Source organism: Tauraco erythrolophus, chromosome 9 (assembly GCF_009769465.1).
Source record: "Tauraco erythrolophus isolate bTauEry1 chromosome 9, bTauEry1.pri, whole genome shotgun sequence".
NCBI lineage: Eukaryota > Metazoa > Chordata > Aves > Musophagiformes > Musophagidae > Tauraco > Tauraco erythrolophus.
The window spans coordinates 4,633,031-4,705,119 of record NC_141473.1 but is presented as its reverse complement, the minus strand read 5'-3'; the positions used below and the strand labels follow the sequence as shown (position 1 = coordinate 4,705,119).

General features: G+C 40.9%; 1 protein-coding gene across 1 annotated transcript; it reads right to left on the bottom strand.

The window, feature by feature from the left end:
• Positions 1 to 30,455: 30,455 nt before the first annotated feature.
• On the bottom strand, positions 30,456 to 60,260 carry CHST15 (carbohydrate sulfotransferase 15). Its single transcript, XM_009983755.2, has 8 exons — positions 60,208 to 60,260; positions 50,088 to 51,166; positions 49,009 to 49,348; positions 45,030 to 45,176; positions 39,540 to 39,696; positions 35,316 to 35,472; positions 32,138 to 32,285; positions 30,456 to 31,045 (listed from the first exon to the last, which is right to left on the bottom strand). The coding sequence occupies exons 2-8, from the start codon at positions 50,628 to 50,630 to the stop codon at positions 30,855 to 30,857; spliced, it is 1,683 nt and encodes a 560-aa protein (XP_009982057.1). The 5' UTR covers positions 50,631 to 51,166; positions 60,208 to 60,260; the 3' UTR covers positions 30,456 to 30,854.
• Between the last annotated feature and the right edge of the window lie 11,829 nt (positions 60,261 to 72,089).

Below are 72,089 nucleotides of genomic sequence, written 5' to 3'. Positions count from 1 at the left end.
GTATTGTGTAGTAGATCAAAATGGATAACCACAAAAATCTATCCCAAATTTACAGCTTCTCATTCCTCTATGAAAAATGTCATGCACTGAGGATGAGGGGTTAACATGATTCTCATTTTTAGGTTTTATGTGTTGATATTCTAGAAATGTGTTTTGATGGAAATGTCCACAGAATTTTCAGATTCGGTTGGGTTTTAGTTACACAAGTTCACCAGTCCAATACATTTACAAAGTATTTGGAAATATCATCTGCAGTTTGCATTTAAGATTTGGAGAGAAATCCAGGTAAAGCAGTTGAAATCAGCTTAGGATTCTTGGTCATTGGAAAATGATACTTTTTTCCTATAGGGTCAGGAAGTGGACACTATAGATTTGTAATTTAGTAACAACAAAGTTACGTAGTCATGCATCCTTTGTCACTGAGGCCACTTCATAGACGCAGGATCTTGGAAGATTAAGGGCAGAAATGAGCAGATGTGCATGTAGATGCAGAAAGTTTATATTCTTGTGTTGGCTGAGTTCATCATGATCTCAACCAAATGACTGGCATCGATATGGCTTCTATAGTATTAGGCACATTTCATCTTCTCTCAGCAGGGCAAGCATTAAGCAAGTGCTCTGATACATGTTCCATCCAAAAAAAAAAAATGGTCCTACTTATTGGGAGACTTCACATCACTTCTAGATCAAAGCTTGTTATTAATGTTTGATGCTAATGACATGCCAAGAAGTTTCTTACAATAAAGTAAATAGCATGTATTTGGTGCCTAATCCTTTTGTATGAATCAGGATAATTTTTTCTCAGTTCTGAATTTTTTACTGATATTTATTGTGGAAGACATTGCCGTTTCTCTCTGTACTGTGTGGAAATTGTGATTAATCCCTGCTTAATCTGAGTCTGCCAATTGGAGGTTACCTTAGCTCTGCTTCATGTGTAAATTTACTGAAATGACCCAATCATGAATACAACCTACATGTGGAGCATCTTCATAGGACATAGGGAACATTTGAATGCAATCTGAATACAGGCAGCTCTCTGAAACTCATAAATAAACACCATATGTCAAACCTTTTCACATGCCCTTGCGTAAATTGTTGGTTTTTTGCGCCGTGTAACCAGATGTTGTTATATAAAATATCCCCCATGCTGAGAGCTGTTACTAGAGCCTGCAAAGAGCACATGCCATTAGTGAAAGAAACTGTTCTTGCCTTTTTTTCCTTCGATGTACACCAGTTTATAACTTTTTATCTCTTATTCAGAATCAAATCAGTCTTGATTTACATGCTCCTGAAGGAAGAAGCAGGCTATATTTATGCAGTTCCCAGTGCCAGCATTTCCATTAGCCTTGGAGACCACTCATTCTCCTCTTCCTTCGAGGTAACGTCGCCATTTAGCTCCCAGCCACGGGTTGAGGGTCATGCAGAGACCTGTTCACTTTCAAGAGCAGGAGAACGACTGTCCTCCCCTCCCAGGCTCCCCTGCCCAGGCAGTGGGGTGCAAATGCACGTCTCCAAAAAGGAACAAGTTGGGACGCAAGCTTTGCCTTTATTGCTGATTCTTTCAAGATATATTCTTGGACTCATTTCCTCTGCTTTCACATGAAGAAGTAACAGCAGGAAAACTGAAAATTTTCGATTCTGGGATATTTCACTGCATACGACCTGACACCACACTTTGCACCTTCCCAATTTATTCAGAGCTGCTGAACCAGTTGAAAGCTGAAGATCTATTCTGGTCTTCAACCTTCCCAGGACAAAGGGGCAGCTTTAAGGTTTGGAACTGGAGACTTTGCGATTGACTTGAAAGATTATTTTTCCCATTCTGTTTCTGAGAGAATTCTTCATAAACAATAAAAGACTGGAGGGAAAAAAAAAGGGGGCATTTGTGAATATTTCTCTCTCAAAACAACTGAGAGCACTCCAATGGCAGCAACCTTGCCGAGTTAACTGCTCCTTTTGGAAGCACGCATTTTTTCGCACACAAAGGGATCTGAGGCAGGACTTGCACGTATCATCTGCTCCACATTATTAATTTTGCAGAGCTTGTGCCCCGCAGAAAATGAACTTGCAGATTAAAGGAAAAGACAGAGGGGAGCTCACTGACTTTGGTGAGTGCTCAGAGTCCTGAGAAACCACCAAAGGAGCCATTGTCCCTCCGAGAGCAAAAGGCAGATCAAGCCACGTTTCTGAGCCCTTGTGACAAAGGAAAGGCTTTCTTCAAATACTGAATACGGTATCTCACAACAATCTTCTGCTTTGATCTGATCAGCTGCCTTTATCAGTGCTCCCTGCGAAACCTTTGTGCTGCCGTTGGCATATGGAGATGTTTTAAGCGATTAGAAGAAAGCGAGACAAGAGCTGTTCTGCTGCTTTATTTCGGAGTTCCTGGCAAAGGCCCTTGCCATACAGTGTAACAGACCACCAGCTGCTAGGAAATTCAATCAGAATACAGCGTTATAGTGAAAAATTAGCCTCCTAAGGAGTGAGTTCGGTTCTCCTCGACTGAAAAACGTGTTAAGAATATCTCTGAGCATATGGCTCCCCTATGATCCCCATTTAAAAACAATCTGAACTGATTGATGAGGGAAATTAAAGGGTACATCTAAGCATTTCCTACAGCTGTTGAAACAGAAAATTATTTATTTAATTTTCCCATATAGGAATATAGGATTCCAATTTCTATAAGGCTCCCTGCTATACCAACATGTTTTTCACCATGATCAGCAATATGGGCATCAGGTCTGGGTGTTGCTTAGCCCACAAATGCTGTTTTTAACCACCTACTGGCTTTGCTCATGTCTGTCTCCATCAGACAGCAGAGTCTGTCTCTGGAAACAAAATCATAATGTGTTTCAAATTAGCAATGTGTTACTATTTTTATTATTACTATAGATATCTCTAAGCCTGTAACAAGAATTTCTGGTGGCAGGTTTGGATGTAGAAGTGGATCAAATCAAAGTCGCTGGTTGAATAAGGGGAAGTGCTTATCTTTTTGGATTTGGACAAGTTTGATGCATTATACTAGGGAATCCTCACACCCAATTTTTGCTACTGGTGTCTCCATATTTATGCAGATACCTGGGACTGGGTGATTCCCAGAGACTTCCACCCCACAGAGTCTGCAGGGGCCAAGATGTGCTGGCTCCAGAGCCACTACAGATAACCATCACTGCAACAGAGCTGGCAAAAGCCTTGTAATGTGCTATGGAAAGTTCTTACAGCAAAGGGGACAATGGGCAGAGAAAGAAATAATCTTTTAGATCACCTCTGCATGAATTTTCAGAGACCATCTGTAGGCATTTGTATCTCTTAGTGCCTTGCCTCATCATGTTCTCATCAGAACAGGAGAAAATAGGAGACGTGCAGAGGTAGAGACTCTGGCTCTGTGTCAGTTTATTTACAGGATGATGAAATAACTTTGCATGGAGTTATAATTAAGGTAGATGTTTTTGTTCAGCTCTAGATACTAGGATCAAAATTAAGTCTTTAAATAATGATGATAAAGTGTCCAAAGTGGTTTCTTGTTTTTTTTTTTTCCTTGAGGCTGAATATTTAAGAAAATAACAAAGGACTTCTTGCAAAACCATCTGGTAATATGATATCTATATAAAAATATTTTACTAAAAGCTCAAGGACAAGCTATTCGTTTATTTGTGACCTGTGATTTAAATGGAATTGTGTAATACATTCCCTTTGGTCTGAGATTCATCCAAGAAGAAAAGGCATCACATGAGGCAATGTCTAAGGATCTGCCATGTCTGGAAGGTGAGATAGTTTCCATTGCTGAGCTGTGCTCAATTTCAGTATTTAGGTATGCAATCTGCTTGGGCTGGAGATACAGTCCTGCCTGTCTATGATCATCATTAGTGCAACAATGATGCAAGAACTTCTGTATCTGAAGCTCCCATTAACGCCAAAGATTTGAATTGTCCTTTTGTGGCCTTTTCTTATTTATGAGTCAGTACTGAGTGGGTACTTGCTTCTCTGATAATGAACTGTAACATTTATCCGTCTTTATAAATATGGGGAAGTCCAAGTCAGCCTTTCAGGAAAATTTGCTGAACTGCTCCAGAATCAAAGAATGCAGCTACTTCGTGTTTCTGATGGTGGCTCTTTGCCTTTTACACATGACCACTTACGGTGTTTTAATCAGAAACAAAGCTACTGACAGGGCGATAAAACAGAAAACCCATAATAACCTATTGTTCAGCAGTAGCCATAACAGTATCTGTTACACCTTTTAATGAGCTAAACAGCCATAACTCAGTGAACCTCAGACCACGTGGCTGAGGTAGCTGGATATTATCGAACGTGAGATGTCAGAGGAGAAAGATGAAACAGGAGGATTGTAACAGTCACTGGGGAAACCTGTAAGCTCTTAAACCAGGATCTGCAAAAGTAGCTTGATGTCCTAATTTTAATGGGAATTAGGAGTAAGCTGTTCCATAGCAAAATGTAAGTTCTACAAAGAAAAGGAAAAGAAGCAGAACTTTTTGGAAGTAATACATAATTCAAAGCCTAGAAGAGATGCCTTGTAACGAGAAACTTCGTGTTCTGCTTAACAAAGTGAAGACAGAGAGTCTCTTGTTTGCATTGAAAACATCTTTGCAAGTTACAGAGATAATCACGTTATCTCTAATCTATTCAACATTTAGAAAGGGAATAAGTGATCTTACTGGTCTCTTTAGCTGGCAAGCCTATGAAAGGATACACAAAGCTTTTTTCCTGAGTCTGGTGACTATTAACAACTGTGAGAAATGCACAGCTACATATAAAATCTCCACAGAAGGGAGGTAGCACAAGCATCTCATAACACTTCCACTAATGTCTTTCATCTTCTTCCTTTTTTATTGCTATCCAAACTGCAATTTCTTCATTCAATGCTTCTTTTCTATGCATCTCATCATCTTTACCTTTCCCACCTATGTTTCTCTGTCCGAAAGGGACCAGAAGGGAACGCTTCTTAAAAGACAGACACTTTGTACTTACTACTGCACAGAGTTGTTGTATTTTCCTGTTGTCCATAAGGAGCAAAGACCTTTATTATGAAGTTGCTAAGCAACACGTTTAACTTTTTATGCCATGTTTTTAATTTCAATTTGTCTGCTCCTCTAAACCTCCCCTAGATTGCTGTGAAGAATTTTATGGGGGTTTTGATTTGTATTAACTACAGATGGATTTGCAACAAGAAAATATGCCTTTAAAAAGATTCCAAACTCTTTTTTTTTTCCCTAATTGTAAGCAATGGAAATAAATACTTATTAAATTATTAAAATAATATAGAAAAACATAGAAAAGTCATTGGCCCTTCTACTCAAAATGTTCTGTTTTTCCAAAAGCTTTCATTTATATTAAATCACCAGATGTTGAATGTAAGTGTAGATCCAAACCATGAGTTTTGTCCTATGTTTTCTGCCACATGTTGCCTCTGATCTATGTAGAGACGGTTGAAATTTTTTCTCATACATAAAAAAGGTACAAGCCCTCAAAACAGAACTTAAGTGCAAATTTTTCTCATAAAGCAGCAATGGATTTTCACTCAGACCAGAAGAAAAATTTTAGTCAATGCTTTCTGAGTTGTAGAAAGGTTGAGAAATTTTTAATCTACAAAGTTTCAGGTAGAACTTTGTGATGATATTGTGGCAATGTAAATACAGGTAAAGTTATTACAAACAAAACTTCACCTTTTGAGGTGTCACTAAAAGCATAGAGTAAGGGACTCTTCGTTTAGTTATGTACCACCTCAGCATCATCCATCACATTTTTCTTCGTTACCGTATTACTTTTCACTATTTCCTTCCCCACCTTGCTAGATGGCAAGTGACTCTTGCACAACAAATCACTGTGACTTTAAGTTTCCCCATAAATTTTTTTTAATTTCTTTAAATTCTAGAAATAGCTAGTTTCCTGTAGTTTGGGGTAGATGCCTCTAGATATTGAGGCACGTCAATGGCAGATGTACAACAGTCGTTATACTCTAGATTTGGGCTCCTTCAGGCAATTTTCCCTGTAGATGCCAGGGCTCTCACTATGGCCAGACTGGATATTTTTCTCCAGGAAGACTCCATTAGGAACTGAATTTTTTTTTAATTATTACCTCTTTTTACAGATCTCCAGTTTTATAACATGACTAATTCAATCTCACTTAAATGTAACAGTAATCTCATTCTAAAAGCCAAAAAGATTCTGTTCCTGAAAACTGTCTTACGGTTTTAAAGGACTATATAATTTTTAGCAAGGCTGTGCCATTAATAATTTATTTCTACAGTTTCTCTCTTTTCTCTCAGATCATGTTCATTGTCTTCTGTACTTGTATCATTCATTTGTCTCTTTCCCTTTGAGTTATCTGGGTGAAGAGGAAAACTTGTGAGGCTATTATTAAACTCCACCTACAGTTGTCTATCCTGGATAAGCTCAGCTGTCAAGGTAACCTTTCTAAATTTTGACCAATGTGAATTATATAAAGAACAGAGTTTAAGATACTTTTGTAGATTTTAAGATACATATAATGCTTCTGATGTTTAAAAAGTATCCTAACAATATATACAGTTATTAAAAATGCAAATCAAAGAGAGACAAAAATGGTCAGATTAATCTTTGAGAACCCAACTTCAGTATTTTACCATGGATAAACCCGTACGTCATCCAATGGAAAGAAAAAAGACACATTTAGAAAGTTGAAGAGTTTGGGGAATGCAGTAGCTGAAGATCTCAAAAAGTAAAAAGAAAGGTTATAATTTTTAAAGAAAATCTAAAATCTCTCTCTTAACCTTGAAAAAGTGCATGAAAGATGTACAAGCTTCAACCAACATTCAAGTTGAGAATTTCTTCTTAAAAAATGCAAAACATTCATTTTAAAATAGAAGTAAGTAGTCTGGGACACTCAATGAATAGTAAAATATTACAAGGTTTTTTTTTGCAAGGTGAAGGTTCTGCCTTAGTTTAATTTCCTGTCACACTGACCTGTGAGACAGTTTACATGCAGCTAAAGTAAATGGTGTGAGTCTGCTGAAGAGGATGGTGTGAAACAGTCCATGACGGACAATTACAGAAGAACGTGTCCTCAGAGACAGTTCCCTGCCACAGTTGGCCAATCCACAGGAAAAAGGGGACATGTACAGTAAATCTTTGATCCTCACTAGGCATTCTCATAAGCTGTCTGTTTTTCGAGAATGCAAGGAAAGAGATAGGACGCTCTTCAGCCCTCATTAATGAGCAAGAAGCTCATCCAGGTGCCACCAAGACTCAACTATCTTCTCTCCTTCCAGATGCAAAACTGAAATGTTGCCCAGACTCCAGCTGTCACCCCAGCTACCCCAGTACCACAGGTAGTCTCAAAGCAAAGCTCCCGGGCCAGAGTTGCTCCTTCAAGGCTGAGGGGTGCTCTTTCTCAGTCATTTGGATGGAAGGCTTTGGGTTTTCCCCTTGTACAGCGTGGGAACAGCTTCACATGTGCAATTTTGCACATACGCCTCTCTGCTCGGCCCTGGGAAGCAAGCTAAATATTGTTTTCAGCCAGTCGTCTGCCTTAAATAAACCCTCTGCTGCTTCTGAAATACGCTCATAAATTTAAATCAATACTGAGCCTGGAGTCTCCGCTCCTTGATAAGAGCACATTTTTCTTGTTGTGAGCATATTGTTGAGACTCTAGAGCCTGAATCCCTGTCTGCCGGCCAACATCTGGGGTATCATTTTTTAAGGCAAACATCCCAGATTGTTATAAACTACGCTAATCTCCCTTGTTGAAATTTACATTTCTAAACCAAAGAGGGATCATGATGCATTTGTCCTGTCACATTCTATGGCATTTAACCAGGAGGTTAATTCATTGATTGACTTACCGCCTCTCTTCAGCCTGCCTTGCTACCAATCTTCCATACAAATGGGGTTAAAGGAATATAATTTAGATTTACCAGCATAAACAAAGCGTACAGCCACCCTGCTAGGATGTAAAGCCTAGAGAATTCAGGGGATAAGAAGAAAATAACATAACTGAAGAAGCAATAAAATTAACGGCAAAATCCACGTGTTGAAAATGGTGAAAATTAGAAGGAAGAAATTGAGGAAAGGAACGTTTCTGCTTTCAGCAGCAGCCTTAGGCACAGAGGCAGAGGGGATGGAGAAGAGGGCAATGTCCCTCCCACCTTGTAATCTGTGTTCATGAGCCGCCCTGGATGCAGATCATAGGCTTCCCCTTCTTGCGGTGTCTGAAACGGGTGCCCAAGGGATAGGGCTGGTGGTTTCCCTGTTTCCCTAGAAGTCCATGGTGGTTTGAAGACCCCCAAAGACCACTACCATGAGCCCCAAGGTGACTGTCACTGCTGAGCTGTGTCATGGCAGCTGCACTGCCATGGCTGTAACGGGCAGAAATCTGGTCCAGTTGACTTAAAGCACCCAAAATACACAAACTAAATGAAAGAAAGAAATTAAATCATCTGATTGCTTTGAACGCCTTCCAGTAAAAGCCCCCAGCTGAGAGGGCTTGCTTCCTGGGGGGAAAAAAAAAAAAAGTAAAAAATAGAAAAGCTGGGTTTGTTTCTTGCTCAGTTTCTCTGCCCACCTTTCATCCTGCACCACAGCAGAGCAATCCCACCCCTGCAGACTCCGGGGGAGCCGTGAAAAGCCAGCACCTCTCCACATCAATCCCTCAGTGCTGCTGTTACAGCTTCAATTCGATTCCTACCCTGCAGGTAGATCCTGTCAGTCTGTCTATCAGCCCAGCCACATGGGAATAACTTCGGATTATTAAAAGTATCATGAGCTCACCAGCTTGGAGACCCAGCAGGCTCCAGGGACTCTCTAGCATCAGCCAGCGCGAAAGAAAACAGCAGCTTTTGACAAAGAGGCACAGGTTTTGCAATGTGAAGGAAATATTCCTTTACACCCATCGCCAACCTGTGCTGCTGTGGTTGTCGCTATCGGCCAGCCGTGCCATGCCATTCCTGGCTGGACCTCGTCTCTCCCATGCCATGGGACCGGGGCGCTGAACCAAGACCTGCCGATTTCACCGCCTGCACTGAAAGCGATTCTCAGACTTGCAAAGTGTTCTCTTTTGACCCTTGAGGTGTAACAAAGCCTCAGGGGTAAAGCCAAGCAGGTTGTCCCACCGCTTGTCCAACCACAAGAGCTCTGTGGAGATCATAGAATCATAGAATCATAGAATGGTTAGGGCTGGAAGGGACCTTCAAAGGTCATCTAGTCCAACCCCCCTGCAAGGAACAGGGATATCTCCAACTAGATCAGGTTGCTCAGGGCCTTGTCCAACCTGGCCTTGAACGTCTCCAGGGATGGAGCATCCACCACCTCTCTGGGCAACCTGTTCCAGTGTTCTACCACTCTCATGGTAAAAAATTTTTTCCTAATATCCAACCTGAACCTACCTCCCTCTATTTTAAAACCATTACCCCTTGTCCTATCATAACTGGCCCTCCTGAACAGCCTCTCCCCATCTTTCCTGTAGGCCCCCTTGAGGTACTGGAAGACCGCTATAAGGTCACCCCGGAGCCTCCTCTTCTCCAGACTGAACAGCCCCAACTCTTTCAGCCTGTCCTCATAGGAAAGGTGCTCCAGCCCTCTTATCATCTTCGTGGCCCTCCTCTGGACCCTCTCCAACTGGTCCATGTCCTTCTTATGTTGGGGACTCCAGAACTGGACGCAACAGTGGAGGAATGGCTAGATGGCAACAGTGGAGGAAGAGGCCATGAGTGCTGACTTCATTGGTGTTGACTGGTGTTTTGACATGGTTTGGGAGAAAGACTGTGATCTAGCCTCCATCTCAATTAATGAATAAGGGTCAGGCAAAGTGTTTTTCCTCCTCTGCCTCCATCTTCCTCTATCTGCCATTCTCTGGTTAAAATATTTTAACTATGGAAGTCAGGAGAACTTTCCAATGGGTAAATAAAGGTAAACTGAGTAAATCTCAGGTTCAGAAACAAAAGAAGAAATGAGTAGGTAAGGAGCTGCCTTTTCGCAGAGTGCTGTGTTTGAACAGCAACCTCCTGCTTCCTCTGGCAATGAGAATCATCTTCTCAGTACATGGTGGCAAAGACGGCTTTTGAAAAGCCTTAGTGAGATACTGACTTCCATCTACAATCTGCAAAGCATTCAGTCTTTTTTGCAAAAATAAGCAATGAGTGTACTTGGAATACAAAGTGATGAAAGCAAATCCTTGCCAACACAGATATTTTTGCCAGGTGAGAAGGTGAGAAAACTTCTCTAACTTCAGTGTTTTCAGTCTGATCATTGTTCTTTAGCCTGGGTGACGTGTCGTCTTAATCGTGTTTCTTTTCAGAAACTTCAAAATAATGTTCTTTTTACCTGTCTGTACCTTATATTACAATAAAAATACATTATTGGCACGATAAACTGGCAAAACTCTGTCTCAGGCCATAACCCATGCAGCCCTCAAGCACACAGTTGCCTTCACAGGCATTGAGCCAATCTTAAAAAAAGAGAGAAAACTGAAAATATTTTAATGGAAACATTGGTTTTAAATAAAAATCACATCTTAATTGAAAAAAAAAAATTATTCAAGGGATTCTATTTTCGGCTAATCTGACAATATCTAAGACGTCTTTAAAAATTACAGAATTTTGATAGAATTGTAAAAGCCTGATGTTCACTGGCTTTGAAAATTACTTTTAAAAAAATCTGTAGAAAATGATTAAGTAATGAAAGATTTTCCCCTTAGTTTAAAAAAAGAGTAAGCCAGGGAGTTATCATGGATTGACTGTCACAGCCACCTTCCCTGAGAAATGTTTATTCAGTATTCGGCTGCTTTTCATTTTTTGTCTGACTTCAGTCTCTCAGAAGCAAAACAGAGTTGAGGGACATTATTTGGGACTTGGACAAGAAAAATAAATGCGAGAGTGTTTTCTGATCAGCTCCAATTAGAAATGAAATGGATAGTTCTCTATTTTTTATTAGTATGTCTGGACAATTTTGATTTTTTTGGAAAGTACCAAGCCAGAAATATTCAAAATGTTCCCAACACACAACAGGGTAATTGAAGTTGAGTTGTCCTATTTACTGTTCTCCTGGAGGAGCTGGACTTTTCTGGTTTATTTGTCTTTTCTTCTTTACCATCACCACTAATAGGGAAAGGATGCATCTGAAATGTGTATAGCAGATCCCAAAGAGCCTGAGAATTTAAATATTGGGAGAAGGGAGAGTTTTAAGGCAAAAATATCCCGTGTCCCAGGGAAAACATCTCCAGTACATTTGTGACAGATTATCTAGAGCTCTCAGAAAAGGTACATAGAGTTTGTGTGCAAATATCACGAAATTCAAACGCTGTTGGTGTGGATGCGGCATCACAGTGAATAAATAACACTCCCAGGACAGACTCGAGAGAAGGAATATTAGTGGAAGCCTTTCTTGTTTTTCTTCAAAAACTCTTTTCATACTTTAGAAGGCAAAACCATAGTGACTTCGACACACAATATGTCCAAGGAAGGCAGAGATTTTTTAGGTTAGAAAGTGTATTTTGTTCACCCTTGTATTCTCAGGGTAAGGATTACCCTAGATCTCAGTGTATTGCACTTTCTGCTATACAGGCTGGTCTCTTGTGACTTACTGGGGAATATGTTTTCTGAAATAAAAAGCTTTTTCCTTAAGCAAACTGTGACATGACTTTCATCCAGCTGACAAAACAAAACAGTGAACGTTTTCAGTAGTACGTAGGAGTGGGTTTGGGGGCTTCTGTTTACATGCAAGAATTACTTGAGGCAATGAATCAAATTGCTGGCATCTAGTTTTGTCAGGACCCTACAATCATTTTTACTTTGTGTAATAATATTTACTTTTAAAGCACTCTCAACTACAGCCTCAAAATGTCAGTGCAATAGATAAATTTCCCGTACAAGTTACAACAGATAACTTTTTTTTTCCCATACCACGAGGCTGTGGTTTCTGCTTCAGATTCCTCGTGCAACTTCCATAAAGTTATTCTTCATATCTATCAGCATGAACAAATGCTCACTCAGAGACAGAAATATTATTAAGCAGTTTTTGTAAATCTCAAACCCAGCTTGTTTATTATACTTAAATAAGAACAGATTTTTCCAAATTTGCAACCATGTCTTGGTAATAACCCACGGTACATTAATAAAATATGTTTTGTTGCTTGCAGTCACCATATGCTTTCCAGAGATTGTTCCAGTAACAAAAGAACATTCAGATATATTCTTTAAGTGAAGAAAAACAAGATTAGCCCAGCAAAGAGATTTCAGTAGCAATCCTCAATCTGCAGGGCTTTGAATCCTGATTGTTGTCGATTCTTCTAGTCCAGCTGAGGAAATGCACTCTGGGCCTTTGTGAAGGTTTCTTGAGAAGAAGTCGATGCAGTACCCACAGAGCTCAAGTTTTGTGAAGCCAAGGTGATGACCTAGCCCAAAGCCTTCCTCTGCTTGACCCCTGCACTCATTGCCCTGAGGTCCCCAGCAGAAGATGCTGCTGTCTGTGGAGGAACAAGTCCATGATGTTACTCCGCACCTTTCTCTCCTTCTCCTGGGGACAACGACATGGGTCACCAAGGACATGGCACCTGGGACAGTTTGGTGGCACATCTCTCAAGTTACCAGGCCCTAGTGACATAATTGTGCTCTGTGGTACATGATGGTACAGGAATTTGGTGCTGTTAGTACTGCAGTCAGTGAAACCTGTCCCATTAACTTCATTTGGATCAAGCATTCATTTGAAAAGAAGAAAATAAAATATTCTGATTACTGCAAACAAAAAGATTATTAACTTAAAATGCCAATAAAATTTACATATACAAATGACATGTTGAGTCCAAGCAAACTAAGCAAAGTCATTGTGTTGCAACCAAGAAAACATATTCAATTTTATAGATAGTAGAGCCTCTGTTGTTATTATGATTATTGGTATCACTGAAGGAAAAAGGGAACAAAATGAAAAAAAGATCCTATTGTATTTCTTAATGTTCTAATGAGTCCTGAGTCACAGGGTTTTTTATTCTCAGGTTAAAGTATTAATAAGAGGGTATTTTTCTAGCTGGCTGTGTCTCAAGAATATAATCTTTATCCTACTTTTTAGAATAATTAACACTTGTAAGACTGTGATTATGTTACGTGCTAATCCACAGTAACTATTGCAGGAATTCCCAGGGACAATATCCTCAAAACTCCACTGTTCTATTTAACTAACTCAGAATGATAAAGCCAAGAAATCACATATTCAAAATTCAGCTGTTGCAGATACAGTCCTTGTCCTGAACAGCAGAAAACCTCAAGTACTCTGTTGGTAGACATTTGTGGTTTTGTAGTGATTTAAATTAACAATTTTCAGTCTATAGCACTGTCAGGCATTAGGCAGAATGAGATCAGACATTGAAAGTATTTTTCATAGGAAAAGAGATCCCAATTCAGATTTTAGATCTGAATTTTCTTTTTTATAGAAATGTTTTCTATCAGACTGTTGCTGATCGCTAAGTAATACCAGTGAAATCAGGGGAATTGGTCCTATATTCAACAGGAACACAAACTCTTGTGTCTGTGGTTGTTTTCAGATGTAAAATGCCAACTCTGCAAAGACAGTAGATCCTCAGAAGACCATCTTGAAGAGGGTCTTGACAAACCGTTCAACCATGAATCAGGGCAAAGAGACAGGAGATTTCTGAATTATGTGTTGAATCGACATTTCTTCTAGCTTTCTTTAAATATTTGTACTCTTTGTCTCTTCCTTTAATTTTTACACAGAACTTTGACATTTTTAACCAAACATCTGATTTCATTCCTTTTATTCTTGATGTAAGTCAAGGTTTAAAAATGTATATGTTACGTTATATAGAAACACGTATGGAAATGTATATGGTGAGTCTATATGTACCAGTACAAAACCAAGAGAACATAATAGATCATGGAGAATGGTGTCAAAAGGGGAGAGAAAGCTGCAACAAAATATTGGGATAAACAAAGAGTGGGAGGAGAAAAGAAGAGAAAAGCAAGAGCACAATGAGCTGTATTATTTTCTTAAGACATGGGAACATCTCCAAACCTTGATCTCTGGACAACATAAATCTGTGGATGTACATTGATATCAGCTCAGCAATGTCAACATAAATAACTAAGACTCTCAGCAAGTCCCTCACCAGCTCTGCCATCCTTCAGGAAATTGCCTTAAGGGATTGGGAATGAGCCTGTGACAGCAGCAAGGGGTGATAAAAGTTAGAATTTGAGGTTTAATGGATTTAAGCTCCCTGACCAGTGCTGAAAAAGCACTTTGCAGGCCTTCATTTTGATAATCTGGGGCACTGGTTATTTTAAGAATCTGAGGAAAATCTAGCCCATCATTTCAGGATGACATGCTACAGTCATCTTTGCAGCCTGGAGAAAATTACCTCGTCGAGAGCCTCAACCACAACACAGGGAGTTGTTTTTAGTGATATCAGCTGGTGTTGGCAAATATCCTGATCATGCTGAGAGAAAAGAAGAGCTTGCATAATTTGGAGTGAGACAAACTACAAAGAAGAGACCAGCTGCAGGCTCTGGACCTGTCCTGGGCTGTGTGGCAGACCCTGCACAGCAGTAAAGTTGTTTGATTTGTGTATTTGTTCCACTTTCTCTATCAACAGTGTCCAACGCAACATGATGGCAACTGGAATTGTGACAGTGTCTTCCCACACATTTCACTTCACCTCTACAACTAGTACTCAACTGCTATTTTCCAAAATTTCTACCTATTTCCTTCTAAACCATCAGGATCAGCCTCATTCTGGTTCCTTATACTTTGTAGAAGCAAAGCAAAAAAGTTCTTGGAATAATGAGCCAAAATAATATAATATTTTATAAAGACAGTTTCGGTTCTGCCATCCACAAAATGATAGCATTATGTAACTGGGCAAGTGCTCACTTTTTAATAGAAACTGTAATAAATATGTTAAATGAAAACATCTGGTGCTAATTGGTTCAAGTTCTGCTCTATTTTCTTATGTTGGCAGTTCCTCCTCCTTTAGCTCAGCATAGATTTGGTATTTCCTAAGAGTCTCAGGTGTTAGAACAAAAAATGCGTTTTTATTTATATAGTGTTTGTCATGGTAAAAGCATAGAAAAGCATTGTTTTAAGGTCAAAAGCATAAGCAGAATCTCTTGAGAAAATAGATGAAGGCAAATACTGGACTTTTGGGGAACACTACCTGTAGAGTAACCAACTCACCTGCAGCAATAATGAGGCAAATCCATGGACTTGTGTTTACCATGTAGGCTTCCACATCTGCCTTGACCTCGAGGAGGTCTGGAGGTCAGCCAGCCACCTGAGAGCAACACACATCAAACACTAGAAGAAGCCAGCCCCCAGAAGAACAACACTGCACACACCATGCCACCGATGAAAGATTTCATTCCAAATCACCTGGTAATGAGTATTTTCTTTAGAGGTCCATCAGCTAGACTTATTTAACGTGTAAGAGTCTCAACTTTCTTTTAAAAAGAAATTACTTTCTAGACCTCATGGTTGCAAAGGCAAACATAAAAGTGAAATAAGAAACCTGTGGTTAACGGGGAAACATAAGCTTCAGAAAAAGCCCAAAAGTTTTACTTCAATTAAATCTCACACTTCGTGTGATTAGACTCATATTTTTCAATACATGGGGTTAGCAACAGTGCACATGCAATATAGAATATTTTTTTTCCTTTTAATCAGACCTGAATTAACTGAAAATATAGGATTTCTTTTGTGATGGAATGTTTTTTAGAGTTTTTCCGATTTTGTGCAGCTACACTGTGGTCCAAGAGTGGAGATCTCCAACCTTATCCAGGAGCGCTCAGTAAAACGAACATCTCTCAGAGGTCTGAAGCAGTAGCCTTGGCGAATGAGATGTCCTACTGATGCTTTGGCTGAAACACATCTTTTATAAAAGTTAAGATACTTTCCTGGATTTTCACACACAAACCCAGAGGTATTGTATGACACTAAAGACTGCTAGGAGCTGAGGATTAATAAGAAACATTAGCCTTGTACTTGATAATGTTAATAAAATTCAGTATTTTGGATGGATAAATAGAATCAGTCTAGTATTAGCAGTCCCAAGTCAACTTTCAAAGACATTTTTTGATTTGGTCCTGGTTGCAGTCCACTTAGAAGCAGCAAAATAATTCACATTTGTTTGATGTTAATTCTACTTGGATTTTCTTCCACAAGCAATGAACTAAACTGGATTCCTTATCAATCACTTAGCATGGAGAGATAGTATGATAAATTGCCCTTAAAAATAAAAGTGCAAGTCTCTTATTAATGGTAATACTACCCCAAAAAAGAACAGATGCAGAACTTGCCTCATTCTCAGCTGAAAAGACACAGCATTCAGTGGATTAAAATCATGATTATTAAAGGACAAAGTTGAATCGATAAATATCAAGATGCAGAACGTGCACAGTTGTGATGGAAGTTCTCCTCTTTCCCTCTCAGAAGACCCAGAAGCTGTCACAGTGCTTTCAGCAACGTCACACACAGAGGTGATTTGTCGACCTATTGCCGTTGCAGTTTGACATTCGAAAAATACTTGTTTGGCATAATAATTGTGCATAACTCCTCCCACTGATGACTAGTACATTGAGGATGAGAGGCATAATTACAATGATGAGAACGATGTTTGGAAATGGTACCAAACAAAGCTCAATCAAAATCAAGCTGAAAATATGGTGGGTCTCAAATAACCTGAGGAGGATTCAGAGTTGAATAGAAACAAGATCAAATCTAAATGAGGCAACATTGACCTGGAAAAAGATGCTTCCTTATAAATGGAAAATTAAAAGCTGCCTATAATGCTTATAAAGACAAAAACAATGTCAAATTTCTCCAAATGATGAGATTTCAATAGGAAATTATCCCTTGGTTTGAAAGATTCTCCCATTCTAAAGACGGTTCCATAAACATATGGTCCATTTTCAGTTTTAGTACAATGTTTTGCGTAGCAGTTAGTTATAGTAGTTAGTTAGTCTAAGAGTTTGAAGCCAAAAAAAGAACTCCTTACAAACAGATTGAGAAATGTAGTTTAAATTTGGTAGACAAAATGCCAGAAATAAGCAGAGAGGAACTGATGGAAAACAAACTTCCAGTGTGACTGAAACAAATATTGGCTTCAAACACTTTTAACCAGCAAGTTGACAAATTCAGCGAAACGGTTGGAAAATATTTGGATCCTCATTCTCTCAAACAGACGTTTTTGATACTTTAAGAAAGGAGGGGAGGGGAATTTAGTGGCTGAAAATATAACTCAGTTTTTAGGGCTGCCGTATGAGGTTTAGTAGAGAAGAGGAACCATTATAACGAGCTTGTCGTTAAAACGATACTGTTCATATTACCATTAAACGGAGGAGCTACTAGACATGTTGATGTACCATGTTCTATTTTCCAGAAGTTTACAATGGGAATTGCTTTTATAACAGAAGAGCTCCCACAGAAAAATAATTCAATTCAATAATTTTTAATCTACCATTTAAAAAGCTTTACTTAGCCTCATCTTTCAGCCCTGAGTGCTGAAACCTTCAGCTGTGGTATATCCATGTCAGCTGAGCTCTACTGCAGGATCAGAAAATGGGAGGGTGGAGGCCTTGTTTGCCATGTCTATATGCACCACCGGAATGACCAAAGTGCCAAGATCAGGTTGGCATGGGCATGCTGCTGAGGTAGAGAAGCTCCAGTAAGGAATTTATTAAAATTATCCACTAACACCAGGCCAGAGAAATGGACAGATATTGTTTGTTCCCTCGTCTATAGTGGCTAACTCAGAATACTTTGGATCTTAAAAAAAAACCTTTGGTCACATATACTCATGATTGATAGTTTTCTCTCCTAAGACAATTTATATTTCAGTGATGGCATTGCCATAAAACACTTCCTGACTACTGGAAGTGCTCTGATCTCCATGCTGGCTGTATAGTCTGTCCCACACACCAGGATGAGGTATGGATAGACTACGGGAAGGAGAAGGAGGCCATGGGGTATCTGACTCTCCCCAAGGCATCACTCGTGCTCTGGCTGCAGGAGCAGCCACCAGCCCTGCAGAGGGAAAGACCCAGGAAAAGGGATAATACATCTGTCCAGTTACTGCCTGTTTCTGTCTCCTTATCCTGCAGCCAATGTTCGACCAGGCAGAGCTGCCTGCTGCAGGCCATGTTCAGGAGAAAGGTTGAAGTGCTCCACACTTCCCATCAGAAAGCTCTTTTTACAATCTGTCAGATCTGTTTGCAGCTTAGGTCTACTCCATCCACGGGAAACACTGTTTTATATCCTGCTTGGGACATCTTGGAAGTCCTCCTCAGCACCTACATGTCTTAATCAAAGACTCAGAGTAAAAAAATATTTTTTAAACAATGGGCTTTGGGCTTCTCAGTCACAAGTACCAGAGGCTTCCTCCTGAGGATCCAACCTGGGCTAGTGGTTTCTTAATCTCTGCTCACTCCATACAACATCCGTACAAATCTGAAAGGCTTAGACTGCCAAAGGATACAGACCATTGCTGGCACTGAACAGTCCCAACCTACACACAAGGTAACGGGTGTCCAATGCACACAAATGTCATGCTCATAAAGATTCTATTCCTGTTGACTTGAATGATGCTGGGTTAACTCCTGTCAAGGTACCGAGGCGTAAAACAACACTCCATCCACTCGCACTATGTAAAAGTCTTTTGCAAAGAAACCAGAGACTGGGGCTGGCCACCAGGCATCTTCAGGGGAAAGCTGACACGTCTGGCTTTCTACTGCAGTGGGTATGGCGCACAGCCTGCTGGCAGCCAAGGCATCCCACTGCCTGGCTTTGACTTCCAGTCTCCTAACAGAGATGACCCAGAAGAGTGCCACAACTCCGGTTCAAGCGCTGAACCGAAAAGTATTCACTGGCAGAGCATGCAGTTGGCATGCAGTTGGCAGCCACCCTCCGTTTTAGGGAGGGCTTTTCTGAGGAAGGTGAGGTCAATTTTTAGCAAATGGTTTTATTTATTGACATGTCAGTAGCCCTTTCGTGGCTTTATTTGTATTTTTGGCGGGGGTTCTGTTTGTGATTCAGGGACTGCAGCAGAGATGCAGAGGTACCTTATGATCAGTGCTGACCGTTCTGCGTGTTGAACAATTGACAACTGGCAGCATCTGCAGAGTTTCCATTTCATAAGTGCTTACTGCTGCATCCTCCGTGATGAAACACATGTCAGCTCCCAGTGGCATAGGACCACCTGGAGCACATTAGCATCAGAGTGATTTAACAACCTGGTTGGGACTTTTTCAAATGACAAGCGGTGTTTGGATGAAGCAGGACATGGAAACCTCACCCAGCCTTTCCAAGCAAGCACACTTCCAAACATTTTGCTGATTTTCAGGGAAAATTTTCCTTCCTGGTTCACTAAGCAGCTGTGTGGGGTACAGTGTATCAGAGGCCCCGAGAATAGCCAGGAACTGCAATATTGCTACCAGGAGATCAGTTGCACCTGTTAAATAGTTGGAGGGCTGAGCCAAAGAGAGGAGCAGCCTCTTACTGGTAGGTGCTAGAATCAGGTTATCAAAAGGAGTCAAGGATCTTGTTCTTCTAAAAAGAAGGCATTATCTTCCAGAACTTGCAATGATCTTTTGACCAGAATCTTTATACAACTGCCTGCCAAGGATAGTATAGCTACGTGGTACCCAAACCACTGTTTGCTGAAACAGCACTGTGATTAAAATCTCAGCAGTCACAAAACACCAGCATCATCCCGTGTGTGTGTGTCTGTGTGTACAGATGTGTCTGTGTGTGTTTGTGGGTGTAGAGATTGTGGGACAGGGGCTGCCTGTACCACTCCTTGTTAGCACAACAAGGACTGCGGGGCCTCACTCCTCCCCTGGCATCCCTGGCACTGAACAATGACAATACACAACAGAGAAAGCAATCCCAATGAGTACAAGGATATTCAGAAAGGGTGGAAAAGATTGCATAGGAATTAATGCAGTGTTTTAAAGACCCTAGAGTGCTTTAGCAATACCAGCCCAAACATTTCTTATTTTTTCCTTAAAGGCTTGAAATAAATTTTGTAGTTTTGGAAAATGACTTTTTGTAGAGCTGGACTGGAAAACAAACAAGGGAAATAGTAATTTTTGCTTCCTTTTATTTTTCACGTAAAGAAAAAGTATTTCATTTTTCACTAGCGCAGATGATACATACGATGAAGTTGAACCTTCTTTTAGCATTACAGTGTTGTGACTGATAATAATCTTTTCTTTCCTATATGACAGCTTCCTCATGGCAATTAGAAAGAGGCCTAGAACAATGAACTTTTTTTTCACCAGTTTTCTTTCATGAGGAACTGGGAGGGACCACTTGGGTTATCAAGTCCCATCCCATTCAGTGCAAGGTAGCCATATAAATGGATGTTTAGTTCAGAAGGGTCCCAAAAACCTCATACGAGGTGACTTACACCCCACATCAGCAACACATTCAGGACCTCAACTTAAAAGTATCCCTGGAAGAGAGAAGGAACCATGTGGAAAATTTCCAGTTGCTCTAGTTCCCTGCAAGACCAACAATATTGCTGTTGGATAAAACTCCCCAAAGTGTCCATAAATTTCCATATATTTCAAGTAAGTTCCTGTGCTTTTCTTTCTTCATTTATTTTTGCCCCTGGTTGAGCAATCTGTGATATTCCAGCCTTTTCTCATTTATGCATCTGGAAATGGCTTGTTTATAAAACACTGACATCCCAAGGCCATATAAAATTTTGATGAGACATGTTGTCTCGGGGCTGAGAAGATTCAATGTTTCACCTGAAGGTGCTTCTTCTATTCAAACTAGGCCACTTCAGCCCATCAACTCACACGGTCGAGACAGCAACCCACGCTTTCTGTTTGGATTTGCTGGCTGGTAAGAACAAGTTTCTGGCTGTGAGAAGTGCCCCTCCAGCAGCAGCCAAGCTCCTTCCCACTCACCAGACAACTCCTAGTACATGTGTTGGATGTACATCTGTTTGCTCAGGACCTGCTGAGCTGTGACCTTCCCTCGGCACGTGGTGGGACCACCACTGGGAAACACCTCCCACAGCTGCTCCTGCAAAGCGCCAAGTCCCTGCAGACCGCGGGAGAGGGCTTTGTGCCGTCCCACCCTCACATATTGGTAGAAAAGAAAGAAAGTCTCTTTTCACCAAAATAAATACCCGGAGGAGGCCCAGGTCAGAGCTTTGGAGAGCTTCCCAGGAGCTTCTGTTGTTCTCTCCACGGATGACTTTGGCATTGCCCCACTCCTGCCGTCCCTGTGCAGCCCCCCCACATATCCCATGGTGCACATCTGGGGTTTATCTCCAGGAGGGATGTGCATGCTGATGGGAAGCAATGCACTGGCACCATCTCTTACCCAACAGGGACTTGTGCACGCGTGACACCTGGGCATGAATGTATCAGAGGGCAGAAACAGACTCTGTGCATCCCGGCACTTCACTACTGCTGTGTCTGTGGGGGTGGCATATAGAGGAATCTTCTTTTTTCTCGTTTTTCTGTGCCTGTATTTCATCTTTTCATTTTTCATTGCGAGCTCTGCAATGTCATTTTGTGTAGCCTTTATTTTCAGAGTGGAACTTCAAGCGGTTGCAGTTGAAATACCGTCTTGTGGTTCTGATTGCATTTTTGTTTAATCCTTAGCCAGTAAGAAATCCTTTGAAGTAGCAGAACTGTGCTTCTCTGCAGGTTGATCTGGACACACAATAATGAGAGACAGAGAGCAGACAAATGTAGCAGTGCAGAAATCACAGATTTGCTCCTAGGTCCCTGACAGCTCCAGATAGATACTCCGCTCAGGTTTTGGCTTTAGTTTTGCTTGCTTCACCCTTGCTCCAGAGAGAGGAGTAACAGTTTGAGGATCTCGCTCCATTAAGTCCCCACTAATACCAGCCTCAGACCAAGCAATAAAATCCTTACTGCAGGGGCTGCCAACCAGCCAGATTGGTGTTTTGTCTGCACAGAGCCCTGCTCCAAAGCATTTCCACAGCTCACCGCTGCAGGAAACCTTCCTGCTACTCTCTCGCTCCCCAGCAGAGCTCCAGGCTGGGACCACCAAAGCAAGAACCAGCTCGTGTTTAGACTAGGGAGGTGATGGTTGGTGTGGAGCCCCTCAGCTCCACTCAGCCCTCAGGAGTTCAGTGGAATCTCAACTCAATGTCCTCAGGTCCCACTTCTCTCCCTGCTGGTAGGGGTGGTGGGTGGCAAGAGGAAACGACACTGGCCAAATGGAATCTCCCTTTGCTGAGAAAAAAAAACCACACCACAATGTGCAGAAAAGGGACTGTTTGGATTAGAGGAGCAGCCTGAAAGTAACAGCTCTCCTCTCGTTTCCATCCCTCGCCGAGCAGCGCGGTGCCCGTCGCCTGGGAGGATGCAAAGTGGTTTTTGTGCTTCCCTTGGGCTGCCTCGCACACTTCCGCAGGGGGAAAATTCCCCCCCCCACACCAGATGGCTGCAATGCAGAGGGGAGCGCAGGGCTCCAGCTGATTTTTATGCTGGAACAACCTGAAAAAATTCTTTTCCCAAATATATTCAATAAATTATAAAAAGAAGATAGTAGCTGCTGGAAATCAGTGTTGGTGCCCCTTACAGTCCTATTCAGACTGGCTTTAAGCCTGTGAAATTATTTTTAAACTGCAATGAATGTAACTACATGTACATTTTAGGCATCTAAGCTTCCTATTGTGACTCACTCAGAGATGCTTTTCTTGGGCAATATTCTCCGGGCTTTCATCTCAATGCATACCTTTTCCATATCCCAAACATGGAATAACTTTGAAAGAGTGTAATTCAGGGGAAAAATATTTACGCTTTAATATTCTTCCTGAGGTGTTACAGCGTGCAGGAAAAGACTTCGGCATCAAAACGTGCTGTGAGGCATCAAACCTGCTTTGGCTCTCTTGCAGCTGTGCTGGCACTGGAGGAGTGTTCACATCCAGCTTTGGGCTCAATAATCTTGGGTCTGTGTTTAAAGATAATTTACACTTGTTTTAGGGGATATTCATTATACTGAAGATTTCTTCGAGCAGCATCTTGAAGAAAAGCACAGTGCAAGTGTTTGCCCCAGCCCAATCTGCAAACCTGAGCCAATGTTACTCGTGTCACATCTGCTCGTTACAACTGGGCTAGTGTGAAAATGCTTTGAGGATAACCAGGAACCAGCTCAGCTCATTCTCAGGACTTGTGTGAGCTGCAGAGCAGAAAATCTGCAGCATGTGTCTAGAAATCATTCGCTCTGGGGAAAAGTAGGACAAACATATCAGGAAAACCAGGCCTGAATGGAGCTAAATACGAATGTGGTATTTCTTCATGGTAAAACTGACAATATGTTACAAAATCCTCTAGTAAATTAAGAGTTTTTTCTTTGTAAGCACAGAGTAGATATTGTAATAACATGTCAATTAGAAGGCTTCTTGAAAGACTGCATAATGTAACGCTGAAAGCTCCCGTATTGTTCAAGCTACTTATTCTAATCGGTTACATTCCTTATATTCCCCTTTTCCATTTAAAGCAACCAGTCTGGCAAACACCAGGCTGGTTCCTTGCAGCAGAGGAATTTCTCCACATGCCTGTACTCAAGCCCTGTCCTTCGCTCTTCCCACCTGGAGCTACGTGTGGTCTTCTGCCCATCCACAGGCTGGGTTTCCTAAGTAGCCTTCTGTTATTCTTCCAGTACCAGGTTACCTCATAAAACAAGGAACTTCTGGTGATCTTTTCCTCTCAGGAGGAATATTAGTTTAGGTGTAAAGCCAAGGTAATGTGGCTGGTTTCCTCCTGATGTTTGCCAACCTCCAGGGCAGGCAAGGTGAGCCCAGGTCTGTCCTGTTAGAGGCTTCCTCGAGGTCCGATGGGGGTCTGGAGAAGACACGGACATTAAAATCTTCTGAGCCCCAAGGAAGGGCATTAGCTGTAGGATCATCTTCCTTTCCTTGAGGTTTGATGACTACAACCATGATCTGGGTATTTTATTGCCTGGGGCAAATCTTTCATGCAGTATTCTTGAAAGTAAAAAAAAATGTGAACAATGAAGAATATGTAACTCTTCAAAAAAGTGGTCCTAAGAGGAACAACAGGTTTTTAAACACCCGCAGTTGAGGGTGTTTCAAATTTTAAAGATTTATCGTCTAAAATTGCTTATATATCTGTCAAGATAAGAGGCAACACTTCCTGCTGGTTGGTTCCCTTTACAGTTGGAGAACCGAATCACTCTGGTACAAGCCACAGTTTCTCTAAATTAAATCAACTTACCCCCACCCCTGCTAGGGCTGCGCTTGGAGCCTTTCGTGTGTCTCTTTCCAGACTTCTCCAGTTCTCCATCACTTCAGTTCCTGAACTTCAGTGTTAAAATTCCCAATTTCCTGGCTCTGGCAGCGGTTAACTTCAGCAAATTCCACCTCCTGCAGTGCTGGACACCTACGGCTTCTGCCTCCTGAGGTTTTATCATACTTGTGCTAGTACACTTATGCTAGTCCAAGTGCTTTGAACCTTCTGGCTTCAGAAGCTCAGGATTTTGATTACTTGCCGAATTGTTCTGTTTCAAATACCTGCCTTAGCTCATGCTGCTTCAGCCCCCCAGCCTGTAATTACACAGCAACACATACCTACCAGGGTGTTCATTAAGTAATACACACTTTTGCAGCACACATAGAAGAAAGGAAAACTACTGAAAATCAGCTTAATGTAGGTGTAAAAATTCAGTACTTCCCAAATACAGTATTACAAAAGCTCAGCCTCAGTTAAGACAGGACTGCTCTGCAGCACCATCTGCTGAAAAGAAATATGCTTTGTCATCCAGTTTCAGAAGAGCACATATTAACAATGGAATTGGACTACACATCATGCACATTTAGCTTTGAGTTGGGAAAAAAAATGTTCCAGGATTCACCCTGGGCCATATGACACAGCACCGTCAAGGACTGACTCATACATGCCTGCTTAGAAGGTGTGATTTAAATACAAGAGGTTTTTTTTTCAGTCTAAGAAACTTTTTTTTCCCCATGTTTTGATAGTATGTGTTTGCATTATATCACATGAAAACTGCTTTCCCTCCACCATTCAGTGCAGTTCCAGAGAAATCCGTGATAAAACCTTTTTGTGAGCAGACCTCTCGCAGATCACGAGCCAGGGCAGCAGGTTTTGCCCCCCTGGCTGCAGTCACCATCAGACACATCCCTCCTTTTCCTCTGGGTTTCTTCTCTCACCTCCCGGGTGTCCTTCGCTGTGGCTGTGTTGCAGAACAGCAGAGCTGAGTCTGGCCATGGCACATCGCCCCTTTTCCAGCTGCAGCTCAATTTCCAGATGCGCCCTGCCCTCTCGTGGTATCCTGCTGGCCTAACCACTCCTCGATTCTTGCTGGTCTTACACCACTGGAAAAAAATAAATGCCTGGTGACCTCTCAAAGCTGCAGCTGGAGGGGATGGGGTGGCAATCTGCAAGGACGCTGCCAGCAGCTGGCTTTCGGCAAGCGCCGCGCTGCACCCCACCTCTCCGCTCCTGCCCCGCACGGCCTCCGTCAGCAGCATCACACCCCACCACTAAAATCACCAACATGGTTTTCCACAAGCAGAGCCTAAAATAAAAGACATATTATAGTTTTGCCATCTGCTACACATCTGGCCCAGAGTCCTGTCCTTGGATGGGTCCTCCTGTCCAGAGCTTGTGGGCAGGGATAGGGGATGCCCAAGGAATCTCCTAATGCCAATCCTTTTCTCTTCTTAGCTATAAATGCAGCATTTAGCTTCTCTTTCAGAGTCTTAATCCAGCCAAGTAGCTCCTGTTCTTATTTTAGCCCTTCCACCTTAATAATTGTTCTATTCCCTTTATTATAGTTTACTCCTTCCCAAGCCTAAATGAAGTGTTGGACTCTGTTGCATGATCCTGGCAGAAGAAGGTGAGGAATCCACATTTCTAAGGATCCTGTCCCCATCTCTCCTGACTCTGAGGTTAAACCTCCCAGTGCAACACGCAACAAAGCCAAGTCTGCAATGGGCTCAGCTGGTACCTTTCCAGTCAAGCCAACACAGTTTCTCCAAGTTATACCATTATTAAGAAAAAGCCTCAAGTTGTGCCAGGGTGGGTTTAGACTGGATATTTGGAAAAAATTCTTCACCAAAAAAGTTGTCAGACATTGGAATAGGCTGCTCAGGGAACTGGTGGAGTCACCACCCCTAGAGGAATTTAAAAGACACGTAGATGTGGTGCTTGGGGACATGGACTTGGCAGTGTTAGGTTAACAGTTGGACTCAATGATCTTAATGGTCCTTTGCAACCTAAAAGATTCTATAACTCTAAAAAAATCAATTTTTTCTTTTCACCTGACAGCTCCACATCTGTTTCTGCTTATTTCTCTCTGATTCCTTCTATTTTTTGGCTACTTTTCTTGATTTTTACTTTCTCCAGTGCAATTTTGCCCAATCAATTTGTCTCACCGCTCCAGGAATTCATTTTACTCAACTGCAGGGTTTCTTTCTTATTCCTCCATCCCTCCTGTAGCTGTTGTATTGCAGCCTTTGCCTCCTAGCCCTCTTGTAGGGTCACATTGTCCTGAGTCCCCCACTTTTATCAAAGGACAGCAGTTTTCATCATTTTTTATCTCTGATTTCAGCATACTAGAGGAGGAGTTACCATGTGTAGATCTAATTCACCACTTTTGTAACTGGTGGGAACAGAGGGCAACCCTTGTCTTCTTCCAGCTTGGGATAACTTGCCTGGAGATATCAGAGTGTGTTTCTGCTTTAATGCTTATTTAATGGGTTTGGCAGCTGCTCTGAGCTGACTATGTATTAATAACTAGAAGTACTACAAACAAAAGGATGAGAGGAAATGGCCTCCAGTTGCACCAGGGGAGGTTTTTTTTTTCGGATATTAGGAAAAATTTCTTTACCCAAAGGGTTGTCAAGCATTGGAATAGGCTGCCCAAGGAAGTGGTGGAGTCACCATCCCTGGAGGTATTTAAAAGATGTGTAGATGTGGTGCTCAGGGACATGGTTCAGTGGTGGACTTGGCAGTGTTAGGTTTACGGTTGGAGTTGATGTAAAGGTCCTTTCCAACCTAAATGATTCTATGATTTTTTGATGCTGGGGCTACACGTAGTCATTGCTTCTACATAGGGTCCCCAACTCCTGGAAGGATACACTGGAAATATTATTCCTGTAGGCATCTGAAAAGAATTTTTTTTTTTTTTAACCTGCCTTTTATTTTTTCACTGTAGGGAAAAAACCAAACAAACAAACAAAAAAAACGTGTGCACGGCACAAAGTATTGCCCGCCTTGACCACGAGATGGTAGTGCAACACCAGCATTTCTGGGAGAAACCGCTCATGAAACGCAGCTTTCAACGTGGCTGTGTTAGGGGCATCTAGCAGGAGCAACGTCTAGTGACACGGTTGGGCCTTGTCTTTAAATACAAGAGTGTTTGGCTTCGTTGGAAGATGGATTTATGTCTCGGCAAAAAGATATATTCAGAATCTGTGGCAACTTCTTCAGTTTCTTAAGCTGAAGCATACAAGCCCCTGCACTGGACTCAACACATACCAGCAGATCATTTTCCATGTAAACCACTGCTTGTTTTTCCTAGCAGAAGATCTTTTGTTTTCACTGGCTTCTTCCAGCCAGCCAAGATGCTTGGCCCAAACACTCAAGGTCTTACAGAAAACACATTTCACATTCTTCTGCAGTAGCAGCGAGAACATTTGGAAATGACCCTTTCCTCAGTGCCTTGGCGCTCCGGAAAGCTGCGTCTTTGCCTGATGACTTTTGTTCAGCTGAGATAAGAGGAAACACGGTGTGAGACACACATTTTCTGAGCTCTTTGTGAGAAGCCACTGCTACACTTTGCTAAACGTGAAAATAAATTGTCTCGATGGTAAGTCCAATTTCTTAGCAAATTGCTGTTCTGGGGATGTAGGTCAGCTCGGTGCTACAGTGAACAATAACAAGAATATTGAATTCTTTCACAGCTAGAATTGTCGACAGAAAGGTAAAGAGAACTGGAAGAAGTTGGGATGAGCCTTATGCTATGCAGAGATTTGCTGTGAGGCTGGAGTGAAGCCACTGAATGGCAGCAGTACGCTGCTCTGGGGCTGAAGAAGCGGGGTCTGACACCCAGTACTGTCAAAACACTCAAGAAAATCAAATGTTATTTTATTTGAGTCACCAGATCAATATTATTTTTACAGTCTGGACTAGAGAGCAACATCCTTACCTCCAAGATGCCTTCTTGACAATTGATTTGCTACTTTTTGATATTTAGTCATGCCACAACCCAACAGTATAAGGTTGCAATGCGTTAAGTCAAGAGATTGTATTTTGGAGCTCGTGAAAGAGATGAAGACATAAAAGCAGCCTCATTGGAGACTTCACTTTCAGAAAGACCACAGGCTTCTAACAGATCATCTATATATAGGCCCTACATGTAGGCTACAGGTCTCTCCCCATGTGCTATTGTGCTATACTTGTGATGGCACTCAGTGCACCACTTCCTCTCTGTTAATCTTATCCACACTTGGTTGGGCACATGCGGTCACCACTGTCCACCTTCATACAGGGAACCTTCAACCCTTCTCCTTTCTGTGAGTCAGAACTAGACAAGACCTCAATCTCGCAGGGTGCTGGGGCTGATTCAAGCTAAAGTAGAAATTTTGACCACAAAGCATGTTGTGATTTAGATTACACACATAGGCAAAGGGCAGAGAGAATCTCCCTGACCACTGGTGGACTGCATGGGTCTGCTGGCAGAAACTAGAGTTCAGCACCATACATCACTGTGACACAAACCAGTGTGTGTTATTTGTTCACAGAATTAACGCTCACACTAAAAGATAATGACAGATACATTCATTAGCTTTTGGGCTGGTAAGATAAATCCATTAGCTCATGAGTTGTAGCTGACAACTAAATGGAAATATTTGACCATGGCAGATCAGGTTAGCAAACATTCTGTGTAAAGTTACCCTGACCACATAGTGTTGACACTATGGCAGAAACCTTTAGTGTAAATGAACTGGTGATTGAAAATTTTACATTTGTAAACAGTGGTGAATTCATTCTGATTTTCTGATACATGCTGCCATGATACTTTTTTGTACGGATAAAATAGTCCATGCCCAGTTCTCTAACCATTTTTGGTCAGTAAGCATAAGCATTTCTGAACTAGAACTAATCTGTTCTGGTTGTCTAGAACTGGAAAGCCTAAAATAAGTAATTTAGGGAAGCAAACACCAGACTAAATCCTTTTTAAACAGTGCATTAGCAGTTGGCAAAGGACCTAGAAACGGACTTGTGTTACAAAAATCTCACATCATCAATCATATTCATGTGTGAAATGTTCAGGATTCATAAAGTTTTCAGCATTCGTTCTCAATTTAGAAACACAGGGCATGAATAAAATGTCCCCATGGAGATGGATTTGTAAATGCATTTGTGAATCCATCAGCCAGCTGTATTGTGGGGTCCAACACAAAAGCCAAAAGGGCACGTGAAGCCAATTAGTGATGATTCTTTGGGCTTTTGATACCTGCTAGCTGCATACTAGCTTAACTTGACCCACTCAACATGCACTCGGGGAACAATCAATCAGTTTAGCTCTTGAAAGGAAATTATCAACAAGAAGCATTTCCATTTTTGTCTTAAAAATGCCCCCAGCTTAGGTAAACTATACTGGCCAGTTCCATCTGCACAAAGACTGCAGACTGTAGCTGACAGTGACCATAACCAGGTGTGTTTGAAATCAAATATTGAATTACTGCACATTTATATAGAAATCTGGCCATTTTAGTCAAATAATAAACCTTCAGATAGTCCAAAGTTTATCTGTAACTTTCAAAATGTTTTTTTCTCAAGTCTGTGTATCTCAATCTTTTTAACTAGATGTAGACACTTTTCCTGAAGAGACAAACAATAACGTGAAACTAATTCATTAGGTAACACATCCTTTCTATAAGGATGCAAGCTACTGAGCATCCTATCCATTTATGCATTTAATAACAAGATTTCATATTGATTTTAAAATGCATTTTCATTTGCAATGGAGAAGAGCAACTGTGTAGAACCTAACAGAAAACTCCACAAAAGCTCTCCATGGCCAGCAATGGAGTTTACATCAAGCCCCTTAGTGGTTTCCTGGGAAAACGTGTGAGTGATATGAATAAAAGACACCTATTCATATTTACCTGAACAAAATACGGACAACAAAGGATTTGTTAAACACTAAACGTGGCCTGTTGTTTAGATTTCAGTCATCCATTCTTACCCGGAATACAAAATTTTTCTTTTACAAGAACTGTGGCTAGGAAAGTCCGTTTATCTTGAAGATATAAATTAGACTTGGAAATTTATGTAAATGCAATTATCCTTTACCTTTGTTTCAGAATTAAGGGAACATAAAAACCTTAGTGTGAATGAAGACCATTTGTGAATACGCTGACAAGAAGAAACGGAATTTTTGGTTGAATTCAATTAAAAATTTTAATGACTAAATGACACTGATAGTTTGAAAAAATGAATGAATAACATATATTGAAAACGAGATTATGAGTGTTATTGTAGGAAACTGATGCTAATTCTGTGTTGCAGCATCTTAGAGAAGATTAAACTTCAACATCCCCGTGGAGAGTGTGAGACATCATCTTTGTACTAACGCTTTTCCACTCTACTCTTTTGCCGGGGTAAAAGAAGTTGCAATAAACTGATAAGCAAGATGCTTTACATTCTCACAAGAAAATGTGGTATAACTGTCGTGAAGCATGCTGACTGAAGGTGAGAGTCTCAGCTCATCAATCGGCTTCTCTTTGGAATGGGAAAAATGTAAATATCCACGCACAAAAATAGAATTTAAAAAAATAAAAACTTTAAGCACTGTATTTGTGGCACTAAATTTACATATTATGTCCTCTTCCATAAAAAAGCATCATCAAAAAGAACTTGTGCCAGTTTTGTATTAAAAGGCCTATAGAAATCCCTTAAAATTGCCTTCGTTGTTGGTAGCATAGGTCCCAGACTTCTGTCTTCAGGCCGTCTAGTGTTTGATGCAGGACTTTTTGTAATCAGAGCTTCTTGTTTCTCACTTAGAGGTCCTGTGGAAAAACAGAATGTTATCTTACAATATGTCACCAAAACTGCCCATGCTAAAGAAGACAAATGACTAAATCAGAAGGTTTGCCAAGGGAAGACCAATGGAATTCGTGTCAGCAGAGATGATGTTTCAGAATATTGAATACAGGGTTAGATTAGTAAAATAAATCACTGTGAGTAAATATGGAAATAATATGTTTTCCTTTCACATTAATTAATCATCTCTACAACAAGCAGCATAAATCATTTCTGGAGGAAAAGATTGTTTTCAGAAAACATTGACATTGAATACAGCTTCCTGTCCATTTTGGAGCTGCAATTATTTTATGCTGTTATTTCATTTTATGATGTCAGTTGTCTAATATCTGGTAGAAACTCCACTAGCCTCACTCATGTAAGCCTTTTTTTTGTTTATTTTTGAGGTTGTCAGTGGGCTCAAAGTGCTACACAGGTATAGTGATGCCTCTATTCCAGGAATAAATCTTAGCCCTTGACAGTATACTTCAGCAAGACAAAAATCCACACTTTTCCAGCGTAAACCATATTCAGGAAGAAGATGCCAAGCTCTTCGTCTGTTCAATCTGCTACATTCAAACTTTCTTATCATCTAGACCAGTGTCTGGACCAGCCAGACTATTTTGCAGCCATATTTTCATCCTCTTGCTACTGTCAAATCAACATTGGACATTTTGTCTGCCAGCGTTTCTCCAAGGATTAGCAACAGATGTCTCAATCAACACAGCAAAAACACAATTTCCCCCTTTTCCTCGTCTAGAAACGCAACCTTTCACCATGCTCAGATTTAGATTCTGGATTGGTGCATGCTGGCAACAGCGTGCACACCATGGCAGCACTTCAAGTCATTTAAATTGCATGGGATAGCTCTTGCACCTATGTAAGCCCATGACAAACAAGCCTTGAGTGCCTTCAGAAGCAGCACTGGCTTCCATATGGCAGGATATATCCCTACGTTCTGAATGATTTTGATTTTTTTTTTCTGGATACAGTCTTATTAAGATCTTCTAACACCAACCTTTCTATGGGAATTCAGGAATTTTAATTCTGATTGACTCCAGGCAAGAAGATCCACCTACCCAGATCCAGAAACTGGAACACCATGTGCATGGTGTATTTCACATTTGATGCATGATCCTCCAAGCGAAGAACGAGTATCTGATCTTTGTCAAAAACTGTCAGCCAGTCCAAAAGATACACAACATAGAGCCCAACCTGTAACCTTACCTGTAAGCACAAAAAAAACCCCGAACAAATAAAAATTAATTCATCTTGCAACAGTTCTAGCAGTAAGAAACCAACACTCACCTCTGTCTTTGGGGTAAAAATCCCTAATAAGTGCTTTTGAGGAACCACAAAAAGACAGTATCTGAACATTTTTAAATCTTGGTCTTGTTTTCAGTGCAGCTTAAGGAAATCTTTGCAAATGGCCTTTCTACTGGTTAGAGATGTCATTTTACTAAGGGCTTGGCTGTGCATCAGCCACAGCCCTGTGTGAAAGCACTGCGCAGAGACAACCATATGCAGAAGGATGCTCGGCCACCTCACCTCCATACTCCTCCGTGCTTGGGATAACCCAGCCTTCACAGAGACACTGAGGGCTTTCAGCCCATGGATGAAAAGCCATGGAAGAGAAGATGTTTAGTCCTGCTACCTCCTCCAAGCCCTAAGGTCTTATTTCCCCTTGATTATCACCTGCACCAGATACGTTGCCACAAGTAATACAAATATTCTGCTTCGGTATCAGAAATTCGATTTGGGTGTATTTTTTTTGTATTCTCTGATTGCAATAATTAGATTTAGATCTAAGCTGCAGCAGTGGTGGTTGCTTGACAGTGTTAATGGTGCATTGTCTGAGTTGGCAATGAGAGTGCCAGACTATGTTAGACCAGAGATGTGAAAAGGCAATTTTTCAGCCTGTCCTGGCCTAATCTTTATTTTTCTTCCCTCCTCAATTTTACGTAATAGGTTGAAACATAAAAAGAGCAGTCTGGTGTTCTTCAAAGTCCAAACTCTAACTGTGCTTACAAATATTTTGCTAAATCCCTTCAGGCTCAGAAGAGAGAACCATGAATCCCAAGTCATAAGCGCCTTTCATAAAAGAGACTTAAAATCTTCAAGTCGTATTACCACAGACCCAATGAAGCCAGATAACAACAGCCTCTTTTGCTTCTTACACTGACTCATGTGACCTACACTGATACCTAAATTCCAGTAAAACAAGCCATATTTCACATTGTTGCTAAGTTATTATTAGCAGCATGTACGATTCTGATGAGCGTCTTTGGCAGCTTATAGCAATAAGCCCCTGTATTTATCAGACTTCTTTAGATGTGTGCTTTGAAACATCTTATTTGATGAAATCATCAGCCCAACATGCAATAATACTGGCAGGGCAGCACTCCAGCACTCAGTTATTTCACTGAACCCTGGGATCAACGTGTGTCCAGTGATGGGTTTTGATTTTCTTTCTCCTGGGAGATGGAGGTGAGTGAAAGGCAAGCATCGGCTGCGTGGTGTAGTTTGGGATTGCAGTGCTTTGCTATCTGGGCTTAGAATCTTTTTAAAGCTTTTCACCAGAAAGAGGAATTTAATTAATTAACTAATACATCTCCGTAATTTTCAGTTCTCCTAGGATCACAAAGAACCTTGATTTTCTGCCCTATGCATTGTGTTGTACTGACTTCTTTTTCATCGCTGTTCTTCTGAACCAGATTGCCTCGTTCCATAAAGCTCCTGTGCTTCCCTCTATACCTCAAAGGCAGCAGTAGGGTTTCCTGAGCCATTCTCCCCTCCATAATATCCATGTTCTGCACTTGCAGTTTGATCACCATGGCTCAGCATGCCTTTCTCCAGGTAATATACTTTTCACCGACTCTAAGTGAGGGTAAGCTGATGAACACCCCTTTCTTTATGGGTTAGTATCTACCAGCAGGGACAATGTCTCTGACACCTCTCTTGTTTCAGGAAGACATTAACAAATAACAAAACAAAATTCTTCTGTTGTAGTCACACAGTTAGCAACCTAATGAGCTCAGCAGGGAAAATAATCCCTACTTTTTCCATATGTAGCAAACCACGCACATAAACAAACTTCAGCAACTTCGCTGGAGAAGTTGTTAAAAAAGCCCATTGAGGAGCACAGTGAGCATTTGTGGTTTATTACAAACACCTGCTTGTGGCTCTTTGGAAAGAGGCATCCTCTGTTCATTTTCCAAGGTATCTTCTTCAGGGGGCTGCCTAAGACAACAAATGAAGATTGGTTCTGCACCCTGAGGATGAAGATAAGAGGAAAAAAAAAACTTCCCTTCTGGTTCTCTCTCTGCCTTTCTCTCCCCACACTAGAAAAAATGCATTTGTGCAAGCAGTTGGTTGGAAAATACTGTAATACTGCCCGGCAGCAACTCGTGTCTGTGGAGGTCCTGGAGGCTATCATCAAAAGACGAGTAGCTCCAGTCTACCTGACAAGGGAAGAGGAATGTCCTGTTTGCCCTACTGCTGCGGGGCTCAAGCCTGTGCAATACACTCTTTTATGGTTATTTTATTGAGTGGAGGAGGCAATAACTTCACCCTGGAGACAAAGGAGGGAAGTATTCCCTCCGAGTCCTTTACAGCCTGAGCAAATAAAAGAGGATTGAATGGCAAACTGGCCAGATGTGATACTTCAAGTCAATCTCTTCCATGTTATTCTACAAAGGCTTTTTTTCTCCCCCTTCAAGCAAAACTTGAAGTCAGTTCTGCAATAAAAATGTGAATTTTGGAATACTAAGCCTGTAATACTTACCCATACCCCTGCCAGCACTTTCTGTATTTCCTTTTATCATTTTCTGATGTGCGCAATTTTTTTTAAAAAAAAAGAAAAGAAAGGTTTTATCTAGCTATTGGTAGGCTTTTCTTGAGAAAGAATATATAATTTATTCTGATTTTGAAGCAATCTCATGCCACAAAGATCCTTGCTAGAGCTCGTTTTTTTGAGAGATCTGCAAAAAGCTTACACGTTAAACTGTAATCTTCACTAAATGTGCTCTCCATACAATAGAAAGACTGTATTATTACTGTTGGCATTCATCAGGGAACAGACTGAGGAGACAGCTGAGCCACTACATCAGCTTTTACATGCTTACATATATATTTATGTCATCTGCTTTACAAATGGAAAGGCAGAAAGTTTTATTTCTTGATGCTTATTTGCACAGTATTTCAACAACCTTGACACAACGTACCATTAAATAATCAAATGTTCTTGGAAATACGTACGGGCATGGCATTGTTCAGGGTGTTGTTGTAGACGCAGGCTCTCAGGGAGTAATCCAGCATGCAATTTTCAAACAGCTGCAGCGATTCTGCCACTTTTTCGTGAAAATCTTCCGCAGATTTATTAGCGCTTGCAAAGTACAGATAATCGGAGTACAATCTGCCAACGAGATACGTGTAAGTAAACGACAGAGGAAATGAAAGAAGAATTATTTACATGACAATGGCAATCAGTTACAGGAATCGAGGGAAAGGGTACATGTGTGTAACGTTGCCCCACCAACCGCCTGTTCAGCCAGTGACATGTTTTCTATTCATCTTGACAGGTTTTGGCTCAGAGTAACATCCACTCCAGGGTGCTGCTAAACATCATCCCCACTTTCAGGGTCAGCATCCCTTGAGAACCTGACCCTAGTAATTGCACGAGCCAATATTTTCTCTTGAAGGCAAATTTTTCATGTGTCTATACCTTATATTTGTGTTATCTATGAACAGTAGAACTGGTCTCAGCTGACATTGGTACCCCTCTCTATCTGGTGCTCCACATTGCCATAGACAGAAACAGTCCTCATCACAAAAGCTTAAAGCTGATTTCAAACCCAACAAAGGAATGGGATGGGTTAGAAATTACCAAGCTGGCTACTACCAAGAGTAGGAAAGAGTCCAGATTTTGTTTTTTTTTTGTTTGCAGAAAGCTCTATCTCTAATCCTATATTGATTTTCCATCAAAAACTTCCAATTTACAGCATTCCACCTCTTTTTTTTTTTTTTTTTAAGCTGAAATACTACAGCTAATGGTTCCCATTTGTGCTACAGTCTGTAGTGCTGCATTCCTCAAGCAGTCCCACCTCTATTTTGAGGACAGCGGGACGTGGCCCCATGCATGTTGGCAGCTTGCAGGCAAGCAGAGCCCCTGCATCTGCTGCTGCTGTGAGCAAGAGCCACCAGCAACAGGAATTTCTCTGAATTACAGCAGAGGAGTATCCCTTCACTGCACGTTTTTAGCACAAGTTTTACAATTGCTTAATATCACTCAAAAAAGATTGTCTTAATTCAAGTCTCTTTGGGTGGTGGTGGTGGGGAAACAAGACAAAGCTTACAGGCAATAAAATATCTAGTTGAGCATTAGCTCCTGAAACTTTGATTAAACTTGTCCAAGATAAATTTGTTTCAAAGATACAAAGGAAATGCTCTGACATAGCATAAATATTAGACTGTGAATCATCCACTGGACATGATATTTTAATTTTCTTTCATATTTAAGCTTACAAACTATGACCAGAACCACAGTATTTTGGATACGGTTTCATTACACATGAGAAGTCACTTCCCCGAGTGTTTGCAGCACAAATATTATGCCTCCATAGCACCCACCTCTCGACACAATTCCAGAAATCCTAGATACGTTTTACCCTCTTTCAAAAACACAGGTGTCTAAGAAAAAAAAAAATCTATCTATTTAGGTCTCATTTTATTGCTGCAGTAACCGTGTATTGCACTTTATTTATTTTTAAACTTCCCCAGATTTCCACAGGTACTTCAAAATTTAATCATTTAATTTAGAAAGTTTAGGCTCTAATCCAGCAAAGCACTTAAGCACAGGAATAGCCCCTCTGCACTCATTATTTATGTTAGTGTTTCGCAAGAACAGGATTTATATTCCCATATGAAACAAATGAAGACTCTCTGTTCATTTAAAAGGGAAGAAAAGGGATACGTTTGTTGCAGGATGCTTTTAATTCGATTTTTTACATACTTTTTGGAAGAAAAATCGCAGTAAACTACAGAAGATGAGGCAGAGGCACCCAGTACTACCTGTAGTAGTCACCAACTAAGACAAAGACTCTGAATTTTATCCAGTTCTTCCCAGTCTGGTAAATGCAGTTGAAACAGTCAGTTGAGACAGTTTTCTTTAAACAACAAAAACTCCACCTCAGAGCAGAGGGAGAGTACTAGGCTTGGACCACACTGGTTGGGCAGCCTATTTCAAAGTGATGCCCACCAGTGCTTGAGGACCACAACCACAGCACCACATGTGTCCCTTCCCTCCACAATGGCACACCTTGGGTCTCTCATGCCACACCTACCAAAGAGCCACCCCACCAGCACAGGGTATGAGGACGAGCTGGGGAGAAGCTAGGGGACAAAGCCAGCCAACTTCAACTAAATCAGGCACACAACAGCATCGCCTGCTTGCAGAAAAGTGGGTACATCAACAAGACTCAGGCTTGCCTGTCTTGTCCCAGTGAAGGCTTCTTGCCCGGGGGAAACCAGCCAGCAGGCATCATGTACAGCATGGGACTGGCTATAATTTTATTTAAAAGGTTTAATATGACTGCTTAGTACTTTAATCATCCATTAAAATAAACGCATCATTTTAAAGACTTGCTGACATCTTATGGAAAACTACATTCTTGAAGACAAATTCTCTCTCCGCAGGGCAGTCGAGATTTTTCTGTATTTCTTTCCATCTGTTTTTAATTCTGGGGACATCTGCTTGGAAATAAAACCTTTGCTGATTAGGATTTCAGCTGTTCCGGCTACTTGAAGTCATTACCCTCAATCACCATCTATTACAATGAAATAACGGCGCCATTGACAGCCACCATCACAAACCTTGGTGTCCTCCAAATATCCCCCGTTGGGGCATGGACCAAGACCCTGTGCAGGTTAGACCAGACCCTGTGTAGCACCCAAACCCTCCTGGCAACTGCAAGGCAACTGCTCCGCTCCTCTGCATCGCCGGTGGAGCTGCCCAGGCTGCCCCTTCTGCCATGGCTGCTTTTGCTCCTGTAGCTCAGATGAGCTTTCAGCAACAAGGGCACAGGGAATTGTAAACAAAAGAGACCAATTTATCAGAAATACAGTAAAGGAGATGAAGCTGACTTTTTTATCTCATCCTTATTCAAGCTGGCAAAGAGCTACACCCACATTAAAGAGGGTGGCTATGGCAATCAGGGAATTTGTCGGTAATTTACATGTGGAAGCCACTTCAGCCAGCTCTCGTGCATAAAATTACCATCTGTTAAGTCCTGAGGTCAGGAGATGCCACTGAAAATTGAGATGGGAAGCACTCGCACAGCTCTGCCTCTCACCAGTAGCCATGTCCTACTGTCGGCAAAGCTCAACAAAGGAGCACCCGTCCCTTCCTGTTGCCAGTTCCCTCTGGGCAGCTGCCCAACAGCAGGGTATGGGCTGCCTGCACAAGTGCCCCGTGCCTGCCCTTCTCCCAGTGCCCGAGTTCTCACCAGAGCGTGGTCCCCATCGTCATTGGCATCCCTTTCTCTTTGCTGCGTGTTTCTAGGTCTTTGCCCTTGAACACAGACCTAGCTCTAAGTATCCTGAATATCCCTATGGAGCTACAGAGAGAAGCAATTCACACCCCCTTCCTTGGTCTGATCCTTTTGGACTCTGCCTTCATCCCCTTCACTCTCCCCATTACCCTCATCATTACTGTACTCCTTCAGAAGACGCAGTGGAAAGAAATGCCCGAGAAATCTGGAGGAAGACTGGGTAGAAAAAGTGAAATGTAAGTGAAAAGAAGGACATTCATGCCTAACAGTGGAAAACCATTCAAGAACAGCCCATACCTCTGCAAAAGTAGAGCCCTTCTACTGCAGACAAAGTCAGGAAGACCAAGGATGGTCTCCTGAGCAGCTGTTAGCTGTGCAAGCTGAAATAGTCTAGGAAACGAGTGTTGCACCAAACATTTTTAAGACTAAAAAAATTTTCTATCATTTGCTGACTCTGGAGCTATTTACTATCTTTTAATCTTTTTGACCAGCGTATCCCTTGAAGACATAAACCTTATTATTTAACATGAATCGAAGCATTGAAGCACATCACAGGACTGCTTATGCCAAGATATGTAAATGCAGTGCCACGCTCAGTCTAGTGAGCCCCACTGAGAACCAGGGTGTAGCAGCTCAGGTCATGGAGATAGATTTCATTCGGCAACATATACATTTTTATTTTTTTTCAGAGTAGCTCAGGTGTCCATGCATGGCACTCACTGTGGTATTTACACTCACATGCCCCTCTTTAAAACACTATCACAATTACATATGCCAAAATACACAGAATAAAACTTGGCAACTCTCATCATAAACCAAGTAACTCCATCGAACACCACACGAACATTTATTTGCATTCAAGACAGCGAGAACAAATAAAATTATTAGAGTAGGAAAAATTCTTGCCTACTTTAGCAATGTGATCCTTGCTCACCTTTCAACAGGGTCCCTCAGCATGATGATAAGTTTGGCGTTCGGTTGGAAGGCATGGATAAAATCCTGGATTAAGAAGGGAGGTTCTCCTTCAGTACTGTTGTCATAAAAGAAAATCCAAGCGTTGTTGTCCCACATCGTCGAGGCACTGGCCTCCCCTGGAAATGAAAAGCAATCCTGCTAGTAACTCATTTCATTCTTCGTACTGGAGTGGAAATGGGCAGAATTTTGAACTGATGTACACTGTTTAAAATTCACTTTATGAATTTCAACATAACTCCCTGGTTCTTGCAAATCGATCTGGCTAATGCTCCCTGGAGCCAGAGCAGTCACCCTGCCTTGGACCTTCATGAACGTGGTGATATAGGCAGGTTTTACGTAATTCCACCTGAAATAGTACTGTTCACTAACCACACTGCTTCCTGTTAGGGGTTAACACATGCAAATATATTTGATCTGGGCTGGAATGGACTGGTCAGGGTTTTGGCCCACCCACCGGTGAGGAGGTAGGAGCTGGTCGCTGCCAAAGACCTGCTGTGCTCTCTGAAGCACCCCAAGGGTTGGTTTCAATGCTCCTGATTCTCAGAGAAGCAAGTGGCAAACAAATTGTACAATTTGACACAAACTAAAGAAAAAAGCAGAAACGGCCACTCCAGTGGATCAATAGTGTTGAGAACATAAACAGGAGAGTCAGTGAGCACATGGGAAATATTTTTAAAAAAATAATGCACTAACCAGCTGAATTGTGTCACTGCTGTTTGAAATATCTCTTTTTGAGAATTATCTGTTATCTGAGATTTTTTATATAACTACAATTACTCATAGAATCATAGAATGGTTAGGGTTGGACCTCAAAGATTATCTAATTCCAACCCCCCTGCCATGGGCAGGGACGCCTTCCACTACACCAGGTTGCTCAAAGCCTCATCCAACCTGGCCTTGAACACTTCCAGGAATGGGGCATCCACAACTTCTCTGGGCAACCTGTTCCAGTGCCTCACCACCCTTAATGTAAAAAAATTCATCCTTTTATCTAATCAAAATCTACCCTCTTACTTTTTTAATCTTATTCATGCAGATTAAGTCAAATATAACTATTACACAAAAGGTCTATAGAATAAAGAACGCATTTGGTTAAAAGCCAGATTCTGATATCCTCAGCTTCTGAATCATAGAATCGTTAGGGCTGGAAGGGACCTTCAAAGGTCATCTAGTCCAACCCCCCTGCAAGGAACAGGGATATCTCCAACTAGATCAGGTTGCTCAGGGCCTCAGAAGAAGCTTACTCTGAAAGTAATGTTACAGGGAGAAACACAATCATCAGCAACATCTCTGCCAGAACAGGGTGTATCATGCTTCAGCTGCTACAGGAATGATCTGATACCATGTTTTGAATTGTGTAATCTTCCCTGTCTTTTTAAGTAATACTGGCATTTATGTGGCATGCTACTGTTTAATAAAACATATACAGAAGCTTTTTGGAAACTTCCACTCTTTGACAGTCTAATGAGAGCTAATTCTTGTTAATGAGGTTTTTCGAATCAAAAGGAATGAGACGAAAAAATAATAATGTTGTAGGCTTATAGACTTGCACATGATTTCTTTTTTTTTTTTTTTTCCTTCCTCTCGTGGGAAAGTCTAATAAAGATTTTAAAAGATGGCCAAAACACAACATGAAAAAGGCACTGGCTCCAAACTTCAGCTTAACATAATGTGATTCATTAATAAAGTCTGGGAGTTGTTAGAAAACACATTAATCTTCTGTCATGTTCATTTTGCCTCTTTTCAGAAGGAGGAGATCAGGTCCATTGGCTAAAGCTGGGCGTCCACAACAGCTCTGCTTTTCCATTTTAAATTAATTAGCCAAAGCACCGCCTAATCATCGGTGGGCTTTGACTTGTCAATTAAAACTCAATTAGCCCAGCTCCCACACTGGGTGGAGCAGAAACACAAAAGACTAAATACAGGACAAGAGCCGAGATAGCCGTACCACAAAACCATCATGTAGCTCTTTCTGCGCTATCAGAAGATGGTACAATGCAAATGAGTACGAGCACTTGCATACATGGATTTACAGAACAGTGCACTCCAGAGATGAGAGCGACCTTGGAAAGTCACTGCTACATCTCCGTGACAAGAATGGCCAGCCTTAAACTGCTCCTTCAAAAACATCTGCCTAGATCACATCAAAGATTAAAGTCTATGACCTCATCAGGCCATCTATTCCTCTCTAGAATAGATTTTCTGATCTTCCTTCATCCTCCTCTGCTCTGTAGACCTCTGATCATACTTGATGCTCTATTAGATTTATTCTAATTAGGTCATATATAGTGACCAAACCTGAGCACAAGAACATCTGCTTACACATGTGCTATGTGAACTAAATAAAAATCAACGCATTTACACACAAACGGGCAGATTCTCTTAACACCACCGACCAGTCCACTCCATAGAAATGGTTACAGCTGGATCAGCTGCCACTACCAAAAATCTGCCGGCAGTGCATGAGCAAGGGAATATGAAAGGCACACAATTGAACCATGCTAAGCATTTATAAGGACTCCAGGTGCTGCTCTAATGCAGTCAGTCCAGGATAGCCCGGGTTCAAGAAGAGAAATCTTCCCAAAAGAAGGCGGCTGTCAAGAACTAAGGGGGTGGGCGGGGAATAAATTCAAAAATCCCATCGTTCTGGTCTCTGCTGACTGTTATAACTTTAATTTCCTGAAGCAGCCAAAAATACTCCTGACAATATGACAGTGTTCCTTTCTGGTTTATAATACAGATTTAATATCTGCAAAGAGAACGAGCCATACTAAACATGAGATAAATTAATCACTGCTACAGTAATTATGTCAAATTACTGCAATGCCACCAAAAATACATAAATTTTTCTTACGGACTTAAAGAACACATGAATTACTAAATTACCTAAAGAATAGATGGATAAACACTTTATTCAGTCATTAATGGATTAAAATCATACTGTGTTTTCACAAGACATTCCTCTGAGTTTATCATATTAATGATCACAAATAAACAAGTCCTGCTCAGAACGCCTCAGGCTAGATCAGTGTTGTCTTCTTTGGTTCATCTCTAAGCAGATGTTGTTTTTTGGGGGGGAAATGTAATTATTACCCACTAAGTATAATATCCAAAGAAACTTAACTCTTCAAAATAATGTAACATGATGAATTACTGAAATATTTATAGTTTTAATTTGATTTTTCTTTCTAGTTATCTGAAATAAGAAAACAGAGGATTCTAAGCAAATCTGATATTCATACAGATTCATTTTAGACTAGCTAGCTTTGCTTTGTTTTTTTTACCAAGGTCATAAAATACTGACTTAATGAGTATAATCATTCAGGACTTTTCCTGTAAATTTAATAAGAAAAGTGAACAGAACCTTAATGAAACAAGAAATGAGCCTACAGGAAAAAGAAACACAAAGTGAACTCTAGAAAAAGCTGTAACAGGAGGTAAGTAATCAAAGATGTACGTTGCCAATTAGATTAGTGAATTTAATTAGTATAAGCACTTCACCCATGAAAGGACAGGAGATATTGTAAGCAGGAGGAAAATCTGCAGATGTCCTTGATGGCAACATTTCTTAAGACCCCATCTTGCACATTTTGCTCAATGTTGAATATTTAATAAAGTGAATGATAGACTTAAAAGGAGGCTGAGGAAGTATTGAATAAATGTGACTATAGCCAAGTCTGGTTTAAACAATGTAAGACATCATCACCATTTCATCCAGCCAACAATAGGCTAAATTTTTTTTTGTTAGAATGAGACAAAAAAAAATTATTCTGAGGGTATTCCCTCTGAGGGCAGTCAGTAAAAATCTTGTCTCTATTTTCTGTAGAATAACGACTTCAGGTCTACTTGAAAAGTCTCTTTTCAACAGGGGACTGTCTCCTGCACAACTAGTATTTTCATGGACTGTGTCTGGTTTCCCTGGGAAATTTGGAGATGATAGAGTCAGCCTGCTAAACCAGTTTTCTGGGTTTAGTAGACAGCAAAGGCAGAATTTAGAAATTTCTGGTGATGTTTCTCATGGCACTGTAAACCGATGCCACCGTGGACCACAATGGATGAGCACGGTGGATCGACCACTGTGTGTCATGGAAAGCAATGCCAGGATCCCTCCACACAGCCCAGTCCTAACCACAGACTTTGGTAAGGTACAATACAAGAGCATTTTTAATCCAGTTTTAATGCTAATCAGACAATTTAGTATCAACTGAAACTGTAGGATTATCTTCAAATAGTACCCTGCACTGTGCCTCCAGGTTCCACACCTGAAAAGAAATACCACGCGAGATAGCTTCGACTTGACTTTGTATATTCCTGCTCTGGAAACTTGCATTATCTTTGCAGTTAAGAAAGCAGCTCAGGAGTTTAATTGTATTTATTTCAGTCCACCATAGGCTAACATAGGGATGATGACACAAAAAATGATGGTCCGTCTTCCTACATGTATCTTATACTGGAACTTGAGATGCTTGGAGCTGTCGTGATCATAGAATCACAGAATGGTTTGGGTTGGAAGGGACTTTAAAGATCATCCAGTTCCAACCTCCCCGCCACAGGCAGGGACTCCCTCCACTACACCAGGTTGCCCAAAGTCTCATCCAACCTGGCCTTGAACACTTCCAGGGATGGGGCAGCCACAAAGTCTCTGGGCAACCTGGTCCAGTGTTTCACCATTCTCATTGTAAAAAATTTCTTCCTTATATCTAATCGAAATCTCCCCTCTTTCACTTTAAATCCATTGCCCCTTGTCCTATCACTACACGCCCTTGTAAAAAAACCCTCTCCAGCTTTCTTGTAGCCCCTTTAGGTACTGGAAGGCTGCTGGAAGGTCTCCCCGGAGCCTTCTCTTCTCCAGGCTGAACAGCCCCAACTCTCTCAGCCTGTCTCCATAGCAGAGGTGCTCCAGCCCTCGGATCATCTTTGTCGCCTCCTCTGGACCCGCTCCAGCAGCTCCAGAGCTGAACTCAACATTCAGACCGTTTCCAGTCGGCTACAGGACTTGCAGAGCTCCCACTGTATGTCATAACACCACAATTAGCGTGTTATCCCAGACACACTGCTACAGCACTTGAACCTGAAGCTACAATCCCGTGGCTACAGGCAAACCGCTTGTAATGAAAACAAAATGAAAATGATGTTTGAAGGAGCCATCAAGGTCATTCTCACTCTCTTTTTAAAAAACATTTAATTAAATGCTGATTTTCATCAGACATTTATTGCTTTCTCAGGCATTTTCTAAAGATAACCACAACCTTTTAACAAAGCGAGTAACCACCCTCCAGGAAAAGGCAAGAACTTCTGCTCCATCCACGCACAGCAGAGAAAACCAACATCAGGGGCCCCGTGCTGCGAACCATTCACATCTGGGAAAAAGCTCCCTCTCGTGCCTCAGCTACGAACGCTGCCAACCTGGAGCTACAGAGACGTATTTCGGAGGCTGTTTTGGCCCTACCAATGATGATGCTGTTCATCGTGCCGCGCTCTTTCGCCGCTTCGCTCTGCAGCACACCTTGAATCTGATGTGCTGCTAAGTCAAACAGATCAAGGTAGTCTTCCACCGGGTAGCGATCATGAAATCCATCCCTCAGGCGAATGATTCCTTAAAAAAAAAAAAAAAATACAGTGAAAAGAGAGAAGTTTACTAAACTTCTACCGTTGGTGTAAATCAAGACGGCTTCGTTGGCACGACTGGCGCTGAGCCAGCTGACGTCAGCACCAAATCAGACCGATGAAGTGTTAACGCTCAGATAAAAGAGTCAATAATGAAGTAGCTGAGATCCCAGATACTATACGATTCAGTCATAAATTCACAGTGATAGGTTCTGTTTTATAGTTCCTGCATGAATAGCTTGCATTTATTTTCTTCTAAATTTAGCTTCCGGAATGAATATAAAAGACCAGATTCTGCTCCCATTTGCACCAATACAAACTGAAGTAATATTGGACTCCCACTAGATTTACTGTATTGAGATTGAGAACAGGCTTTGGTGCCAAATATGCAAATCAACATGCACTTATCAAAATCAGAAAGCTGGGAAACCATTCATGTTTTTGTCTTCTCAAGTATGAAAACAAAGCTCCACAATAGTGTCTTATTTTTCTCCTCTCCTTCCCTACACCCCAGGGTGTGTTCAGCATCACCTTCTCCCTGCGTTTCTCAGCATCTGGAGCCACATCTGTGATTTTTTGTACTCCTTTTCCCACTCTTCTTTCCAAACCTGGTCTCACTTCTCCAATTTATGTACATGCTCCCCATGCCCATCTTTGCATACTTGCTTCTTACCATACCACAAGAGAGCTTCTCAACTGGGCAGAGGTCAAGGACAGCACTGGGTAGGCAACAGATTAGGAGCAAAGCTAAGAGTATAGAGTAGGACTTTTCAGCTCTCCCTTTCTTGTCCCTGCAAGACCAATAATTATCAATTATGTGAGAGGAAAGCTTAGCAAGGCACTTCTTTTGTCCCTTCCCTTTGATTTTCCCCTCTAGGAAAGTGGGATTTAATAATGGTAGAAGAAAGCCCAGCAGTGTATTTTGACTTGTTTTGGGGTGGGGAGAGAAGTACAAGCAGACTTGAAGTACAAGTACAGACTGCCTTGGTTTGCTGCCACTCACTCATGGGAATAGAAATTGTGGCTAAGAGCCAGGAAAGAGAGACAGTCAAGCTGGGACAAAGTCCTGTAGAGCATCAACCATCCCAGCAGAATGGGAAAGTGGTGATTTCCGAAATGGGGCCTCCCTGGGAGGGCTGTTCAGCTTCAGCTGAAATTAGTCAGTCTCATAAAAATCCACTGAATCAGAGGATGTCACAGAACAAAGCGGTTTTCTTGTCCAGATAAGCGTTACAAACTAAACCAAGTTAATAGCCAAGGGTCATATACACTAGCTGACTTATGAAGGGGGCTGTCTCAGTTTCAATTTTTTTCTCTTTCTTCTTTTTTTTTTTTTTTAATAGTAACCATTAGCTAATGTACTGTTGAGGCAGAATGAAAGGAGCAAACTTAATCTTCCATGCTCAATGGCAGACAGCCTGAGATGATCGGAAGGTCATCTCTACAGATCTTCCTCCCATGAGATCTCAAGCTCTGCAATCTTTCCTCATTCTTTGGCTTCACAAAATAACATTAAAAAATTTAATTATGCAAAGAATGTTCTCTTCAAGGATCTGCACTTGGTCTCCAGTGGCTGACCACAAGACTGTGCAAGTGGAGGGTTTGTGAATGCCAGCACAGAGATAGGAATTCATCCTTGTTCTCAAATTATACACACTCCAGCCTGATTTCTTACACACTTCTGCCTGTTGGTAGGACCAGTTCTGAGCTTTAGTGAGTCCAGTCTTGCTTCAGTGAGGTTGGATGCACTACTTCCTCCAATATTAATTTCAAACATTTATGTTGAGGCTAATGTAGGTGGAAAGAACTATGTAGTATAAGGGATTTTAGCTTAACGTATTAGTTTGGTTTATCCTTTCCTGCCAGCACTCTCATGGAAGACATGATCTTCCACAGATGGTTTTGGTGACAGTCCTTGCATCTACACGCTCGGGGACAAGCAGCATGGCATTCACACTGGAAGGCGTCCAAGTCTAAAATCCACTTTCTTCACTGATTTGACTTTTCACCTTCAGGTCAGGAGGAAATTCTTATCATTTATCTTCAGTCAGCTGCTGCCTGTGATGAACGAGTGTCTTCTCATGGGGCTTTAGGGGACACCACGATGCTTCCCTTGTTTGACTTTGTAACTAGCCCAGCTCCCCCATTCACACCGGTACCGCCTAGGAGTGCTCCTAAACTGGACCAAATTATCTCAAAAGCAAAACCGTGTTTTTCATCATACTGCTTTAACTCTAAGTTTACAACAAAGATATAGAAAATATCTAAAATACTTATTTCAGTCGCTTTCTTATGACATTGCAAAGGAAGACAACACAACACCGCAAAATCATTTCTCCATGAGGAATGTGAAATCCCAGCCTGTGGTTGAGCCCTCTTCCTCACCGAGCAGTGAGGATCAAAGCCCTCATCTGCAGGAGCTCAGGGGTTCTTCTGGGCTCCAGGGCACAGGGAAGGGAGATGGAAATGGCAACACCACGTGCAGGAGAAATAAAAAATTGAAGGTACAGCCCTGAAATGAAGAACAGAAGCAGCACTGCAGGTGTCCCAGTCCCTCAGAAAGTGTCCTCCCTTGCTGTTAGCCACAGCAGTTCATTAGAAGAAACAGTTTCCCGTTTCAAGGAAGCTTAGAAAAGCACCAAAGGAAAGTAGTGACGCAAAGTCCTCATCAAACGATCCACCCCACAGTGCTAGGTTTTTCCTTGCTCCAAAGGCAGTGTCTGCAGTAAAGCAACAGAAATGAGAAATAGCAGCGACGATAACATCTTTGTAAAATAATTTGTATTTTCCTCTTGGAAACAGTAGTATCACTGAAAAGCCTGTGATCTTTGATACCAAAGTCATCCAAAGCGAGGGCATACCAGCACTTAACAGCTAGACCCAACAGCGGGAAAATCCGGAGCCTGGGTGGAACACAGCAAACGTTGTATGCATCCGTGTGTAGAGGAAGGCATTGAGCACACAGCAGAGTCAGGAATTGAAAACGAGTCTTCTGCGTCTCATCTATTCTCTAACCACAAGATTGACCTTCCCTGGTGGCCAGGGAAGAGAGAACAAGAAGGACATAAACACTTCAGATGGATAAAACGATGCGCTCAGCCCCGCCGCCCTCAGACACCCTCAGAAGGTGCAACCACGAGGGGTGGATGTCTTTTGCTCCAGTAGGCCATAACCTCAACTATTCAAGTCTGCCTTCAGAGACGAAGGGTCACTGCATGAAATATTGATGTCACTCAGGAAAAAAGCATCAAAAATATGTGCAGGTTCCTCCGTGTGAGAGAGCTTTCTCACGCAGAGCATCTCTACTGTTCAGCACTTGACTAGAGCTGTAACACTAACGAAGCTCCTACCACAAAGCACAGTTGTATTTGTTGAACCATAAGGACTGAAGCCACCCACATTTTAAATACTGATCCATCATTTATTCATGTAAGGAAAGCTTCACAGAATTTTGCAATACAAAACTATCACTGCTATTCTTAAAATCTCCCATCGCAGCCTAATAGTTCCTCTTCCTGCTTTTACCAACTCAGAGGGCTGGTTTTACCTAGTGTTTTTATTTTTTTCCTAGATTTTCCAAACCGCTGCAAATAAAACAAAATAAATTTGCATCATCTCAAAAAGTTTAACCCAAACCACCACTAAACAAAAGCAGGCTGGAACCTACTGAGCATCCATCGCCCGGATTTCTCAAAACTGCTAACTCCAGTGGTTTCAAGGTAAGCCAATAGGGAGCAAATCCATAAACATCATCCCAAATACATGCAAGAAATGCCAAACAGAGACAACTCGCCTGAAGACCAGAGGACACGTTTACTCACCAAATCGTTTTCTTGTCCACCAGTGTGGCTCTTTGATGGCTGAGAACCGAACGTCGGGGTGCAGCCTGAGCCGGTCGTACAGATCCGTCGTCCCACACTTGGGCTGGCCAATGATGTAGAAATGGGGGAGACAGCGCAGGCGGTAGTGTTTGTCCTTATAATGGTACAAGTGGTTCCAAAATACCTTCCTGAGGTAATCGAATATGGTTCGAAAGCGCTTTGAATACAGTGCATAGGAGTTTGTTGCATAAGGATCTGTGGTTGTGTTTCCTCTGTACTCTTCATACCAACAAGGATTCTTGCTATTTGGAAGGAATTTATTAGGGATTACTGAAAACATCTGCAACATAAAGAACAACAATTTCAGTCAAGGCAGCAAAAAACTGACAGTTATACTTTTCTAATTTACCACAGTAAGAGAACACAATAGAAACCCTATGTGGGCATTTTTAACAATTATTTTTTTTAACTACAAAGTTGACCTAACTTATTTTTTCTGATGACACTGGAACCAAATCCTGTACAAACAGTTGGACTGAGAGAGGAGTATATTGAGAAATCCTTTGATTTTAAGGCCAGAAAGGACCTCAATAATCCCCCAATTCACCTGCAACCCCAGGAATCAAAGTCAAACACATAATACTCAAATCCAATTAACTTCCAGTTTTTAACTCTGAAATACAAGGTTTGCAATGACTGGATTTTCAGGAAATCAGTTATTAGAAAGGGTGCTGTCTTATTTATCATTTAAGCTGACGGGCAAATCTAAGTCAGAACGATTTTGCACGAGACAAGATAAAAGTTCAATGAGACTGTACAGCTATCGGAAGACTGCCTGATTTTTGTTTCAGGTGTCAACACCATTTATACAACCCATCTGTTTTGTTCGTGACTCAGAAGGATGTGATCTACAACACTAACTTTTCAGCTGGTGTAAATCAGGAGGCTCTAGGTGGTCTAAATCACTATATGAACATCTGAGCAGTTGCACTTTTTTTTATCTCAGTAAAGAATTGACCCAAAAGTCTTGAAATAAGCAAGTGTACAGCAGCTTCCGACACGCTTTAATTCATACTTACATGTGGCTCTTGCTTCCTCAGCTCTTCTAAATCAGGGCGCTGTCTCGTCATAAACTCTATCTTTGAAGTAATAGTGTCAATAATTAATTTAATGCTTGGATAATCCTTTACGTATGAAATATTCATTTTAGAAGGCTGGTAATGGTCTTTCATGTCACTAAGGCTTTCATTGTCCATTAGGCTTGGATTGCTAGTAAAAGCTCCGTAATGGAAGGGAGATGGTATTAACAGCAGGCCATGCTTGGCTCCAGTCAGTATGTAGGATGCCATCACTAGAGTCATTATAATCAACCCGAATATTAAGCTGCATAGCTTCCCCTTCCTCAAGCAGAAAAATCCATTCCAGCTTTCACTGTGATCAGTCCTTACTTCCAGAACCGCAAGCAACTTCATCTGCTTGCTATCAGCGTACAAAGGGATCCTATTTTCTCCTTTGCAAACAGGACACTTCTGGTTATTGTGATTAGGTCCACGGCATCTGAAACACTGTCTGTGCAAGTCATTTGGTAATAAATGTATGCAACAATTAATGCAATACCTCATATTACTACTGTTAAACTCCCGTATTAATGAGCCAAGCACAGCCGTAAAAATGTTTCTGAAGCGTATGAGTCATCTTCTGTAAGTCTGAAATGATTTAATTCCTTGAGTGATTCTACGACTACTCAGCAATGTAAAAAGACAGGTTCAAACCAGAATAGTTAAAAGCACTCAAAAAGTGACATATGTCATATAAAGAAAAAAAAAAAAAACCAACAACCAACACACAAAAATAGATGTACTGTGGACGTGGTTTCCAAGAATTTGGCTCAGTAAGAGGAATGTGACGAAGTAAGAATCAGCTACACAACTGGCTCAAGTTTTTCCCATTGAACAAAATGAGAAGGAAGAAAAATTGTTACCTAGTGTGAAAATATGCAAAAAATAAAAATAACTCATTGTCCACTGATGTACACTGGAAAGGCAAATGTGGGTAGAAATTCCCAGATATTCTTAAAACAAGTGGGTTTCAAACCAGATTGCTGCTTCTGGAAGCTTCATCTTCCCAGAGATGGTTTCAAAGACTTGCACCATACAACCTAAAGAAATAAAAACAGATATATAGATACACACAGAACAGCAGACGGAATATCTACATTCACTTTCATTCAAAGCCATGGCAAAGCACAATCTGCCACAAGTTAATTTCACAACTCTCTTTGAAAGATGTCTTCTATTTGCCAAGTCTATTAATTACAGCACTCGCAATATTAAACCCAGGAAACGTTTGGCTTCAAGTTCACACCGAGCTGCCCTTTCTTTTCAATCACTTGTCTGGTTGCATCAATGAACAGTTGCTATCACAGGTAATTCTACATGACTTCTCTCAACTGCTGACTAACGTGTCTAACAGATCTTAATCTGCTTTTTAAATCTGGAAGCATTTTTGGGCAGCGTTTGGTAAAACAGGTTTAAATATTCACCCTCTATCTATGCATCCATGAGCAGGGAGTTGAGGACTCATGGGTCTCATGAAGGTCTCCACGTCCACACAGACCAGGGGCTGAGGCATCCTGCTGCACAGGGTACATGCCATCCAATGTCACAGCTGCTTATAGCCAAAAAATGACCAGGGCTGTTTAAAGTATCTGTGTCAAGCTTTGGTCTTGGTTTGAGCGCATCCATGCTTGGCTTTCCAGGCAGCATTCAGAGCAGAGACACTTAAAGTCACAAACAAGTCATCAGCTTAAGGATGGTCTTAATCAAAGCATATTTATGCACGGTTCCTCTAGGATTTCTGTTTTCATGGTTTCTTAAATACCTTACTGGAACTACTCACATTTTAAGGTCAAAATCAACTCCTGTTTTGAGAAGCCAGATTACCAAATACAAAAGTTAACAGAAAACATGCCTTCTTCTAGGTACTAGAAAATATTTTTGTTTTCTAGAATTACTTTTCTGAGGAAACTAAAGACGGGAAATAATTTAAAACAAACTTGAAAAGTCAGAAGCAAAACAACAAGCTGGCATAGGATGAAAAGGAAAAGAAAAAGATGGGGAAATCTAAGGGACAGTAGTACTGAATGGCTCTGACAGGCAACTTCCATTTTGGCTTTTTTCACCTGGTAACGACAGAACTTCCCTTTAGTCCCTGAGAATGAAGACACTTTAAGGCTACAGTGCTGTGATGCTCCTTGACCATTCCGATGTGGACAACCACGAAAGCAGCGACCCAGTTCCCCTCCCAACATCTCAATTTCTCAGCATCACCCAGGACTTGGTCTGCCACAACCCACTTTTCATCCTTTCCGCAAACAACCCCTGTGTTAACCTGAGTAGTTACTCTGAAGGTTCAATAACAAACAATTTTAACCAGATCGTGACTAAAAGGCTCAATATTGCCTCTGAAGAACAGAAAAAGGACTGTCCCTTCTGTGGGCAGCCGACGGACATCCGGACTCCAGGGATAACATGTAACACTCTATTGCCAATAAAACAAGCTGGAAGAATTCAGGAGCACGACAGCTTTACCTGAACAGAACAATAACTGTTGCCCAGAAGACTATGGATGATTAAATGCTAATTAATTAAATTATTTTTTGGATGAAGTCGATCTGTGTTATAATTAATTTCACTAGACCAGAGAACCAGCTTATTGCTTTACAGGATATCTAAAGGTTCAACATTCACTTTTACTGCTTAAATGAAAATACATTTTCCAAGTCACATTAATCAAAATACGAAACGGGAGAGAGGTTTGACAATTCACACTTATGAAAAACCAGTGTTCTACCAGAGTAACAGAAAAAATCAGTACCACTATAATTCTCATATAGGTACAATTCTCTTAGTTAAAATACACCTCAGTAACTATGTATAAATTTTTTTTCTCATTATCCTTTGCCAGTGGTTCCTTCCTCTGGACCCACACTAGTTGCTCCTTCTCTACAAAAATCCATCTTTCCTTTTAAGGCTCAGGAATGTTTTTTCTCTGCATTGTTTCCAAATGCCTGTCTTTCTTCCCTATCCTCCAGCGCCCTTCATTTCCCCAAAAAACACCTAATTTAACTCATTCTTTTTCACACTTGTGTCTTCAGCAGAAATATTCCTGTCCAACTTTGTCCCTTGGCTCCTGAGAAACACCACAGACATACATTTCTGAAGACCATGTTTGTGTAATGTCTGAGACACTAATAATGAAAATAATTTCTTATGACGAGAGGGTCCTCTGATTACTCCTACAACTCACCAAACCACAGAAGTATAATTATCACTAATTGTAAGTCCCAGAATTTGGCTATTTTGCCTTTAGCTCTTCCAACTCTTCTTCTGAATTCTTAACAAACATTGATATAACTCTAGAAAATAACTCCTGGCTCATTCCTACAAAAATGCCCAGGTCAAGTGGAGCAGTCACTTCAGATCTTGCATTACTCATCATTCTTCTAGCTGCATTTTTGTATGAGACAAAATGCTTTTGTAAAATTATTTGTATTTTTGATGTTTCTCCCACCTAATACCATCACATATTGGAAAACTTTCACTATAAGAGCAAGCAGGCCGTATCTCAAGGGCTTGAGAATAAATATTTAGATAAATACTGAACGAAAGAATTTGCAAAATACCTTTCTACCAAAAAAAAAAAGTTCATTGCCTTAATGAGTTTATTCTACAAGTCAGATGAGGCAGACAGAAATCGTTGCATAATCATTACTGACTGTATTTAAACCAAAGGGAAAGAAATCAGTGTAAGACTTCTTAAAGAAAACATTCTTCAAAACTTCTGTAAAAAAATGGGCCTGTGATGATTTTGAAAGAAGTCTGAATGACTACATAGACTAAATCAGATTCACATGTGTAATATTAAAACCAGAAAGTTTATTCTTTCTCATACATAAAATATCCCTCGCCCAAATGAGCGTCCAAAAGAAAAAGAGAAGCTATGGGAAGGCAAGGGGAGAGAAGGATCCAAGATTTAAAGCAGGAAAGAGCTCAATGGTTGTCCAAACACCACCGATGGTCCTAATTGCTTGGGAGAAGGAGGATGAGAAAGGGAGGTCGGGACAACAAGTGGAAAGTTTCCCCTTTGCAAGTGAACATTTCAGGCAGCGATAAGACACCTGAGCAAAGGTTTTCATAGAGGAAGGAAAGGAGGCAGGAGGAGACTGAAGTACTGTCAGGGCAGATTTGGACATCATCCACTGAGGTAACAGAGGAAATGATGAAAACAGTGATAATTAAAAAAAAAAAAAAAAGACTAGAAAAAGAGAGGATGGAGCTGAGGGCCCTGACAAGAAAAGGGAGTTGGAAAAAGCACCTCTTAAAAAACTCGCACAAAGAAAAGGCTACAGGTTACAGTGGTAGCTATGAAAAGATTTGATGATCAGAACGTAGCCTACAGCATCACTTTGATTAAATTAATCACGTGCAACACATTTGTTTTTGTGTAACCCTTCCACTCTGAACTCCTTCACTTTGACACTCAGCGAGTATCTCAGTTTTCTCCCAGACCTCTGCTCTCCAGCTCCTTGCCGTTTATTTTCAGAGGGGCTCGTTACTGTGCACTGTCCATTTAGAGAAAAAATAAATCCATTCTATTTTCCAGTCCTCTTCTAACGGGGACCTGAAACTTGCTCAGTGATACTGATTGAACAGATTTGTCTGAGATAGCCTACAGAATCAATTCAAGACTTACGTATTTGACATTAATCCTCACATTTTTAAACAGAGCCATCAGAGATACATTAACAGGTGCAGGATGTCAGCAAACCACATAAGCTTCTCAGTCCTATTTTATATCCATTTGTATGTTAATAAAATGAACTGGAATTTATTGAGCCCTTCCCAAGTGCAGACACTTCTCATGAAACTCCATTACAAATATTACAAACTCAAGGAAAAACCATGTTAACTATGTCTTTGACAGCTGAGGAAAGTGGTTTATAGGGAAGCTGATACAAGGGGAAAAGAAAAAAAGAAATATGCTTAGGCTACAGTAAAACTAAGATCTTAATCACACCACTCATGAGGGAAAATTTAAAGTTCCACCAGTAACTATAACTTTGCCAATTTGTGCATAAGCACTACAAGAGGCTGCTTAATTAGATGATCAGTTTGATGACCTACCACAGAGCAATATGACACATTACTCAGCTAATAGAATAGAGAAGTTGGTTTTATTATTTTTTTAATAACTGCTAGTTGCAGACATACCATTTTACACCATTTTCCACTGTCATGTTCGAGTAATAAAAAACCCCAACTGTAAAAAACACATGAAAGTCGGGATATAATTCCCTACTGTCACTCCCTTCTCTTTACCAAGTTTTTATTCAAAGTGCATTCCCCAGCCTTTTACCATGCAATGAAGGATGCCCAGCAGAAGGCCAGGACCCTTCCCCACCACAAGCAGCCCTCGTTTTCCTCATTCACCCCATGAAATCAAGACATCTACAATCTGGTTTTGCCATTCAGCATTTCCAGTAGTCATAACCACAAACATACATATAAAAGACCATTTATGTCTTTTTATATTTTAGTTGCGAAACTGCTGTCGGTTCATTGGCAGAATATTACTCTCTTTACGCAACAAGCAGTGTCTTTGTATATTGTTGAATAATGTAGCATGTAATTTCCTCTTGTTGAACTGAATGGTGAATTATTTATGATCATTGTCTATATGGTGTTTGTCTGTTGTGCATAAATGTATACCAGCTCTGTATACATTTAGGTGTGTATGTACCACGCAGCAGACATCAACATCAACCTTTTCAAGCTCTTTGGCCAAAAGCAATCCTCCTTGTAAAACTTAAGATCCTTGAGAATCTCCTGAGTAAGAAATAAGCATATAAACGATGACACGCTGGAATGGGGAAAAAAAATTAATAGCTCTTAGATTTCAACATACTCCTGCTGAAGCCAAGGAGACCCGTACCACTGTTTCAAATTGAAGCAGACTCAAACTAAAAAATATGTTTATATGCAACAGAGAATCTAATAGCAAACAGGTGAGACCTTTTCCTTGCTAGTTTCCCAGTGCAATTCCTTCTGCTTGCAAGAGGAGGACTCACTGGGTGCACAGGCTGCAGGATGCCGGAGAGAAGGCTGGCAGGTAACACTTGCAGGTATCACCAAAGCAAACAGGACAAGGCAGAGCTGCCTGCTAGAGCCCTACAATAACCTACTGAAAATGCAGCACCCACCGTGTCCTGCTCATCGCCATACAGGAAGCTAAATAGGATAAAAAGATAAATTCCACCAAAAATAAAACATGCAAGATTTTTCATCATTCACATGTTTTTGTTCACTATACAGAAAATATTTGAAATTGCGCTTTATTTCTTTTAAATAAACATTTCATAAAATTCCTCCCCTTTCTCTTAAAGGACTGTAAGGGAAGACTGTAATCAAAATGGCTATAAAAAGAAATTACTTTCAAATGCTCAGTCATATAACTAAAATCCTCCTCCTCGATGAATAAGATAAAACAGATGGAATAGATTTTACATGCACACTCATCTTCTGGACATCTAAGTGTATGACTTATTTTTCAGGTCACTAGCCTTAATATTTAATGTGCTTTCCCTGTTTTCATAATTCTTTAAAATAAAGATAAAACAAACCGTTGCTAGTACTCTTAAGGCTAAATTTTATACTCGCCTTGCTACTTTTAATCATATTCAGCCTTTTCTACTGCCACATGAAAGAGTGGCATGCTGTCAACTTATTATAAACACACTTCAAGTACACCAGTAACATATTTCTCAGCTTGATGCATAACTGTTTCTCTGTTTGATGTCAATGGAGCTACAGCACTTTGTTTCCTCTCCTCACACAACATAATTAAAATGTGGAACTCATTGAGGCCAAATGTATGAATGCATTCAAAAGACATCGGGTAATTAATGGAGAATAAATCTATCAATGGTTGCTACCCTCAATTCCCAGAAGCTAGAAAGGGCTGAGGATGGGAGAAATCTGTTCATACCAGTTCTTACACTGAGCATCTATTACTGGCCAAGGCCAGAGGCATCTGTGCCAGCTGAAGATTTGAGCTACAATCATCCTGTTGGGCAGGTCACAGCCTGAAAATATGGATGTGTAAGACAAGTTAGAAAATAATCCACCAATTCTCAGGTCAGATGGGATGAAGCCCAGCCAAAGTGTGCCCCTCAGCTACAACTGCCACAGACAGGCTCTGCAGTCTCACAAAACACATTTTCTTTTTTCTTTCTGTCCATTTTCTTATTCCCACTCATGTCAGGCTTCAGGTCAAGGATTTGTATGTTGGTGTGCTCAATAGAGCTAAGAAAAATGGTCTCTTTTCCCCAAGCAATCTCATTACTTCTCAGCAAGAGTTAAAAACTAGAACTATTAATATGTGAAAATACAAGAGCACTCCATGGTTTTGTTCTGTTGCTTCCTTGTTATGGGAAGACCTTCAGCTGCTGTGATGTCTGTTATTGCTCTGTGCGATGAGAAGCAGTCACACCACGAGGAGATACTTCAGCTGAAGCATCAGTGGTGCAGTCACCACCCCTGGAGGTATTTAAAAGGCATGTAGATGTGATGCTTAGGGACGTGGTTTAGTGGTGGACTTGTGTCAGGTTAACGGTTGGACTTGATCTTCAAGGTGTCTTCCAACCTAAATGATTCTATGATTCTAATCACCCAAGGCAGACACGTGGAACATGTCCTCTGCAGTAGGTAGCCCTTGCCCCTTGTCTTATTTTTAAATGAAAGCTGCAGATGCTATAAAAATAAGGACAAGCATCTTTAGCAAAAATTAAGAAAAAAAAAGGATTAGGCAAAAGATAATAGTGCTGGATCTCATCTGGTCAGTAACTTCTGAAGGAGCACATGGCTCCTGATTTAATAATATCTAATGCCATTCTTTAAGTAACAGCTGTGTTGTTTTATCCATTGTCTCCTAATTGTTTTCACTAATCTGGATAAATATCCTTACTGCCTAAGTGCTTTCCTGTTAAATCAGGCAGATTCGTTTAATTTGAGTTCTCAGTCTGTGCTGCTAATGTTGTTTGATATCTCAGAGCAAAGCTGATCCCATGAACACACGAGAAATTAACTTTGGAAATATTTAACTCTCAAGAGCTCCCGTGAAGACAGGGCTATCATTAGTCACAAAAAGATGTAGGTCTCTAAGTGAAATGCTGCCCACAACCGTACCACGATAAACTTTCCGTGACTCACACAAAGAGGAATGGAAACACGAAAGGGCGGAGTGAGGCTGGTAGAGTAAAACCTTCATAAAACGTTCATATTAAGAAAAAAAAAAAGTAATATTTAGTAGCAATGCAGCACAATCACGCAATTCCTCTTCCCTTCCTCCATCACCCATTGCAAAGTAGCCCATGGCAGTGGGGACCAGCTTTCTCCATGTACAACAGTGAGTCTTCAGCCTGTGTGAGATATGTTTATGACCTCTGGACACACAGAAAACCTGCAAAACTCTACCATTACAGACACTTTTTAGCTCTCGAGCTTACTGGAAGGGATAAGGACTGAATCATCCTACAGGCTGCACAATGATTTTGCTCTCAGATATGGTCTCTTCCGAACACGGCAAAGTATTTGTAGAAGCGTAGTGAAGTATTTGTACAGCGTGAGGAAGTTCATCCTGTTAGTGGGCAGGTTGTGCCACTTTAACAAATAAACAATACAAGTAATAAAAACTCGATTGAAAAAAAAAAAAAAAAGACAACGAGCTCAGGAAAGGAGACGAATAACCGAAGATTTTCTCTATCCTGCTTATTGTACACATTTGGCTCCTCAAGTTAACATTTTTGGAAATCAACTTTGCCTGAACTCAGATCTATTTACCTCAGAGAGATCAACAAGCTGCCAGAAAGGAGATATGTCAATAAAATGAGAACAATGAATCACTGACCTCTGCAAACTCCTTGCAAAAAGAAAAAAAAAAGAAAAACAAAGAGTATTAAAAAAAAAAAAAGCTATTGCAGTGGTTTAGGAAAGCAGCAGGACTTATTACAAAGCTCAGCAACCTCCTGCAGACCGAAGTTATGTAAAGCTCCACTAGTTGCTTAAAAAACTAATTTTTAAAAAAAAAAAAATCAATAAATGCAACTCCCAAGAAATTATATATGCCCACTAGAAATATTTTTAAGGCAATCACTTGAAAAACAGTCACATTTTAAAAGCTGGAATATGTGGTCATAACCCACGATTATACATTCAACCAGCTGAATAACTGCTGAACACTTGTTCAAGTGTAAAATATTCTTTAAAGGACCCAGTTCTCAAGCCTTTTAAAGCCAAAGAAAACCTCCTGAATCACCACTGAATCAGCAATCTCACTCCAAATAACAACTGTGGCTTATTCCAGTCCAGCTGGTTTCTCTCTCAAGATCTAATCCAAATACACTCTGCTCCTTCCTCATCAACATACTTCCAAAGAAAACGTGAGAGTGGAACAAATGACACCCTACGTTTGCAAAAAAAAAATCTGAAAATTCCCCTAAAATCAGTGTAACAGCAGTCATTTCCATCAAATACCGGCTCACTCTTACTATTTGTGCTGCAACACTCAGGAAATAGTTATTGAGCTTGAATCACCACTCAATTAGGGCACAAACACTGCCTGAACAAACAGATTATTGGAAGCAAGGAAAAAGGGGAGGAGCGGGAAGGGGAGCAGGAGACTGCCCTGGATCAGCTACAGAGTGGTCATGCCTTCCCCTAGAAACCTGTTATTACATCTGAAGTCTTGTGCAGGTTCCTAGAAATTACCAAACTCCAGCCTCTTGCACTCCTCACGTGCCACTTCCGCATGTTCTGATGTTATTGTTTGATTTGCCTTGAAAATAGTAACTAAGCTTGATATTACTCATTTTTAATTTAAACTACTTTGCAGCAGAAAAAATATCACTAAAAATTTCATGACTTCTGTGTTGTTTTTCCTTTCTATTTCACCTGAATTAAATCAGTCTAGAATCAGACCCAGGATTTATTTTTGGGCTACAGAAGCAAAGCCAACCAACCTCTGGTCTTACTGATGAACTCCAAACTATATTATGGTCTCCCAATTAGATATAAACTATCGTACAGGTTTAGAAGGTAACAGACTGGTTCCTCCAGATTTAAGGCAGGGATGACATCTCACCAACAATTCCTCCGCAGTAACACAGATCCACACAAGGTCATTTCTCCAAAAGCTACTCCCGTGCAAGTTATACTGAAGGTTTTATGACAGCTGAAGAGAAGCGTAGGGATTTGGGGCATCAGCACCATAATGACTCCTCCAGAAACACAGGTCCAAAAGCCCTGGAAGACAAAAAAGCACCACTGCCAGCCACCTAACCTGTGGCACCACGTGTCCCAAGCACCACGAACCCCTCACCCTGTGTCAGGGTAGAGCTCACACCAACGTATTTAAATCCTCCCTCTAGCACAAACACGGAGCAAAATCCTGTTCTCTCATGTATTTCCAAGGATGCTCAGAGCAGAATTTTGCCTATGGTGCACAGTGGCTTCTCAACTCTTGCTCAAAACTTGCTGCCTATGATATGCAACGTCTCCAGCAATTCATCTTTTCACTGTGCTTAGTTTCTATTCATCTCACATAGTGCCTCGCTACAGAAACACTGACAGATTTATACTGAATATGAAAAATGTGCACACTGTATAAAAACTTTGTCTTTACATGAATTACTCCAGTGCATGTCTTCTCACAGAAACATCATTTTTAGCCAGTTTCAAAAGCATTATGCATGGTCGAAGTCTGGTTTTTTTTTTTTTTTTTTTTTTTTTCAATTCTCATGGTAACTGCCAGCAACCTCCCAATATACCCCACACAGTACTTGAGGTCATCCCATGAAAACAGAGATAAACAAATGCATCCATCCTGTGGGGCTCAGATTCCTCTCCCAAAAATCTGGACCCAGATTAAAAAGTTCTGGTATTCAGAATATAACCAGAAATCACTTTTATTTCATGAAAAACATTTCATTAAAACAAGCAAATTAATAAGAGCTAGAACAGATATAACATACTGATGCAAACGGGAGTTAACTTTCACCCCTTGCTAAGAAAAAGCATAATTTCTTAAATCTCCAGAAAGACACTCAATGTCAAAATAAAAGACAGACATAGAAAGCTAAATAACTTACTGACTGATTTCATATCAGTGAGAATTCCTCAGGCTGAATTTGCCCTATTTCTTTTCTTTTGTTATGAAGCAAAAGGAAAATAACCAAAGAGCTCACGGTAAGGGTAAAGGGATCACCTGAAATACAACTTCAGGTGCACATTGTGCAAGCGATAAGGCTGGTCTTGCCACAAATGTTTTTATTACATTTGTAATAAGATCAAAGAGCTGTTGAAGTTTCATTCCCAACACAGGATATCATAGTACTTTACAATAACAGAAATTCTTACCTACATGCTCTTTCAAGGAATAAAGCACACTATCATCCCACAAATCAGCCAAATTCCTGTTATAAGTACTAAAGCAAGAAGGAAACACGAAGCACGAAGGCTCAATCTGTTATGAAGCTCTTCCACTCCAGATATTTTTATCAAAAATATCCAGGGGGTTTGGAGGTTGGTAGGTGGGAAAAAAAAATATCATCTCTAAATACAGCTCCCATATGCCCTGCAGTCAGGCTGTAATCAAAAATAAATCAGTACTTATCTTCAGAAGACTCCAGAGGCAAAGAATTGGTCTATATTGACAAAGTTCTCTTCTCAAACACAGGCTATTTTTCATTATGCGTTTCGTCCTGCTTTATTTTTAAGCTTCCAGCTCTTCATTGTTTAAGTCTCTGGGCAGATATTGCTGTAATTTACTCCAATAGCTCTTCTGGAGCAACTTCTCCACTAGAGATAGGGGTTTTCCATTCATGCAGAGCTCAGTTTGGTGAAGACAGCACGCTCATTTTCATCACGTTATCCGAACACGGGGAAATTGCTCTGGACAGGCAATTTCTCTGTGCTGGCTACAACGTGAGGCTCGAGTGACTGCCTCAGAATTAGGCATCTGCCATCCACACCTCTAAGGTTAGGTGAGATGAACACCAAAGCCTCACTGAGAAAAAGAAAAATAAATCGTCACATTCAGAGTGCCAGCGGACTCTTATTCAAGGAAGAGATGGAGAGCTGGGGTAGCACAGTTGAGTCTGCAGGAAGAGATCTTTTAGTGCTGAAGAGTTATTTTAAGCACGAGTCTTTGTCTCTTGCATTGATTACTGGTCCAGAACCGGCACGTGGGAGAAAAACGTTCTGAGATTATTTCCAACAGTCCTGCCAAGCATTTTCAGCCTCGGCATGCTGCAAAATAGTGGGCATTCACAGTTATGTTACTCTGATTACCATCTTGTTCTTTTTACACATTTGATTTGACTTGATTTTAGCAGCTGCTACCTCAAGTTGATTTAAAGTGAGAAACATATTCTTTCCACCATCTGAAATCTAATACTTTCTGCCACTTTGCAAACGGTACACGGTATGCATTGCTAAATCTCGTGGGTTGAGAGAGATCAGCTGCTAATTTAAGGCTGCTTTTGAGGGATGAATAACATTATATGGAATAAATAGAATACGCATAACGTAATGCCTTCAGTGCCTATTTATCTCACGTGCAGTAAAACGTTTTTTTCATGCAATAAAGCAACCAAATGGTATCTACTAGAATTCATTTGATACACCTTCATGCTTCATAAATAAGCAGTCTTTCTGAAGGGGACTGGTCTATGTGATACTTAACATTGCTTTGAACACAGTATTGTTGTGACAATTCTAGAGCACCGTGTATGTTAACAGCCGCTCATTTGATTTTTAGTGACTGAGAAGGGATTTTCCTCCACCTCCAAACAGAATTTTCTCAATAAACTTTACTATCTTAACGCAGCCATCTGAAATTTTTTGTTATGACTCATATATAGTACCTTCTCCATGAGACATACATTGAAATGGATGGAAAAACATGTCTCATCTGTACGTAAGTACCGTGTAAGTACTTTTTCATGAATAGGGCATTTCATCTTTCATCTAGTGCTGAGTGGGTGAAAAGAAACATACACAGCTGCATTCTGAAAAGACGAACTCAGTATTAGAGTCTGTCATTAAAGTTTCTTAGGAATTCAAACAAAAATTAGTCAACAAAAACTATTCATTGATGCCAAATCACAACTGTGGCTTTGTTTCAATAGTAAAAAAAAAAAAAAAAAAGTCCTCCAAGCTTAGTGGTAACTTTTATAAATGTTCAACGACTTTAATTCTTCAAGCAAAAACACAGCAGATAAATCTCAGCCCATTAAAGTTCCAAGAAACCACACGTTTGTTCCAAAGTGAACTACATTCAAAGTCCAAGTGGAGATACCCAAAAAGGTCTAAATATTCTCAAGAAATTACTAATTAGTTGTGTCCATAAGAGCAACACAGTATCACCAGATAAGATTCCTGCAGGTAACTTCTGGCTACAGCTAATTAAGCAAAACTTTTCTGATTTAATATAATATATGCCTTTCAACATCTTAAAAAGTGTTTATTCTGCACAAGTCAAGCAACATTTACTTCCAAAGTCTCCTACTGCTATTCATAAGTGTTTCATCAAAGGCTTAGACGCCATCACTCATCCATATCACGTGCTCTTTAACTGCACAGAATTGCAATAAATTTTTACTAACCAGCTTACAAGATACCATCATTCTGAAGATGTTTCTGCATGGCTATAGTCTGTTTGCTGTTTCTAATAACATATATCTTTATAGGCACAGCACATACTTGCTGTGGAACCTCAAGCCATTTGATAATGGATTAAACACTCAATATTGTCCTCTCATACCTTTAGATCATCACAGCTAAAGAACAACACTTCTAGCACAAACTTCAAAGAAATTAAAATATAGTAATTTATTGATTTTCACTATTACAAGAAACAGAATGTGTTTCATTCTTTCACCAGCCTCTCAAAAAAACCCAAACAAATCACAGCTCTTGACACAATTTTCTTAACACGGTACACTCCAGCTCAGTATTCTTGTAACAGCACAAAGACCTCAGTTTACAAGAGCAAACCAAACGAAAAAAGCTATGCTGGGTATGGGGCCCAGTAAGTAAATACCGTATATCTAGAAAAATAATAAGATAAATCTGTTCCTCAGCCACTCCGTCACTGACTCTCTTGACCTGACTGTGTATTCCTACAGATTTTGCCTGTGTTTGGCTTCAGTATATTTGTTTTCCACTTGGAAAGAACACAGGCACACACAGCTTTTCGTGCTTTACATTGCTCTTAGCTGGACTGCAGATTATCAACAAATAAGATAAAAATCTGAGAACTTTCTTTACTGATTTCCATGGGAAAAAATCAGGAGGGAAAAAAAAAAAGAAAAAGAAAAACAACCACAAACCAAACCAACTCTGCATAATGATGAATGTACCAAGAGAAATTTGGCACTTAACGTCCTCACACCCTGCCTTTTCTGCCACATCTTCTGCAACATAAAGGCAACATTTAGCAAAGCAAACTAGATGGTCTTTATTTGTGGTGCAGAGGCAATTCCAGGCAAACTCCCCAAGAGACTGTTTTTCCAGTGGAGATGCTAATTACTTAACTTCTGTTGTAGGGAGACTGGCTCAAACTAACCTTTCACTCTTCCTCTGCTTAAACTGCAGAGAGGTCAAAATTCACCTTTTAAGGCTTTGCATTTAGAAATTGAAAAAAAATAATAAATCCCACCCTTGATGGAGCTCCCAGATGGCACAAGTGCCTAATTGACATGGTGGTCCTTATCGACCTCAACGTGAACATGACTTGGGTGCTACAGAAGGATGACTGGGGCCAGGATGCTCCTCTTACTTGCTCTGTGGGACAGACCATCTTCAGAGATGGCCCACAGACGATGCACTTCTAAGGAGAAAGGGAGAACAACTGTTCTGCAACGCTCTGTTGCAGCCAGAAAGATCTCACTCGGCTCAAAAATCCCCGTGTCCCTGGGGGTAGCAGGGCACAACTCGAAAGTGAACAGCGGGAAGGAAAATGAGGTTTTGGTTTTAAACAGCAGTGCTTCTTGATATATTTTGTTCTAGACTGTGATAGTTTGATGTGGGGGGGGGGGTGTTCTGGTGGCAGGAGAGGGGATTTGCTCCCTGTGCCACCAGATCTGAGTCCCATCCCCCCCGGGGGGTTGCGCCAAATTGGCGCCTCTGCGAATGGCCCTATTTAAGTTGAGACAAAGGGACGGGAAAAGGGCTTTTGCCCAGGAGCGAGGAGAGGGGAGGAGGGCGCTGCCCTCGCTCCCGGCCCCATTGTGACCGGCCCAGAGGCCCCGTGCATTCTAGGCATAGACTTCTCCCGGAATGGCTATTACAAAGACCCAAAGGGACTCAGGTGGGCTTTTGGAATAGCTGCTGTGGAGGCAGAGCACATTAAACAACTGAACACCCTGCATGGACTATCAGAGAATCCTTCTGCAGTTGGGCTCCTGAAGATGGCAGGCGGCCCCCTTGCAGCCAGGGTGTGCTCGGCGGGGCAGAGACCCACTCGCAGCCCGTAGAGAAACCCACGTCGGGGAAGAGATGCCTGAGCCCAGGAGAGGTCGTGGAGCAGGGGATGCACGACCAGGTACTGTTAATAATGGGGCATGGGATGCACGACGAGGTCGTGGAGGCATCTGGAGACCGTGGGACGACCCACGCCGACGCGAGTGGCAGCAGCTCCCTAAGGGGCCAAGACTGGTAAAGCCCGAACTGGTGCGATCCATGGGGAAGGATTGCAATCCTGCGGGCAGGACTTACGCTGGAAAAGTTTGGGGACTTTTTCCTCGTGAGTAGGGGATCCACTGAATCAAGGGGAAAATGGTGTAAGGACTCCTCCTCCTTTGAGAAAGGAGCGGCAGTAACATCATGGATGAACTGACCTGCACTCCCCCATTCCCTGTCCCCGTGCACCACTGGGGGGGAGGCAGAGCCAGGAACGAAAGGAAATAGGGGTGGGGATGTGTTGTTTTAAGATCTGGCCTTGTTTTTCTCTTTCTCAAGTAACCGGTTTCGTTCCCTTGTGTCTCTTGTTAAGTAACTGTTAATAAATTGTTTTGTTTTAAGAAGAAAGCCTGAGTCATGTTTTGCCTGGGACCATGGTTGGTGGGTGCTCCCTCTCGGTTCTTGTCTCGACCCTCAGTCCAAAAACCACGACACAGACAAACAGAGGAGGATGTAGAGTCGCTTTAGAACTTTGTAACTCAAATCAGATCGACACTAGTTCTGGAGCTCGGGTTCCACTTCTGGAAATAAACCATTTACTGAAGCAATTTGCAGAAGTAATCTGAAGTGACACAAATTCCATCAACTGTGGTTGGCAGCTAGCTTTGCAAGAACAGATGCATGACTCCTAATGATAACCCAAAAAGCTTAGTTTCTAATGCAGAAAAATTGAAACAGAGCATTAATATTATAAAATTCTGCAGAGAACTAGAAGCATCTCCAGAATATGCCCCACAAAATGTTCACAAGGACCTATAAACTCCAACTTTAGCAGAATTAACATAACCAAAACCACCTCCAGCAAAAAATACCGCTCAGGTATTGAAATGAGTTTCCACCTCTTAAATTCATCCGTTGCCAATAGTGTTTACTCTATCTTGAGTCAAAGACATGAATCTTTGATTTCAAGAGATTGATGTAATAACCTGGCTTAGGCTGTTAATGTATTCAAAGCCTTCAGACACGCAGGAGAGTAAGAAGGTATCAAGAGTATACAGATGCCTTTGGAGTGGATGATTTTTATGTGAAATGAACCAGAAATTCCTTAATATAGGTCTGCAGTAGAGACTACATCGAAATAAAAGCTAACTAGGGTGTCTTAGGGCTGGAAGAGATGGCTTCCAAGCTTATTTATGGTTTCTAAGCACTACTATATAGTACAATTAATAACATCAAAGAAAACCCCTAATAAATGACAACATAAGCATTCTGGGAAAGCAGTGTTCATCTCTCAAAAGTGACACCCAGCCACTACAAAACAATGATAAACAGAATATATACATTATAAGTAGGTAACAGTATGGAAATACACTGTCAGCACAAGAGCTCAGACCAGATGATGCATCAAACTACAGCTCTGGAGACAATGGTTCTTTTGGCACTTCAGATCCAGAGACATGTGAAAAATGGGTCTATATTGACCTGTTCTATCAATAAGGCTATTGAGTTACACCTGTTTTTCCAGTAGCCACCAAAAGGAGCTGTATGGTTTCAGAAATAAGGCATTGCAGAGGTTGGCCCGTGCTCAGCTACCTTTAACGCTTTCCACCCTCAAGAATGGTGTTAACAAAACACAGCAGTTGCCACAAAAAGCTGTATTAATCATTGTCTTCTACAGCAGTTATTTCACCAGTATATGGAGAAATTCGGTGTGCTAGAAAACCATTCATCCCAGGTGTGGAAGAGAAATGACAGTCTCACCACCGACCATTCGATTTAATTTACAACTTTCTTGCATGTTTAAAACCTGAAAAATGCCTTCAGTATCCAAAGCATTTATAATCAAAGTAAGTGACTTCAGCAGTTCACAATAATCGATAAACTCAGAAAATTTCACAGTTTTTCTCATTAAGTGAAAAAATAAATTCTATGCTGATAATATACCTCAGTTTCTTTGTTGCATGGCTCAGTGTTATAAATTACACTTTGATAATAATAGCAAATCAGAATAAAACCTTAGAATTATATGCTTTTTCTTTCTTTACATGTGAAAACTTGACTGTGAAGTCATTCTTACTTTTCCTTCTAAAGATTACTTGTACGGGGCTAAGCTACGCCAACAAAATTGATCTGGAACAAACAAAATGTATTCTCCAAATAGGACCATTTAAATACAACATATTACATCATTTCATTAATCTTTTTATACAGAAGCTTCTGTCCACCCTGAAAAACTAATTAAATCAGTACAGGCAGTAGTTTCATTGCAAACATTCACGCCGTACACGGCAGACTCGGGGGGATGCTGGAGTGCTCTCAATCGTATCTCAGAGTTTGGTTAACGTCCACGTGTATCAGACCCTTGGGGCATGGACAGGACTCACTTTCTTGGAGTAACTCCCAGCGGCAGATGTCAGAGTGCTTCTCAAAGGCACTTTTCAGTTTGGATGACAAAATGACAGAGTACTGACATGCGTTACCTACACGACCATATGGCATAAAATGGTAGAAGTCCAAGAAAAAAATCTACATCTTCTAACTCGCCATCCAGAATCCTGTTAGACAGTGATTGAAGGACTCTGAACAAAATTCAGATATGTATTGTACAAGATAGAAAGTCACCAGCAATCCAATTTCTAAATAAACCCTCTAAGGCAGAGAGCATTAAATCTGAATTTCCCTCTGTAACCATATCAAACCGGGACAATTTCAGTCTTTCCATAAGCTCAAAAGACAGAGAAGGTAATTTTTCCAGCCTTCCCAAGCTGCAATCACACTCCTCACCCCAGAGCATGACGGCAGCAGCGAGCACTTTCCGGGGCCAAAGCTGGCAGGTGGCTTTTTCGGGAGCAACGGTGCAAGACCCGCAGCTGGGAAGTGAAACCCTTGGTCTCAAAAACGACTCTCAGTTAAGACACTGGAGCCCTCGTTTGGTTTCATATTAGCTGCTAAAAACACTAATTCGCTCTATTTCTACTAGTTAAGGAGTGCTTTGCTCGCCTCTTTGCTCGAGCATAGAAGAAAAGAGAGGGAACACATACTCTGCCTGCAGTCAGTGAATGCCATGCTAGGGTACATTTTTCACCACAGATGAAAAATGAAGGCAGGTAGTCTTTCAAAACAGCTGCTCCTGAGGACTCGAAAGGAAAATAATTTGGAGAGCGATGCTCACATCATTCACTCGGAGCAATGGATTTACGTCCTCCAACCTGCATGAGATCTACAGAGCAACGACTACTCCATCCCGAACTGAAATCTGAGGTAGAAGACACATTTAAAACATAAAAACAAACAACAGTCCTACCACTGAGGGAGGAAAAAAAAAGGGAAAAAAAAAAAAAAAGCACTGATCATTACTCTTCAGGAAATCACTCAATTTTCAGTCATTCTGCTTCTAGTCCAGCAAATTAAATTTCCCCTTTCTAACGGTGCTCCTTTGGGTACAGACCAAAAAAATAAACGAGCACAAGGCTTATGCGACCACGAAGGAGGAAGAGGGTCTGCACCTGTCGATTTAGCATCTCTGGTAATGAGAGGAAAAAAAAAAAAACAAACACTGTTGAACACCACAGCCCAGCTCACAAGCCCTTTGCTCACTTTCCCTAGTGAGCAATTAGTCATCTCAATCAGCTCCCCAGCACTGCTTACGGGCAGTGGGGTCAGGAAAAACAGCTCTGCGTTGGGTACCAAGTGCTCCTTTTCCACTTTAGACAAATATCACCATCTATCTTTATCTACGCTTTTCTTTGAAGACTTTAAAACTCAAGGACAAATTGTATCATTCTGTAAGTGGATGCTGTTTCCTTATTTTAGAAGTGGTCCTTCCCCTGTCTACACCTACTTCCACCTTCCTTTCAGTCCTGCTTAAGACTCGTCTCACTGCTTATAACTTGGCTGAAGATGAATATATATTTAAGCCAGCGGTTAAAGTGTCTCTAATGATAGTGCAGTTCATAATAATAAAACTGTCCTTTCCATAAAATGTACTTCCATCCTTTCGAAAATGTAGTAAGCCTATTAATTATTTTCTTAAAGACTGAATTTCAAAATATCACTGCTGACATTTAAGGCTCATAAAATATTCAAGTCTCTCCTATCTGTGAGAAACAAGTCTATACAATCTATTTTAAGATGAAAATATTTATCAAGGAAGACAGTTGCCAGTTATGAACACAAACAGAAACACAGCCACTTACAGCAAGTTGCTACTTTTTTTTTTTTTTTTTTTTACCTCTTTTACATACCAATGCCATATTTCTCCCCAGCACAGCGGTGCAGGAAATAAGGGACATCTGGTGGCTATAATCTGTAATATAAGAAGGCGACTCATTTCAATGCTGCTAACTAATTTGATTTTTAAGTTTACTGCTTCTTAGTAAAGCTTCTTCGATGTTTTATTCACTGATTTTGACACGGATACTTCTGAGGCTCCTGGGCATCGCAAGCCCCACGCATAGTGACAACTGCTGTTACCTAATTAAAGTGGGATTGCCATATTCACATCAGGAAAAACGTGACTCCAAAAAGGAATTAGCAAGGCGTAGGGAAGCAGCACTAAGACTTAGCTGGGCAACACCAGTGAGAATCGTACAGAGCCAAGCTGTAAGAAACGGCTGCGCAGCATTTCACAGAGGAAATCCTTCAAGTGCTCAAAGTAATTAATATCAACTCAGCTTCCTCTGAATTGTTTTTCGCTAGATTTTAATTAAACAAAAGCAAAATAGCTGCCATTCCTATTCTGGGCTTAGCAGCCACCTTTCACAAACGGGAAACAGCCTTTCCACTCTTCATACCTTATTGATCCTCAGCGATGGTCACATCTAATCCATCCAAGCCCTCTGCACCTAAACCTGCACTCTAGACATAAAGCAATTACAGTTCCTCTTCTAACTCCTACAGCCCAGAAATAAACTTCTCTTTTAGAAAGCTATAAGCCTCTCTTGGATAATTAATAAATATACTGTCAGTCAGCTACAGTCAAAATTACAAAACTGCTAGCGCTGCAATTTCAAGGCTTATAACACCAATTTCTTCAGCAATAAGTATTTACGAGGAAAAAAAATATCTGTAAGCACTATCTAACAGAAATCGAATGAAATGTAAACAGACTCTAAATATTTATCAGCAGAGGAAGTTCAAAAATATCCCTGCAAAAATGAAGCGGATGGCAGGCTAAATCCGGGGCCACTGAGCGCTCTTCGAAGGATGTGCTAGGAGGAACTCCATTTTCAGTTTGACATCGCTAAATCAAATTAATTCCTTCCTCCTATTCAACTGCTACATAAAAATCCTTGATGCCAAAAGGATAAAGCTAAAAATGCCCCTAAAACCATGCCTGAATTCTGCGCTTGATACAAAAGACTGCCCGAACTCCGACACACACAATGCAGTAATGCAATACTTTAAATAAAGGGTTAGACTTTGGGGTTTTCCATCACTTTTAAGGCCTAAATATCTTTAACAGGATCGTCCACCTGCATGGTCGGCTTCCCCTTAGCACTGAAGTGGGCACATGTCTGCAGTATCTCATTAAAAAGGGACTTCTGGGAGAACACAACTACTGATCTATTATTTCAACGAAAATATTCTTTCGTTTTCACACCCCCTCGTCCCCACCTGACATCATCTTCACCTTAAGACATCCTGGCTGAACTAAAGAACATACACACAGAAAACTACAGCTGAACGACTTCAGCTCCAGCCACTCATCAAGAAGAAAACTTTTTAGGAACCCATTTCAATCTATTTTGGTTTTAAATCCTGGCACGCTGAAGTCAGCAGGAAGACATTTCATTGACTTTAATGAAGCCAGAGGTTCATCCTGAGAATTGCTGTTTGGAATGCACACAGCATTTATATTGTCTCATTTGAAACCCTATATTTTTTTGTTAAATGCAACTTAATGAGATTTGCAATTTCAGGATTATTTGTTATCTTTAAAAAATACACAAAGAAGGTTATTAAAATACTGCAGTGTAAAATTTTTAGCGATTATGGTTGGGATATTCTGTTACAGTAACAACAGGGAAGTATTTTTAATGCATAAATATACATTGGCATAAAGTTTCAATTCATTTTCTAATACTGAAAAGCCTTAGAATCTAGGAATTGTAATAGTCCAACAAAAATCAGTTGATATTTACCTGCTTGCCTGTATTTCCACAGTACATTATTTTAGTACTTTTTTTTTCATTTATATCCAGTGTACTAGTATAGCACGACAAAAAGCTGAAAAAATGGATAGATTACTACACCCACTTAATGGGTACCATTAAAAGAAAAAGCTATCAAAACTCCACAGAAGCTTTTTATGCATTCCCCTGTATTACACCAAAATGAGTT

Excerpts from the sequence above, each read along its gene's own strand:
- CHST15 (XM_009983755.2), bottom strand. The coding sequence starts at position 50,630 with ATGAGGTATTGCATTAATTGTTGCATACATTTATTACCAAATGACTTG. Across the intron at positions 49,349-50,087 it reads TGAGGAAGCAAGAGCCACAT|ATGTTTTCAGTAATCCCTAA; the intron begins GTAAGTATGAAT and ends TTTATGTTGCAG. Across the intron at positions 32,286-35,315 it reads CCCTGAACAATGCCATGCCC|GTAAGGTTACAGGTTGGGCT; the intron begins GTACGTATTTCC and ends TTGTGCTTACAG.